Consider the following 72,089-nt stretch of genomic DNA (forward strand, 5'->3'; position numbering starts at 1 on the left):
GGAGACTACAAGCTGAAGCAAATGATGAGGCTGAGAGACTTCTCAGTTCACAACCGATACCTACAGAGCGGGTTTAGATATTTTATTGGTTATCTCATTGAACTAACCATATTCCAGTCTCTGAATTTGGTGATGATATCCATCATGTTGGATCTCATGTTTCTGCTGCAGAAATCTCTTGTTGGCTGAATCAGCTAAAAGCCGGCAACAATTCCTGTTACACGAATGTTGGACCCAAGAATGAAATCTTTGCACATCTGGAAATGGAGCATCAGAAGGTAGGTGACTTATTGTGGCATGGCTTAAAAATTAAAATTGTTCCAGCAACTTATTTGCGTAAATGAACTAGGCTCGAGGTACAAGGTGAGTTATGTATAATAGATTAATATTACTCTCTCTCTCTCTCACTCTCTTTCTCTCTTAAAATTGTCAAAATGATCCTCTTCTTTGTAAGTGTTGTGGGGCAGAAATATTTGTACAAATAGGAGCGCTGCTTTTATCTCTTCCGGTTATTGTACATGAGAAATTCTGATTATTTCTGCTCAAACAAGTGAGAATCATGCCATGTTGACTAAGAGCAAGTTTGGAGTACTCAGCCAGGAGTAAGAAAACAGAACATCCTGAAAACTGTGCGCACCTCTCTTGTCCTTGTTCAATCTTTTTCAGTTTGGTGACTTGCATATTTTTAGTCTATCCAATACTTATATCCTAGTAGACATTCAAGTGAATTCCTCCTTTGGTGATTGTATGGTACAAGGAATTTAAAAAATAGGTAGCACACAGATTTCATGGATGAATAAACCTTGCGTTCTTAGTCAATCAACTACTTGTAGCTTGCGTAATTAGCTTTGCCGTTAGTCCAAGAAAACATATTATATGGCTGACCGCCTGACCCAATACTTTAGATATAATCAACTCTCTTTCTTTTTGTTTATATCATCCTTGATATTTGGTAGAAAAACGTGGGGTTTGAATTAGATTTGGCCTCGGGTCGGTTAGGAATTGGATTGAAACTAGTGAAGATTGAATTGACTAAATTAGTATTGAATTGGATAAAATCAGCTGGTCCGTTTTCAAGCCAAACATTTTTTTTGAAATGAAAAGAATTTCAATCATTAGATTTAACTAAAATGGAAACTGAGAGAATCATTAGCTCTTAGCTTTTTGTTTGAATCCTTAATTATACAAATGAAATAAGGAGAAATGAAAGAGAAGGAAAAAAGAAAAATTAAACTTCTTTTCTATTATTTAGATATCTTACTAAAATAGAGGAAGAAGTAGAATCTCTCTTAATAGAATTACTCTGTTGCTATGAGTTTATAATTTCATTATTATATGATATTAAGAATATGCGAATAATTTTAATATAAATAATATTTAATTCTCTTGGTTTCACTATTAATGGAAGAGAAATGTTTTGAGTTAGCGAAGTGAATTTAGGAAATATAATTTTACTTCATTTCTCTTATTTTTCTTATTTATTTACTATGGAAATTTGAGAAATTTATATTTCTCTTGTTTTACTCTCTCCATTCCTCTTGATCTAAACAAAGGGTAAGGTTAGTTCTGATTTCCCTAAATCTTAAACCGAGACCGCAGGTTTAGGCTTGAAACTGGCCATGGATATCCTTCGCTTGAATTATAAAAGGTTTTAGCTTCAGCCTTATCTTTTAATTTGATACAAGCTTCAGCTAATAGGCTTTAGATTCTTTTGCATGAAGACTGAAAAGTCAAGCCTAGTGTAAAGCCAAGATAAAGAGCAATGATGCAGTCCATTTCAAAAAGGAATGACTCATCGTTTTAAATACTGGATTGGACGGTCGGGTCGGTGGGGCTGAATGTTGAACTTTTTTTTTTAATTTTATAATTACATTTAATCAGTTTTTCTTTATTGAATTTCGTTAGGAGATTAGTTAATCAATCAGCTAGCTAAACCATTAGGGACAAATGATATTATTTTGAATAGAAAAAGAAAAGATTTAATTAATAAATTATATCTCAAAATTTTTTTAAAAAAATTCGGGAATCTGAAAAAAAAAAAAGCAAACAGTGTCAGGTTAGGGGCGGATAAGATAGGAATCGCCATAGGAGATGTGGAAATGTTTTGCAGTTACGCGTACAACATTTCTTTGTAAGGATAAGATTGTTTTTTCGATAAACACGGATGGAAAAATGGTGGAATATTTCTTAGATATAAAGTCGAAGGGAATCCATTCTTTATGCTCATCCTTTGTGAGTTATAACTAGTTTTCTGTTATTTTTTCTTTTACAAACAAAATGAAACCATGTGTAAAATCCATCTGGTATGAGAACTGAGAAACTTCTAGATTATATGAAAAAATAAAATAAAGTTAAAAGACTTTTTAAAACTTTCATAATGGATAAAAAATTTAATTAAACCTTGATCAAATTAAGAAAGTGTTTGTCTTGATTTGTAAATTGATTTTATCGACTTATAAATTGTGTATATAGATTAATTTATTTATTTATAATAATTTTAAGATTATAAATTAAATTTATAAATTAAGAAAATAAGTTTAAAAATTTTAACTTTTCATTTTGATATTTATATAATAATCTTCAAAGAAGATTTTCAAAGGAAATTAGATCTCTGTTCATATTTCACTAACCATTCTTTAGAAATCCTTAAAGGATGTTTTGGATTTAAACTTAGCCTATGAATGGTAAATTTACCTCACATCCATAAGGTAATAAAAAAAATTATTTAATAATAACTTACTATAATTTGATTTAACATTTAAAAATATATTAGTCATTTGATAAACTCAAATTTGAATCTATACTTCTCTAATTCTCTCTGATGGAAAAAGTTGTTAAGCAAAAAAGATATATCACCTTGCCACTTATCGTAATTTAAATTAGTGATATATTTATATCATTAACTAAAAATTAATTATTATATTGATTTTTTCATAATAAATAGATGAATAAAATAAAATATTAAATAATAAAAATATTAAATTAAAATTAATAAGTGGTTAAGAGTATTTTTAAGAATACGAAGTTTAAAATTCGTGTTTGAACAATGATAACTAACATAAGTAAAAGCAATAATTTTTTCACTTCAATTGTGGTAAAAATCAGATTTAATACCTTTTTATGCTAAAAATGAATTCTTAAAATAATAAATAAGGCTTCATTTATTTTATAAAAAAAATATTTTTTTTAATCAGAGGAGCTTTTCCAAAAGAGAAATTCAGTAAACTAATAATAATAATAATTTCTAATCCATCCAATTGTTTCTTCTCCAAAGCTGCTCAAGTTCTGTACCGAAATTTCTGGACATCAGCAAATAGAAACGTCCCAAGATATTGTCAATTCGTAAACCATCCCCCACACTACAGGGATCTATAGCTTAGCTCGGGTCCCAAATACGTGTGACAGACAGTTTCATCCCACGTGGCGTCGTCGCCTATCGTCTCCTCTCTGGCTCTCTGCCTTTATCTATTTTTTATTTAAAAAAAATTAAAAAAAGAGTCTATTTCCACTTTTCATTCCCCTCCTCCAGCGCGGCCATAAATAAACCCGTCCTCTAGGCTGTATAGCTCGTGACAACATTGCTTCTCTGTTAAGTCCCTCCACAAGAAAGTTAACTGCTCTCGCTTCTCTCTCTATCTCTCTCTGTTTGAGGTTTCCGTCATGGCAAGGAATATTCTGGTCACCGGTGGTACTGGTTACATTGGGAGTCACACGGTGCTTCAACTCCTTTTAGGCGGTTACTCCGTTGTCGTTGTCGATAATCTCGATAATTCCTCCGCTGTTGCTCTCGAAAGAGTCAAGGAAATCGCCGGCGAACGCCGCAAGAACCTCTCCTTTCACCAGGTACGTTCTGGAAGTCCTTTTTTTATTAGAAAATTCTGTCAATTATTTGTTAGTTACAATGTTTTGGTGAGATTGATTTACTGAAAATTGGAACCTTCGGTTATATCGACGGGCACGAATTTGAACTGAAAATCATGAGTTTTGAGATGTGAGATTTAAGTCTCTGATTTGGGCTTGCTCATGGTATTGTATGAGTTTAGCTGTCAATTTCATTTTGTTAAATATATAATGTTTCTTATACAATTGGCTCCAATCATTGAGTCTCTAATTTTGCTTGCAGGTTGACCTCCGGAACAAGCCAGCTCTGGAAAAAGTTTTCTCCCAGACAAAGTATGATGAGCTGTCCGATTTATATTCTATTAATTTAATAATTTCTATGATTCTGAGCTTTTGGTTGTACACAGTGATCATTTAATCTTTTTTGTTTTCAGATCATTCTATCCTTTCTATTGCCTTCTCTTTTTTTTTTTTTTAAAAAGTTAAATATTTCATTAATTGTGTATTTTTTATGATCTAAACGGTAGCGGGAAAAGGATCAGAAAATGTTGGATAATTGTATTTGCTACTGTCATACAAAAACTTTTTTTTTTGGGTGAATTTAATGTACTGCAGTTCCTCTTGCTTAAGTTGTAATATTTGTTAATCTCTCTTTTCCCTTCCCTGTTCACTCTGTAGATTTGATGCTGTTATCCACTTTGCTGGGCTCAAGGCAGTTGGTGAGAGTGTGGAGAAACCATTGCTTTATTTTGACAACAATCTTATTGGAACAATTACATTGCTGGAAGTAATGACTGCCCATGGATGCAAGAAGGTATCTTTCTCTAGATTTTTCTTTATATGACAGCTTCTATATCTGTGAGGATTACTGACTAATCTTGTAGCTTTTTATTGCTTTCAGCTTGTGTTTTCCTCGTCTGCTACTGTTTATGGTTGGCCAAAGGAGGTTCCATGTACTGAAGAATTCCCTCTATTTGCAATGAACCCATATGGTAGAACCAAGGTGTGTTTTTGACAACCATTAGGTGCAAGGTAGTGTTTACTGCAGAGAATTAGTAGTTGGTTCCATATGGAAAATGAAAAGAAAATCTGATGATTGTGATCTTTCAGCTTTTCATCGAAGAGATTTGCGGTGATATCTACCGTTCAGATTCTGAATGGAAGATCATATTGCTAAGATACTTCAATCCTGTTGGTGCACATCCTAGTGGCCTTATTGGTGAGGATCCCCGTGGAATTCCAAACAACCTAATGCCATATGTGCAGCAAGTTGCTGTTGGAAGGCGTCCTCATCTGACAGTCTTTGGAAATGACTATACAACCAAAGATGGTACCGGGGTATGCTATCATTGCCAGTATGAGGCCCTTGTTAAATTTATATATTCTGTTCATATATCTGGAAGTTTGTCTGTTGGGCAAAACATATATTGTTTTATTAAATTCTGTGGTCAATATGTCCCCTTTAAGGTTGGAAGGATTTGAACTTGTCAGGCACAGTTTGATGTTCAGAAGAAAAAAGAGAGTTAAAAAAAATTAGAAAGTAATTGTCAATAATGTGATTAAGATTGTATCTGAAACTGCAACTGGTCGTCCTGTAGTAAAATATGCATTCTAGGTAGTGTTCATCTCAATGTCTATTGTAAATGAGGCTGGTTAAAAACAGGGGTTGGTAGTTTTCTAGCTTCATCACAGTCATTATGTTATTCTACAAGATGGATATATATATTTGTGTTGCTTTATGGAATCTATCATCACCATTATTTTGTAATTGGTTTGTGTATATTATATATTAATTAACTTCTTTAGGAAGAGTATGTTGTTAACCCATTCTTTAATGTCTAGTCATCTTAATGATACTCATCTCCTTTCAGGTACGTGACTATATTCATGTTGTTGACTTAGCAGATGGTCACATTGCTGCATTGTGTAAGCTCTCCGATGCTAAAATAGGTATGTGCTTTAATCATGATTATTGTTCTGTTAACTTTTCTTTAGCACAGTTTTCTCTGCGTGCTTGTTGGTTTTTATGGTGATTTCTTTGTTTGGTAATCTATCCGTTTATCAGAAATTAAGAATGCTAAATATGTTGCCATAGATGGTTCAGTAATTTTGAGGTGTCTGAAAAATCCTGAGTGGCCAGATATCGCATTGACTAAGATGAAATTGTTTTCCTCAAGTAACTATATTGTCATCTGGGTAATTGTGAGCCTACTAGAGAAAACTTTAGATTATGATCTCATGGTTGGAATTGTAATTTGGATCTTTCATGGACCCTGCGTTTGTCTCTTTACAAAACATGGGTTCCTCAAATTATGTTAACTCATGGGTTCACAATGCGGGAAATTTTTGAACTGTTTTTTCTTTTGTATTATGAGATACATCTCACTTTATTAGTATTTGATGACATTGGTTGAATGGATATGTTTCACACAGGTTGTGAGGTATATAATTTGGGAACAGGAAAAGGAACATCAGTTTTGGAGATGGTTGCAGCATTTGAAAACGCTTCTGGAAAGGTACTATTTGATTTTGTTATAATTCGATCTGCACAATGTGTTTCTAAAATGATAAGCTTGTTTTTAAACTAAAAATAGGTGAGTTTTGGTTTTGTCCTCTCAAGGTTAAAATCCATGTCTGAACTTTTGCTTTTAGCCGTTCTCAATCATGGAATTGAGAGAAGTGATTTTATTTAAGACTTCAACGACATAGGGTGTTGGTGAGAGAAAAATGTGAATCAATTTGATGAATGTCAACCAAGCAACCTATGCTTCTTATCACCCAAACAAAAATCATTCTTTTGATGAATGTCATCTGTCACATGCTAGCCAGATTTCTGATTATGTATATCCCAAAACTTAAAGATATATCAGTTATGAGACCTGGCATGAGCTTAAGCCTTGTTTCTGCACAACTTTTCCTGTACTTCTTTTTACTTGCATTGTCTTTTTGTTAACACTTTTTTTATGATATTGTCACAGAAAATTCCTCTTGTAATGGCTGGACGGCGTCCTGGTGATGCTGAAATTGTTTATGCATCAACAGACAAGGCAGAACGTGAATTGAAGTGGAAGTAAGTGAAAATATGCATGCATTTTTCGTTTTGTAATCCAACAACTAGCTTAAATTGTTATTTTAGTGATGATTAGTGGAATAAAATGAAAATTGGAAAGAAGTCATGGAAAGATGATTTTTTGGAGCATTATATGGCATGTAAAATGTTGGTTGGGCAGCTGGCATTGTTATATAGGACTTGTAATCTGTACTCCATATTCCTCAAACATGTGTAAATTCCCTTGCAGGGCAAAATATGGCATTAATGAGATGTGCAAAGATCAATGGAACTGGGCCAGCAAGAACCCTTATGGCTATGGGTCTCCTGAGACCAAGTGAAAGACTAATATTTTAATGATGTCTTCTCACCCACATTATCATGTTTATAATGCTTTTAGGGATTAGGTATTAGCTGATAACCATTGTTGTGTTATGATCCCCAAATAAGCTGCCACTTGGCCCCTACATCTACATAAATGTCCAGCTAGGAGTCCCTCTTGTAGTTGACAGTCATTTGAGGGCTATATTCTTCCTAGTTAATTAGTGAAATAAACTCTATTTCAATGAGTAAATATTTCTAATTTGATTATGTTTATAATCAGTGGGATATTTATGATTGATCTTTCCTCTGATTATGAATAGAACTAAATTCAGGTCGTTTCATTTATTCTCTTGGTTTGTCTTAAAGATAAACGCCATTTTGTGCAGTATGTGTTGTATTGCTTAGGACTGAACATTCGATTCAAATTGAAACGAAGTGAACTTAACCGTTCACATTGAAAATTGAATTTCTCATAAAAATGCAATCAAATCAAACTTATTTAAGAGAGGAATCGAATCAAACCGAACAATTTCTCTTCAATTTGTTGGGTTCAAAACCATCGGTTTGTTTGCAAACTCTGATGCTTAGTTTCTTCTCCAAATCACAAATACCTAATTTCTTCCGCAAATAGCAAATTCCTAATTTCTTAAATCATTATCCAAATACAATTATACAAATTATCCATGAAAAAGTAACATTACAAAAATCAATTTATACAAATCATTAAGTAAGTCACAGGAAGTACAATTACAATATATAGATTCATTACACCAATCCATGAACAATAACAATTAAAAGATATAGATTCATTACACCAATCCATGAACAATAATATGAAACTACAAATCAAGAAGCAAATGCAATATAGCTATCCAAATGCTATATCATCACAACATATTTAACAAAATCAAAGAAGCAAATTGAATTTTCCATTAAATTTTGTTGATAGTACAGAGATGTTCTTCAAAGCCCAAAAAGGTTAAGCCAAGAGCACTATTTGAAGAGTTTCTCGGCTAAACGATACGCAGATCTCAAATTTAAACAGCATCTTGACTTTATACTTTTGGAATTTGAGTGCGAAGATCGAAGATGAAGCATTAGCGATGATTGGACAGTGATGATGGTGCGGCGTAATGTGAAGAAGAAGAAGAAGTGTGAAGTTGGGGTGATGGTAATGTGAAGCTGAAGAAGAAGAGGAAGAGGAGAGTTGTGGTGTTTGAAAGTAGAGAAGAGAGGGCTAGATTAGGAGGGGTGGCTGAGAATGGGTAAATGGATTGAAGTTTAGGGAAAACATGTTATATATATATATATATATATATATATATATATATATATATATATATATATATATATATATATATATATATATAAAGAGGGATTAAAATGCAGTACTTTAGAAAGGGAAATTAGTTCGGTTTGATTTTTTTTTTATTTTTCTCTGTAAAAATCATACCAAACAAATTAAAAAATTAAAATGATTAAACCGAACAGACTCAATCCAGTTTAATTTTTCAATTAGGTTCAGTTTTTGCATAACTTAGTCTTCCCTACCAGGTTACCACTAATGACGGTAGTACAGCAAGACAATTGACTCCTGAAATGGTGTTGTCCTTATTTTTATTGAAATTTTTTAAATGAAAATGAGATGCAAGATATTGATTTCTTATACAAGAGATATACAATCACTCAATTAATAATTATAAAGAAAAGCTAAATTATCTATTCTATTTAGCAAACATACGATCCATACAGAACTTGTATTGTGAACTTACGCCTTCAATCAAACTTGAGCTGTGAGCACTTAACTCAGCAATGGTCCAAAGGAGAGGAGATTTTGAAATGGAATGGTGCCATATAGTCCGCCTAACCACCTAAGCAAGCCACCTTCATCATCTCATTAAAAAATGTAATGATCACCCCACAGAATTTTTGACTTAATAGAGTTTGGTAAAGCATGAAAAATTTTCTAATCCTAAGTGATGGCATTTGTGCCGTTGGTTTTTTAAAAGGGCAGGTGGACCCCGTTTCTTTTTAAAAAACAATGGATGAAGGATGATTCAAATTTGCTGGACAATAGACACTAACGTTCAGTTTCCACTCCAGACTGTAGTTTGTACAAATTGACAACATTAATCAATATCTTGTCTCTCGAATCTTAAGATTCGATTGCCTGTCCCTTATGATGGATTTGGTTTTCACTATTTTATTTAGCTTTTTTTTTTAATAAAAATGAAAAAAATTTCATTAATTAAAAATAAAGTATAAAAAATAACTGTAAATTAATATATTATATTTATATGATAAATGAATATAATTCTTACATAAAAAATAATATATAAAATTTAGAAGATTCGATCTATGAATTACTTCACTCTTTAATTTCATAATCTTTTTCCGAACTTCACTAAATTACTTTTAAATTTATATCTCTTAACGAATAAAATATCTGCAATTTGTAAATATTCTTTAAAAAAACAAAATATTACAACAAGAAGAATATATAAAAATTTTATTAAAAAAAAAGCACGATAAAAACTCAATATTTATTAATAAAGACGAATAGAATAATTTATTTATTCAATGATAGATATGAGGATTTACATTTAAATTTTATTAAAAATGAATCCAAACTAAGAGTTATTAAAAAAAAAAAAGAGAAATTGTTATTAATGAAAATACTTATCTGTAGCCACTAAAAAAGAGATTAAAAGGAGGAAACAGAAAAAAAAAAAAATTAAAGAGAAAAAGAGCTTTCCAGTGAGAAGGCTTTATTTACGTTTTATTTTTCTTAATCATATAACAAGATTTTTCTTAATTCAATTTGTAACTCAATGCAGTGTTCAGGAGCAGGTGAGTTGGCCTAGCAATAATAGTTCCTCTGTTTTGTAATTGCTCCTTCACCTTTTTTAATCCACACTTTTCATCTTTTTTTTAAAAAAGAAAGGACTTTTCTAGAATAAAATCACTTCTAAAAATTTCTAATTTTATAGAACCACTTATAAATTATAAAAATTAATTAGAAATTAAAATATATATATATTATAAAAATTTATATTTAATTTATTTATGCTTGAAATATGAAACAATTAGCTATTTTTTTATTTTTTATTTAGAAAAAAAAAGTTTCTAAAACGGATTTCTTAGTCAATTCGCATAAAGAATAAATTCATCACTTATTACTAAAAAAATAAAATAAATATTAAAAATTATTGATTATTAAATATCAATGGACAATAAAATTTTAAACACAAGCTTTACTGATTATTTCTCACCATACAATTTGATGTTTCAAAATTATTTTTATTTCTTATTATAAGTTGCAAATATTTATCAAGAACAATATAAGATAAAAAAAAATAAAGAAATTGAATGCTATCTTTTAGTACGAAGAAGGAATCCTTCTTAGCATAATATTGATATATTTAATATGACTTTAATTTTATATAAAAATAATTTTAATATCTTTTAATTAATATTTTATATCAAAATTCATATAAAATTAATTCATATATATATATAATTGAAATAATAAATATATAAATTTTAGTATAAATATTTAATTTAAAATTTATAAAATTTACTTTTATATAATAAAAAATTATAACATATACTTTGAACATTAAAAAATAGTATTTCTTAAAATATAAAATTTTAATTTTTCTTTATTTATAGGTGAATGAAATTTATGCATTTACAGAAAAGAAAGAAAGATGTATTTTAGAAGTAATGGATAATCCCTTTATAGAGAGAATAATAATAAAAAAAAAATTAAAAATTTCATTGATTATGAGACGAATTTGAAGTTAACATATACATTCTCTTTTCGATTTAAGGAAATGTAATAAAGACCTTTTTAAGTTCTTATAAAATAATTTAATAATTATTTAAGTTATAGTCAATTTGTTTGAACTGTTTAAACCCTTAATATTTAAAAAAACACATAAAAGGCTCAAATTATTTGAAAAATAGATCTAATATGTAAAAAAAAAAATGATAATGTACCCTTCACATTATCAACGGACGTTGAAGTGGATAGGACGTTAAAACATATAATTCATATAAATTATTTATTCTTGTTAGTTTTTGCTTTTTCTTCCTTCATTTTCTTTGCTTTAGATCGGCTTTGTGGGTTGCTTTAGATTTGCTTTAGGTAGTGCTTTCAGTGTGGGTAAGGGGTGACTATTATTCAGTTTAAACTGAATAAATTGAATCGAATCACTTTAATTTAACAATTTGGTTCGATTTTTAATATAATTCAGTTTGATTTGATTTGATTTTGCATTATAAAAATTTCAATCATTTCCCTTCGATTCGGTTTTGAAGATAAAAAATTGATTAAATCTAATCGAACTGAATAGGTTTATTAATTTTTGAATTGATTTATTTTTATGAAAAATTTATAAATTATATGAATTATATATATATAAATTGTTTAATTTCATTGATTAATAGTTATTAGATTCAAACCAAGGTTAAAATCAGACCAAATAACTTGAAAATCAAGTCTAAATTAAAAAATCAATTAAAAATCAAAACTAATTGGTTTGAATCCAATCGATACGAAATATAGCGGTTCAGTTTAATTCGATTTTTTATCCATTTTTAGTTTGATTCAGTTTTTAAAATATGTAATTCGATTTTCATAATTTGATTTGATTCGGTTTGGTTCGATTTTATTTGAACCGAATGCTCACCCTTAGGTGGGTTTCAAAGTTTTGCAAAGTTCTACTAGGAGGAAATTTATTTTTCCATTTGAGCATCTTAGAGAAGTAGCATCAATAGAAGGGATGAATTTCTTTATTATGCAAGTGTGTTCTTTCTTTACTGTCATGGAATGGAGGTTGCTTTCATTCACAGGTTGAAAGCTTTGCTTAACACACATTTCATAATTAGCATCATCATTCATAACTACAATTGGGCATAAGTGGCTTATGTGGCCTATGATTTGATTATAGTTGATTTTATTTTTTATTTCCAAAATTTTTCACCCTTAGATTTCTCTATTGATTTTTATTTAAGGTAATAAATGAATTAATACATTACATTCTTTATTTTTGCTTCACTAACTTAAATCCCACATATCACTTCTTTATGGCTTGTGAAAAATTTTAATTTATACCTAATAATGGTATAAATGCTTAAGATATATGTGTAATTTTAAAATAATTATGTTGACCGTTATATGAACATGCAGTAATAGGAACATGTCTTACCACTCTACATGCAAGAAGTGTGGTATTGACGTTCTTTCTTAATTACAATCTCTTATGATTAGAGTATTTTTGACAATTTTAATTAATCTGTCTTCTTGTTGAGCAAAGTTTTATATTTTAGAGATACATGCCATATTTGATTTCATGAATGGGTTGGCAAAGGCATCCCATTGATTTTGATCAATAGATTTTTTCCATGATGTTGATAAATACATTATTTTTAATTAATAGCATTAGAGACCTTGAAATTTGAAAGTATTATAGTTCCTTTCATATCTAATTTAAAATATATATATAAAAATGGATTATTTTTTAGCTAAATTTTTATTAGGTTAAAAAATGATAAATTATATTTTCTAGCATTATATATATAATTTTTTTCAATAAAAAATTGTTCATAAAATTTTATAATTTTTTAAAGACATTTCTTATATTTAAAGTCTAAAAATTTTAATAATAATATTTCAAAAATTATCACATAGCATAATATTTTTTTCTTACTTTATTTATTATTTTATTGATGTATGGCTATGTCAATTAATTTAAAAATTAATAAAAATTATTTATTTATCTATCAACACTTGATCTCAATAAAATTTTATAATTTGATTATAAAAATACATAAATAGGAAAAGTATATAATAAATTATGTTATGAAAATAAAATAATAAATAATATATGCAACACACGCACAACTAAAAACAACGTTTATTTAAATTAATTTTGGCTTTACTAGCTTAAATCTCACGTATCTCATTTGCTGTAAGACAATGTAATTCATTTCTTACTTGAGGTATTTGAATGTTGAGCATTTGTTGAAAATGTGAAAGATGGTAAATGAAATTGATTTAGGATTTTGATTAAGAATTAATAATTCATTAATTTGATTTTAACAGGAAATTAAGTGTTCCAGTTGACAGAGAGTTAATGATGTCAAATTTCAGGATTTTTTTTATTATTAAGTTTAAATGACTTTATCGACTTGATTGAAGCTTAAATAACTATTAAATTATTTTATAAAAATTTAAAAGAGATTATTTTGTATTTTTGATGTATATACAGTTATTAATGTCAGTCTCATTTTTAATAATTAAAAACAATAATAATTTTTATGAATCTGCGGTGTACCTTATAATTTGCCCCCATCTCGTGGGCGTATGTGTATCTTTTAAAAGAGCCGGCCTATAGCTTGTCCTGGTCAAGCTCTGTCTATTCATTTCAAAACCAAAACGCTACTAATTCTTAACCCCTACTAAAACGCGCTTCGTTCGAGTCTCAACAAGCTCCCTTTCTCCTTCTCTGTAGCCGGCAAGTCCTTGTCACAGATCCATCCATCTCCCTACCGGTGCCGTTTCCCTCCGAAGTTGTCAGATTCAGGCGATCTGAATCTGACACCTGCGATTACCGGCGCCGATCTCCGTCTTTGTTTATTGTTTTCTTTCTTTTCCTGATATGGAGAATTTGATTTCTCTGGTTAATAAAATACAGAGAGCTTGTACCGCTCTCGGTGATCACGGTGAAGCAAGCGCATTGCCTACGCTCTGGGATTCCTTGCCCGCAATCGCCGTCGTCGGTGGCCAGGTCACCTTCAGATCTCTTTCCATTTCTGCAACTTTTTTTGTTGGATTTTATTAGGAGTAGTGTTATGAGCTTAAGCTTGTTTTTGAAAGTTATAGAACACACCTGTAGGATCCCAGCTGGTGGTTCCGTTTTATGGTTGTTCTTTAGGTTTTAGTCGTTGATTTCTGATTAAGTTGTAATTTGGAACTTAGGAGTTTAAAGCAGACTTTGTCATGACTTCGAAGTCAATTGAGTTTGAATAGTTCTGACTAAAGCTGCTTATGCTTGATTGGATGAGTTATGAGTAATAGATTAAATGAGCTTAATAAAGGAATATGGATTTGATTGCAAAAGCAATTCTAGACATGACTTTCAAGAGGTTTAGAAATTTAGTCATGAGATATACGAACGATATGTTTTCCTTCTTCCCTTCAATCAAGGGTAGCTATGAATTATCTGTAAGGGTATATTAAGTTGTCTTTTAGTTGCCATGAGCTCATTTTAGTTGCTGTTTGCTTTTCTTTTTTTCATATGCTTGAAAAATTGTTGTGCTTATGTTTTTGAATTGCCTTGCAGAGTTCGGGGAAGTCTTCAGTGTTGGAAAGCATTGTTGGGAAGGACTTCTTACCTCGTGGATCTGGTAATGGATAACAATGGATACTTTTGGTTACATTGTTTTATTTGCCTTTTCTTCTGGTATTAAGAATGAGTTGTTTTGAAATATGTTTGCAGGGATTGTTACACGGCGTCCTCTTGTGCTGCAGCTCCATAAGAGTGACGAAGGTAGCAGAGAATATGCAGAGTTTCTTCACCTCCCAAGGAAAAGGTTCACTGATTTTGGTACATTCCTTTTCTACCTCTATTTTTTCACTTCCTGATTGTGCATTTATTAACTGGTGCTCTAGTATACCCACTCATGTTATTAGCTGCTCTTTTTATTAATGTTAATTTTATATACAGCTGCTGTGCGGAGGGAGATCCAAGATGAGACTGATCGAGAGACTGGACGCACAAAACAAATCTCTAGTGTTCCAATTCATCTGAGTATATACTCTCCTAATGGTAAGATCTGCACATCTAAAGAATATTTTGGATATTACTTATATTTTATTTAGTTGTGTTTGAATATCACTTAAACCTTTATTTCTTTTCTAATCAGTATTAGTTTTATTATTTTTTTGAATATTGACAGTTGTCAACTTGACATTGATTGATCTTCCTGGGCTCACAAAAGTAGCTGTTGGTAAGTTGCATGTCTCCTTCTAATCTTGACTTTCCACTAAGCATTATCCTCTCCTACTTTATGTTTGGTTGTCGAGAAGCATAAGCAGAATGAGGGAACCAACACTACCTTTGCTCATATCAACCCAACTGATTTTTATATATTAATTTGGCTGATTTTTGTTTTCATGTGAATAAATTTGCTTAAGATATATATTTCAAATTTATCTGCCTTCTCCTTTTCTTGGTTCTCATAGTTATAGCTTCAACATGAGCCCTATTTTGTACTGTTTCTGATTCAATGTGCATTATGCTATGCAGAGGGTCAGCCAGATAGTATTGTGCAAGATATTGAAAATATGGTTCGCTCGTACATTGAGAAGGTAATATTCATCTGAAATACTGTAATTTGGAAAATAAAAAAAATCTTGTAGAAATAAATGCATAGCTTGAATTTTGTTCCTGTTTTCTTGATTCCCACAGAGAGACACGTTGTTCTCTAAAAATTGATTAATCATTATTTATGTTCTACCATTGTTCTCATGAATAGCCATGTTATCATGCATTCCATTGTATGTAGGCCCTAAAGTAGTTTATGAATTGACGAAGTTTTACAATGTTACACTACTTCATTGACTGAAATTTTTATGCAGCCCAACTGTATAATCCTAGCAATTTCACCTGCCAATCAAGATCTTGCAACATCTGATGCAATTAAAATCTCTCGTGAGGTGGACCCTACAGGTAATCTAGCTTTATTTTTGTACATCCAGGTTTTCTGAGCTTGTTTTTCTGTTTTACAATTGCAATCATCAAAATTTGCTTTTATCTGGTTTCACAATTCTGAGCACACATCACATGTCTTAGATGTTCCAGTACTTAGTTGATTTTCATATTTTTCAGGGGAGAGAACTCTTGGGGTCTTGACAAAGATTGATCTTATGGATAAGGGTACCGATGCTGTTGATGTAAGTTGGCTTAGTTTGTAGTGCTGGATTAATTTACTAACGCTTCATTCTTGTTTCGTAGAATGTCGTCTTCAAACATATTAGAAAAGGCGCTAGAGTGTGTTCTTGCTTGATGGTAGTATAGGGGGATACATTTGTATGTGCAACTTGACATGTTGTCGTTTTATATCCATTTTCTAAGGATGAGGATGATTATTTGGTTATGACATGCAATGTGGAGAAAGTGAAGAGAATCAGCTCACTACCTAAATTAACATGGCAATTGGTGAAATCTAATCCCTTAGCACTTATAAATTAAAATAAGCCAGCCCTGTCACTTTCCAAATAAATAAATTAAAATTTACTTTAACCATAAGTCAAGAAAAAAAAAAGTATAACTCGGTCTACAAAATTTGGTGAGCATTGTGAGCTTGCTGAAGATCACATAGAGTTCCACAGAGCAAAAGCACTAGTAGATACTGTTAAGATTTTTCTCCCATGTAGTCATCATCTACCTACTTTATTATTACTTCTATGTTATGTTTGTTTTAGAAGCTCAATTGTCTACTATTAGAAGCATTTTTATTCCTGTTTTGGCATTGCAACATGCTGAGTCACATTTTCTCTTGCTTAGATATTGGAAGGAAAAGCTTATCGGCTAAAATTTCCTTGGGTTGGTGTTGTGAACCGATCACAAGCTGATATAAACAAGAATGTAGACATGATTGCTGCTCGGCGAAGAGAACGTGAGTATTTTGCAAACTCCCCAGAATACAAGCACCTTGCTCACAGAATGGGGTCTGAGCATCTAGCAAAGGTGCTTTCAAAGGTGGGCTGATGATTATTCTTCTCTCTCACTCTCTCTCTCAAGCTCTTTGTGTATATATTTCATTTATTACAATGCTTAGGGTACCCTTCATTACATGAACTAACTAAAATGTTTGAAATCTCAGCATTTGGAAACTGTGATCAAGTCTAGAATCCCTGGCATCCAGTCCCTTATCAACAAAACAATAGCTGAACTGGAATCTGAATTGAGCCGTCTTGGAAAGCCTATTGCTGCTGATGCTGGTGTAAGTGTTTTCTTCTTGCCAGTTTGCCATAATTTATTAATCAGTAGCAGTTTGTTGGGTTCAAGCAGCAAAAACTCTCTCCCTCTATCTTGTCATTTCTGCAATTGAAATCTTCCCATACAACTTGCAGGGAAAGTTGTACACAATCATGGAGATTTGTCGTCTTTTTGATCAAATATACAAAGAGCATCTCGACGGCGTGTATGTATTATGTCTTAATTTTTTCCCTAATTCCCTCCAACCAACTTGATTTTGTGCCACTTTTATATTTTGATATTTTCTTAATTTATCAGTTTAGGCAGTTTTATATTTACATTTCATTGTTATTGACAGGCGAGCTGGTGGTGAAAAAATCTACAATGTTTTCGATACCCAGCTTCCTGCTGCTCTAAAAAGGTTACAGTTTGACAAGCAACTTTCAATGGAAAACATTCGGAAACTGATCACAGAAGCAGATGGATATCAACCTCATTTGATAGCTCCTGAACAAGGATACCGGCGCCTCATTGAATCTTCTTTAGTTACCATTAGAGGTCCTGCTGAGGCTGCTGTTGATGCGGTATGCGTGGAAATTAGAAACAAAAAATTTCTACTTTGCATTACCTTATTTCTATTTTTGATCCATGAAGATTTGATTCATTCTGACCATCTAGAAGTGACGTGTAGTAATAGCTAAAAGAATATGTACAGTTTTGGTGATTTTGTTTTTCCCTCATGAATTCTCCATAATGAAAATGGTGTGAAAAGATGTAGACATGTGAAAATAGGTTATGTGGCTGCTTAATAAACTTTGGTTCTTAGTTGAAAACTTAATTTTTTAATAGTTCTCGTAAATGAGTAAATATCTAGAGTATTGGTTTGTGAATTTAATTTTCTGGGTGCGCTGTAGTTGATTTCCTATATGTGCAATTTGCAATTTTTAAATTCTGCACTGCAGGCTTATACGTACGCATTTTTTGTCAAATCTCCAGGTTCATGCCATATTGAAAGAGCTGGTTCACAAGTCTATCAATGAGACTCCGGTATGTTCCTCTCAATGCTAATTGCTTCTGTTGTATCCTTGCACTTAGGCCCCATTTGGCATTGAGTTTCATGGTAAAAAAAATGCTTTGTAGAAGTGGATCCATTTTAGATGCTGTTGAAAAAAACAATTTGAAAATTTTCATTTTGTTATTTTAGTGTTTGTTTGGCTAATGCATAACAAATTTTTTTTTTTAAATAAATTTTAATACTGGCTAACTAACATATTTAAGAAAATGCTTTTCTCAACAGCAATACCAAATGGATCGTTAGAGTTCTGTTGGCAAATTTGAGTCATTATATGTGTATCGAATATGTGGGTGATTCCATTATTTACTATGATCCACTTTTGCAGCATGGTTAAGAATGCTAACAGCCACATAATATTGCTTTTCTTTTTTGTGGAAGCAACAAATGGACTGTGATACGTGTGAAGTTGCATTAATTCCAATTGGCATCTAACATTGCTAATTTTGAAATTAGGCACTGTTTTTTTAGGAAAACAGAGAAAGAACGGACTTCAAAGTCGATATATAGCATATAAAGTGTTAGTAGACCAGTCTTCAACATGTCAAAAAAGTTTAAAAAAACAGAAAAAAAAAGCATTATTTATACATAGCAGGTAATAAATAAAATTTTGACCTAGCTGTTGATAAAATATGCTTGAAGGTCATAGGAAGTTATTGATTCAAGGTTTTAGCATTATTTGTGGCACCTTTTAGCTGCTACACTTATTTTCATCTCAGACACATGCTTGCATGTGTGAATAAAGAGGAGCACATGAATATTGATGAAAATTATGCTACTTAAAGAAGAATAATCAAGCTTGGGGTCTTCTTATTTCTTTTAACTTATTGTTTTCTTGCTGTGTGAAGATCTTGACTACTTGAAGAATTTCATATCCTTGGTGTGTGTGTTAGTTTGTTTGTTTTTTTTTTCCCCCTCTCTCTTTAACTGTACTTTACTTTGCCTTATGGATTCATAATATCTCAAACTGTTGGATGAACATTGTTTTTCTTGGTTCTCAGGAGTTAAAGCAATATCCTGCTCTCAGAGTGGAGGTTGGAAATGCTGCTATTGAGTCACTCGACAGGATGAAGGAGGAAAGCAGAAAAGCTACACTTAAGCTAGTCGATATGGAGAGTAGCTACCTAACAGTTGATTTCTTCAGGAAGCTTCCCCAAGATGTTGACAAGGGTGGCAATCCCACACATTCAATTTTTGATAGATACAATGATTCATATCTTAGACGAATTGGTAAGTCTAAAGTTAGGATCTTGCATAGTTTTGCCTGAACACGGCATTATCTTTTTTATAGCTGATGTTATCCAAAAGTTATTGTTTGAAAAATATGAATACATGAAACCTAATTCATTATTAACATTGTGATTTCCTAAAATGTATGAACAGGAACAACTGTTTTGTCTTATGTCAATATGGTCTGCGCGAGTCTTCGTAATTCCATTCCCAAATCCGTTGTTTATTGTCAAGTGCGTGAAGCCAAACGAAGCCTGCTTGATCATTTCTTCACAGAGTTGGGTAAAATGGAGGTGAGGATTGGATTCTCTCTACTTTTGTCTTTATATCAAATCTGATTCTAATATTAGATTATAAATGTAATTGATTTTATAATTTATTTTTCCAGCAAAAGTATTTATCATCATTGTTGAATGAGGATCCAGCAATCATGGAGCGGCGATCTGGCCTTGCAAAGAGGCTGGAGTTATACAGGAGTGCTCAAGCAGAAATTGATACAGTTGCTTGGTCTAAGTAGATATGCTGCAGTTGAACTTTATTCTGTTCGAGGAATTTTGGCTTGATGGATGTGTCATTCATTCATTTATTACTTGTGTTGGGGGGGCACTATCTTCTTGCATTTTATGTGCTATGAGTTAACCAAGGGGTCAACAGCTATATGTCGCTTAGGTCCCGATTTGTTTCCTTCGTGGTACCTCATTTATGTAGTATGAAATACAAATTTTCTAATTTTCCATGTTTTGGCACGTGCATAGTGGACTTGTAATATTTGAGACAATCATACAGAGCCTGTGCATGATGGCTGTTTTGAAGGCCATTTTGCTTCAGGTTGTGCGATAATATACAAGAGGCTAATAGTGATGTTTTTAAGTAGGTTGTGGCATTTTCGGGGTACTGCTTAGACCTATCCAGCTCCAAATTGGCTAATGCTGATGCTAACTGTGCATTCAATACCCACTGGAACGTTGATTAGGGTTTGAACTTTGAATGAAACAAACTTCTTGCTGGCCTTAAATGGCAAATCATGATCCAAATAGGTGGTAAAATAGAAAAGAAATTAATTAATTTCTTTGTGCTTTCCATTGAAGAAAAAAACAAAGTATAATTAGTAGATTAAAAGAAAGTATAACTAATAGATTTAAAAAAAAAACAGTGTAATTGGTCTTCACAAATTTCAAATTTGTGTTCAATTCAAACTTATCCTACTATAAAACGACATCGTTGAAGTAATCAACCCAGTGCGAGCGCCTCGAGTTAACGTCGCCCCTCTCAAATTCAAGATTTGGATATTCGAGTTGGATTCGTTGCTTGTATTAGAGGAAATGAAATTAAAGCATAACCCTGATTTAACATTTTAACGAACTGTGTTCGATCACCTACCACCCTGTAACCATTCATGAGTATCTCACCATTAAAAAAGACAAGAGCAACACCGACACAGACAACAGAGAGGAGCGAAGGGAGGGGCGGTCATCGGATTAGTTCTTCCTTTTGCAGTTCATCAAGGTAAATTTCTCCTGCAATTTGTTTATCCCCCAGTTTGTTTATCAATCGAAGGAATCATAAGGTAAAATTGGCTTTTTTTTTTTTAATAAATAAGGCACGAAATGGGAATGTGGGGGGTTTGATTTATAGCACGATGAAGGATATTGGAGACTAGGGTGAGTATAAGGAAGTGCTCATTCAGTTTACTTTCATTTTATATTTTTGTTTTATCAGTCTTGTTATTTATCTGCATCAAATCGTTCTGGCTATCGTGCAAGGTACAAAAAGACAATGCTGATGTGCCGTGATTGGCTCGTCCCTTTTTTTTTTTTTTTTTTTGAGGGAAAGTTTTGGAAATTTTACTTGTGTTCTTGGTCTCAAGTGTTCGTCTTGAATAGTTGAATCTGCCTAAAAATAAGGGATCTTTCATTTGTGGAATTAAGATTTGGTCGTTTGAGAAGTGGATTTGTTGTGTGTGTACAGTTTTCAAATTATTGAGGGCTGAATTCAGTGGGTTTGACAACCATAATTGTAATCTAAATGTTAGTAATTCTCAATTTCTAAGTTTTCTAAAATGTAATTAATTTTATTATCATTATTATTTTTTGATCACTTATCATGTCCTTTTGTTTCAGAAGAAGGTAGTTTGAAATTTAAAATGACAGGTTTATACATGTGAAAGTTGCCAATGTATTTGCAATTCAAATGTATTCTTATGAATCTGTTGATGTTTCGTGTTTAGTATAGCTCAGTTCAAATTATGCCAAAATGCTATATGTTGTGTCTATATTATAGTTTAAGAGCATCTCCTTTTGTTGGATATGTTGGATAAATTCTTTTGCAAAATCAACTTCCTTCTTCCATTTCACCTTTCTCAAATGTTATACCATGTTTCAGTTGTCTAGTTATATGGTAATCAACCGACAAATGATCACTGAAACCTTATTAGGACAAGAAATTCAATTACAAAGAAAGTTCTCTTTCCATGGTTGTGCCCAATCTCTGTTGCAGCTTACTTGATATATTAGAATTTGTCATATTCTGAGCAACTCATTCCAGGTAAGCCAGGACAATGGATTCCATGTTGCTGAACATATACTTGCATGTGTTATCTTTAAATTGTGTATTGAGAAATTTGTCAAATGCAAAACATTTGATGATTTACAGATTCTGTTATCTGGTTATGGGTCTTTTGCAAACTAAAATATGCAATTGTTTTAGTCTGCAATCTGTGTTTCTGGGAATTTCTACCTTTCTTTCCTATTTTGGAAGTGAATTATTAACAGCTTGTTAATAAGAGAACTCTTGGAGCTCTGAGTTATAAGTAAACTAAACGTTGCTGAAAATATCACTTGTTCTTTCCTTCCATGATAACAAATAAATAATACACTGAATTCCCGAAACTAACTTGGTTACTACCCACACTTTAAGTGCCCAGAAACTAAGGAAATTACCCACAATAGCTGAGGAAACTGCCCACAATTTAAGCAACAAAGAAAACTACCAATAAGCAATGCAGGAAAAGGAAATATAAACTACACTAAGGGAAACTGAACGGATGCTAAAGGAAACTAACAATTAACTCTGACTTCATAACAGAGAGAAACTGTCTTTTACTCCATGCGTTTGCCCATAACAACAAAGTTGAGCTACTGATCATTCACTTGGTTTTCTTTTTGCAATGCAGTGTGCTTTTAACAATATTCAGGAGCAAGAGGAATATACGATTTAATGGCATCTGAGAGAGAAGATTTCAACCTCTCAGGACCCTTACACCTAAATGTTGTTGATTGGTAGGTTCTCACACTTATTCAATACACCTGTCTTTGCTTGGGGGAGAGAGAGAGAGAGAGAGAGAGAGAGAGAGAGAGAGAGAGTTCCTCTTTCAACTTTATTCATTTTAAGGTGCAAACATTCTAGGATTTCTGAAGTTCTCAAGGTAATGTGGAGGAAGTACATGTCATAGTTTTTTTTTTTTTTTTTTTTTTTTTTTTTTCTCGATTATGTAATTGAACCATTCATGTGGCTAACTAGACTTCAGCTGAGCTACCTTTGATGCTTTCGTATAATGATTTTAATATTCTTCTGAAGTGTTCACCGGCTCATGTATAGTCACATGGTTCTTTACATTATTTAGTTACCAGTAAAATGCTGCAACTGACAGCAGCCGAGTAGCTCCCACATGACCCCTCTGCTTGTTGCAACATTTTGGTAAAGAAAGTAAAAAACAGAGTCCTTCTACAGTTGTAATTTCTGGCAACGTTGTAAAGAAATTTTTTTTATTATTTTATTTCATTTTTTGATTTTAAATACTTTTTGCGGCAACATCATGTAATTCAGTGTTATTTTTATGCAGGACAAATGCACATCATCGAAGGTCTGTAGCTGCCAGTTTGGTTCAGGGTGTCTACATTCTGGAGCGAGATCGCCAGCTGAAACGTGAAGGGCCAGAAGCTCTTGCAAATCCTTGGTGGGAGTTCTTTCATTTTCAGTTGTTCCGTAAACTTGTAGATGATGTTGATTCCTCCATTTTTGGTGCCATTTATGAATTTAAACCATCAACATCTTATTCTACCCATTTACTAGATGAAAGTCCACGATATGTAATTGCATTCCGAGGCACTGTAACAAAGCCAGATTCCTTGTCACGGGACATTGAGTTGGACCTTCACATCATCCGAAATGGACTCCATGAAACATCTCGATTTGAAATTGGTATCCAAGCAGTTAGAAATGTGGTTGCTACTGTAGGCGAATCAAATGTCTGGTTAGCAGGACATTCCTTGGGGGCAGCAATGGCATTACTTGCTGGAAAGACCATGGCTCAGACAGGCATTATTATTCAAGCTTTTCTCTTTAATTCACCATTCTTCTCTGCCCCAATTGAGAGGATAAAAGATAAGCGAGTGAAACACGGGTTGCGGATTGCAGGCAGTGTGATAACAGCTGGACTTGCCTTTGCTGCAGCTGCAAAGAAGAATCATCAAAATAGCCGCTCTGTAGATCCATTTGCTGCTTTGTCTGCATGGATACCATCTCTATTTGTCAATCCAGCCGATCATATCTGCTCTGAGTATATAGGTTATTTTGAACACAGAAAGAAGATGGATGACATTGGCATTGGAGCTATTGAGAGGCTAGCAACGAAGAACTCGATTGCTGGTCTTATTATGAGTGCAATGGGCAAGGAATCAGAGCCACTCCACCTCATTCCTTCAGCAAATCTGACGGTCAATTTGATTCCATCTCAAGATTTCAAGGAAGCCCACGGAATTCACCAGTGGTGGAGACCTGATCTGGAAGTCCAGTCCAACCTTTACAAGTATTAATAGGTTGGTGCAGTGGTTGTAATTTACATGCTCTTCTTTATTCTTGTATGTATTATTGGAGGATTATTGTGGAAAAATTGTTGTGTCCTTGTGTGATTATGTGTCCTGATTTCTATTGCCATGTTCTTTCCTTTTGTAGAAGGTTCCACATATCTAATTTGTGTTTTCCTCTTGGTTATTATTAGGGCCAAGCAGAAATTGGTTTTAATAGAAATTGAATTGATATGATTTGGTTTTTCAATTCAGTTTTCTGATTCAAATGGTTTGGTTTGATTAACATTTTAGATTGTTTGGTTTCGGTTCAGTTCAATTATCACCATCATTGCTAGTCACTTCAACATGCACTACCTCTCCTGCCATGCTGCTCATATCAGATTTCCAAGGATTTAAGGCGGAAGGTACTTTGTTGGGTTTTCAATTTTGTGATCTCTCAGTCCTCATAAGGTAACAAAACTACAAAAGCAATTACCGTAGCAAAAGAGAGCCTTAGATTGAATTGCTGATTGTTGTTGATGATTACTTTGCTGGGTTTTTTTTTTTTTTTGGACATTGACTATTCATTTGTGAATTATAGACAAATCAATTAATTGTGATTATTGAGTGATTTATTTCTGAAAATTTTCAAGAGATGAATAATTAACATGAATTTCTTCTATCTGTTCATGAGTTTTGTTTGTTAGGGAGAGAAAGCAGCAAAATCGATGAATCAAACTCAATTGAAAATTTTTTTATTCAATTTGATTTTCTTTATATTTTGATTTGATTTAATTTTTATAATATAAAATTTTAATTTTTTGTTAGATTAATTTGATTTATTTCAAAATTAAATAGATGGATTGCACACCCCTCAACAATAGTTGAGTGATTTGTGGATTGTGTGTTATTCGTAGATATGTTATGTTACAGCGTGTAAGCAAGTTGTGGTTACTTTATTCGTATGTGGTGTTTCCTCCATCTTTATAGCTTTGCTAGCTATCCTCTAACAGTAGAGCTACTAGGTCTAGAGGCCCATAACCTATCCAAGCCATATGAACGATCCTTGGAAGTTGCCAATCCCTCCGAAACTTCCGAAACTGTTTAAAGAATGTTTGCGTACCAAGCAAAAGATCCAGAACTGTATCCCTCGCTTTCTGGATTTTGTGGAGAAGTGGAAAAAATTAGCCATCTGTTTTTTAAATGCCCAAAAGCTATAGAAATATGGATCCACCCTCTACTCAGACTCGGATTATCACTTCTGCAAGGCACTTCATTTCTAGACTGCTGGGAGGAAATAAAAAGAGGGGTGAATGAAAGTGAAGAAGGGATTGAAATGATACAATCAGTAGCGTTCATTCTTCGGTAGCTTTGGAAGAACTGAAATTTAGTCTCTTTTCAGAATTAAAGTTTATCTTTTTCAGCAAGTGTTAGCAGCTGCAGCCCACCATCAAGAAGTCTTTTTGTTAGAACAGGAAGACTTTTTGTCAGTCCAAGAAGAAAGACCACAATATCAGATTGCAATAGCAGCACTTGTCTCCTCCTCCTATAGGTAGGATCAAGCACAACTTCGACGCAGCAGTTAAGAGTCAGAGTAAGACATGTACAACCAGTGTGATTGCCAGAGACCACCTAGGAAATTTAAGGGGATGGCACAACACTTCATTTCCAAGAATCTTCAACCACCTAGTGGCGGAAAGTCTTGTTGCAGGAATGCAATTCAGTTGGCAGTTTCGTATAATTTCAAGAACGTTATCATTGAAGTGATTCCCAAATTATTATCAACAGCTATCTCTAGACCTCTTGTCCTCAGGAAATTCTAGAAATTATATTGAGCATTAAATCGACTTTGGAGGAAGTTAATTTTGTTTTTATTCCTGGGATTTGTAATGGGTGGCTGCCAGAAAAGCCCATTTAGACAAATCTTTTCTTTGTAAACCTACCTCTAACCTCATTTTGTGATGTCCCTTTTGCCTTCTTAGGCTTTCAATGAATTGGCCATCTTTTCTTTTATTTTTTCTTAAAAAAAACCTAGACGTCTATAACCAGTTCAGAATCGAAATTGGTCAAGCTTCTTTTTAATTGGAATTATAAATGAATCGGACTATAATTGAATAGAAATTGAATGGGATGATTATGGGCTGAGTTACCTTTGTTTCATTTAAAAAATTAAAAAAAAAAGAAAAAAAAATCTAGACTGTTAGATTTAGACCAGATCAAACTGGGATGGAAATCAAAATCTTGAGGATTCACGATTTCGATTCTAGATCGGTTCAAATCAGAACCAGATCAGTGGCTAAGTCTGCCGCAAGTAAAACAAGCGAAGATAAAATGAATACAAATACACCAGCCATTGGCCCAGAAGAAGATGATATGTATTTTAGTTATGAGTTTGAAGTAGCAGTAAAGTGACAACGCAGTTCTGTTAAGCGTTACTCCTTTTATCCATTATTTTTAAAAAATTTATTTTATTTAAAATTATTTATCATTTTAAAATGTTTAAATAGTATTAATTATTTTTTTAATTTTATTTTATTTTTCTCTTAATTAAATGAGAAAAATAGTAACTTAATTAAATAAAAAAATATTTTTTATAATTTAAATAATTTAATTATTTTTTTTAATTATTCTGTAAAATTTTTAATGAGAGATAAAAGTGAATAGATCGAAGACTCGAATCCAAGAGAGTGGAGCATGCATCACGACCGCAGTCTCCACCAGATTGGTCCCACCTCCCCCCAACAAATCTGGCACCAACTTTGTTCTTCTCTGCATTTTTATTTTCCCCTCTCACACATATAACCATTGCTCACTTGCCCGATTTCCCTCCTAATCTCCGATGCCATAAAACGACATCGTCAAGCTCTGTACTTTATTTGTTATTTCCTTTTACCCACTGAAGTTTTATGGCTTTACCTTCATGATGCTTAAAAAAGAAAACAAGAAACTAACACGACTACTGAACTACAGTTACAATTAAGAAGTTAAAGCGGAACAGCCAAAAAAAAAAAAATTGCTAGCAGTGGAAGCCTAACACAGATCCGTCCGTCACAGCAATGGCTACTCTGCACCCAGCCTTAGCCTCCACATGATGCGTGAAAATGTGCAGCACCCGAACACGCCCCACCATCTGAATCCTCGACTCAATCTCCATCGTCGGTCCCACTCTGAACCCACTATTAACACCGGGAGCACCACTGAAGCCGCCTTCAGAGAAAGTTGGACTCACATTCACCGCCGCATCCGGTGAGGATGACATGGGAAAGGACTGGACGGAGAAGGTTGCAGCCATGTACTGGGTCCGACCGGCGTCGATCTTGCTAGCGGGAATGAACATGAAGCCAACTTGGGAGCCGGAGTAGAGGAGTTGGAGGGTACTGTCGTAGTGAGAGAATGAAGCTCTGTTGGGGTTCTTGACGGAAACGTACTGGGAGAAGGTGAAATTGACGGTGTTGTTGGAGATGGAAAAGGAAGGGAGCTGAACGGCGTTGACAGAAATTTTGGGGTCTTTAGGCTTGAAAACGGTGAAGAAGACAATGAGGATTATGATGACAAGAAAGACTAAGAAGATGGTGGCTACTATACACGAAGATAGATTTGTACGGCCCGACGGTGGTCTGTGAGGTTTGGTCATTTTTTCTTGGTCTGAAGATAAAAGATAAAGAAAAAGAAGAAGCCAAAAGAAAGGGTTGCGATTGGCTGTGGTGATGGCAAATATAAGCTGCGGGATGTGAAAAATAAATAAAATAAAATAAAATAAAGGAAAGCAATAAGCTGTGAGATGAAGACTTTTGTGTTGTTTTCGGTTCATTTACTTTTTATTTATCCTGAAAACATAACTCTCCATTCTACATAGCAAGTCTAAATCTCGGATTCCAAATCCTTTTTAAAGACGAAAAATACTTTTAATTTAGAGAAAATTACAATTTAATCCTTAAATATTATTATTATTTACTAATCAGTCTTCAATTAATATATATATATTAAGTCCATCCACTATTAGGTTCTTCAGTCTAAAAATTCACAATTTACTTTTATTATTTAACAAAAATTATTATTTAAACTTGTTTATTTTATAAAAAATAATTTATATATAAAAAATATTTTATATAAAAATATTTTCAATCGAAAAATATTTTCTTTGTTTGATTATAATGTTAAATTAATGGTATGTGTTTATATTACGTATGTATAAATATTTTTATATTTTAATAAAATTATTAAAATTTATAAAATGAAAAATAATTTTTTTTCATTAAAAATAACTTAGTTTTACCGTTAATCAGAAAAATATTTTATATTGATTTACTTTTTTAAATATTCTAAATATTAAAAAATATGAAAAATTTTTAATAAAATATTTTTCATGAAAATCTATCTATGTATTTGAGAAATTATATTAATTGGCCTTTAAGATCTAATTCCGTCAAGATTTCTCAATACTCACATCTGGTTTCATTCATCTCCAGTTCCTAATCCCTCCTAATGACAAATATATTTCTAATTTATAGAAAGTTACAATTTAATCCTTAAAAAAATTATTATTATTATTATTATTATTATTATTATTATTATTTACTAATCAATCTTTAATCTTAAAAAATATATTAATTGATCTATGAGTTTTGAATCCATCCACTATTAGGATCTTCCATCCGAAAAACTCACAATTTACATTGCTCAACGAAAATTATTATTTAGTTATTGAATATTGTCATTAATCCGTTAATATATTTTGAAAATTATATTAATTGACCATTAAAATTTGATTCCATCAAGATATCTCAGTGCTTACATTTGGTTTTATTTTAAAATCCAAAGATAAAAAATAAAGAAAAAAGAAGTTTACAGATAAATAATGGAAATAGAATGTCAAACTATAACTTCTTGAGTTAGATGTGTTGATAAAACTGAGATATGGAAAGAAATAGAAATGGAAAGAGATTGAAGCAGGAACATAAGAGAGAGAGAGAGAGAGAGAGAGAGAGAGAGAGAGAGAGAGAGAGAGAGAGAGAGAGATGGAATGGCAAACAAAAGAGGGAGATCGATAGAGACAAAAATGGATAGGGGGAGAGATGAAAGGAGAAATAAAAAAGAGACTTCATGACTATTAAAATGAAAGATAGACTATTTAATTAATGGAATCATATCAGGAAAACTAGTTAATATATTTTTCAAGATACATGGATTAACTCATGAATAGTGGCAATACTAATAATATAAAGAGTAAATTACTATTTAATTTATGTATTTTAATGAAATTAACTACTTGATCTCTATATTTTGAACAATACACTATTTAGTCATTATATTTTGCTTTCATAAAATTATTTAGTCCATTCATTAATTTTTTTCATTAGTTAATACTAGTCAAACTACTATTTAGTCTCTCTATTTTAGTGAAATTAATTAGTTAGTCCCTATATTTTAGAAAAACACATTAGTTCTCCATATAATTAGTTATACCATTGATATAAGGGATGCATATCAGAGTCTTGCTCTTTTTCCTAAATTAATTTCACCAAATTTCAATTAGTTCGCCATGTAGTAGCCACTTGATCATAGAGTACCGTAGGCAACAAAATAGAAGTTAAACTATGCAAGGAAAGAGTAGGTGATCTAGAAAGTGTGTCAGCCACAACATTTTCAGACCCTTCTTGTACTTAATCTTGTAATTAAATTGCATCAATTTGGCCATCCATGCTTGTTGGTTTGGAGTACTCAGCTTTTGCTCTAGCAAATAATTTAAGCTGTTATGGTCGGTGAGATTTACAAAGTGCCAAGCTTGAAGATAATGCTATCATTTCTTTACTACTAACAAAATTGCTAATAATTCTCTTTCATAAGTTGACATACGCTGATGTTTCTCAGATAAAGATTGACCAATAAAAGTAATGGGATGTCCAGACTGCATAAGAATCGCCCCCATACCAACTCCTGAGGCATCCATTTCTACCACAAAACTCTTAGAAAATTTTGGCAACCCCAAATCAGGTGCATTTAACATAGCTCCCTTAAGTGTTTGAAAAGCTTTTGTGGCCACTTCATTCTAAATAAAAGAATTTTCTTTCAACAATTCATTAAGAGGTCGAGCAATACCACCATAATTGTGAACGAATCACCTATAATAGCCTATGAGTCCCAAAAAATTTCGAAGCTGCTTTGTATTTTTAGGTTTTTGCCATGATTTTGCAGTTTCAACCTTACTCTCATCAGTTTGCACACCCTCTGATGAGATAACGTGCCCAAGATACTCATGTCATGACCTGATTTCTGGGCCAAACCGACACTAGAACTTGGGTTAGCATAAGGCCCTCAAAGCTTGTAGTAAGCTTAACTATATCTAATCCAACCACAAAGCCTAATAAAGTAGCCCAATTTCAAGAAAATGAATGAATAGAGTCTGGCCATAAATCGGACTACCCAATGGGAAGCATTAACTTACCCGATCTGTAAACAAATAAAATTAATAAAATATGAAGATCTCAACTCACCCTCACAAAACTCAAATCACATATATCCACATTTGGGAGCTCAGCTCCCTCCATCCTCAATAATAACATTTCATACATCCAAGCAATACCACATAATTAATTTTATAAGTTCAGAACTAAGTTGTTACAAACCAAATAAAAATACAACTATTGGTCCATTTGAAGTTCTAAATTTAAATAAAAGACAATAAAGGTCAATCAAAATATTTTCTATTTAAATTTACAGAGAAAGAAAACAAGTTAGTCTCAAATAAAGCCACCTATTACCTAAAGAAAAATAGTTGAACAAGGGTGAGTATTCGACTCAGAGAGTAAAATATTAATTTTAAATATAATTTCTATAACTATCTAAAACTAAAGCATTCCTATGTATGAAATGCAATACGTTCACATAGTTTAGAATAATTCAACCGATATTCACACAAAAGATAATTTAGAGCATGCACACGCCCATGTATCACATTAATACATATGTGGGAGTTGATCCCCTATACAGCTCTCTTAATCTAATGTTTGCCAGTGAGGTCAACTCAAGCTGGACTTTCACTTAATAATCCAAGCGCGGGAGCCAATAAGATCAACTCAAAGCTGTGCTTACCTTGACTTATCCATATATAAGGATTGGGTCCCAGTGAGTCATGCTCTAGCCGTGATTACCCATCCTACCCATATCCATATCCACTGTCACACCTTACCCCTCTGTAAGGCATAACATGATCCTGTAGAACACTTAATGAACTACCGAACTTCACCTACTGATAACTCATTAAGTACCCTACAAGGGATTTTAAAACGATTTTCTTACATTTTGGAAGTGGTGAGCATTTTAGTGAGAATTAAAAACCATTTATTCAAAGCTTAAAGACTAGAAAAAATTTTGTCCATTTTAATTTTGTCGCAAATTTTATAAAAATTTTGACAGAGTTCCGTTTGTATTTGGAGAAAACCGTTCTTCAAATACCTAAAAAAAACACTTCCAAAAATTTTCCACAACTCCCATCCTTCAATAAATCTCAAATCAACTCAATTCAAATCACTTCAAAGTAATTTCACAATCCAAATCAAAATTTATCATCTCAAAATACTTAACAACTCCATTCACAAGGCATAAAATATGAAATTCACATGTATAATTATTAATTTACAGAAGAAAATCCAAAAATAATATAATTACAATTTATTTACAACTGGTCAACTTACATTGATACATACAACATTACTATATTTACATCAAAATTAGCTACAAGGGTATAAAATAATACCCGTACAAGAGATTGGTGTGATCTTTAACTCAGTAGCAGCTCATTCTGCTGCTTTTTCCTTGCTCTTATCTGCGACAGCAAAATAAGCTATCGCTGAGTATAAAAATACTCAGTGGTGCACAATAAAAATTTAAAATGCAATACATAAATCGTTCATTGATGAAATACAATTTGAATACTTCTCAATCACATTTCCCAAATATCAAAGCTCATAATAACACCATTTAGTCAAATAATCTATTAAACACAGTGTTGCCAAAATCATATACACTTAAGCCATGACACAAAATTTTCGATCAATGCCGTGTTGTACACAACGACAAAGCAATCTACAACCCCATTAATCCAAATCAATGAGGGAGGTGGCTAGCTAGCTAATGAGTACTCATCCGATCTCAACCTCAACTGGCAAGCCAGAGAGGGAGGAAAATAAACGATCTCAACCCCATAAATGGAGGAGGAATAATGTGATACTGTCATGCTAAGTGTGAACACAAAATCAATTCAAAACAATTTATTCAAATAATTTATGAAAAATCTGGTCAATTTTTAAAGTCATATTCACAGTCATAAATGGCAACACAATTCATAATTAACTAAAAAAAAATCAAATTTTAAAGAATCGTATATTTAAACAAAAATTACTGTGCACAGACCTGACGTGAGTCGCCTTTAAGCCTTGACTCAGTCTCTTCGAGTTTCCAAGTCTTTTTCAGCTGAAACACACAATTTCACAGTGTTTCAGTATCATAACTTAGCATAAATCCAAAAATAAATTTCACTTCATTTTTACCTAGCTTTAATATGCTAATTTCAACGTTCTCGAAGTTTTTGTGTTTCGGGTTACTATTTACTACACTATTCAAGTCAAATTGTTGACTTTTTAAGGCTTAATAGGTATGGGAACTCCAACTTCACCCACATACCACATTTTGGTCATTAAATTTGTTGGTTTTGGTCATTTTCTCAAAGCTTAAGTCCTTTTGGCAAAATTGTCAAATTTTCAGTTTTGGTGTCCCTAATTGCACTGTTCCATTGGTCAATCTACTGTTGGAATTTGGCAAACCTTCCTTCATAGAAAATGTTCCTTATTGTCTTAAGTTTATTCTCATTTTTGGATCACCAAATTGGGGTGGCCAAATGGCTTGGTTTCTGGCAGAATTTGGACTTGTGTTCTTCATGAAAATTTTAGGTCTATATCTCATCTAACCACTAGTAAAATTTCAGGTCATTTGGACCTGCCTAGCTCGAGTTATGACCAAATGAACAAATACTGTTCATTTGGTCAGTTTGTACTAATGTGGCATCGCACTTATCCAATTTTGGTCAATTTGTTCACTAGGTTTTGGTCACTTTTTGGGCATGGTTCCTAAATGAAAATTGTGTCATTTTATGTCTATTTACATCCCCAATTGGTGCCACATCAATTGGACTTGTAAAATTTCATTTCTGGTCCTTCAAAGTTGACTTGGTCATGCTGCCAGCAGCATGACCATACACCCTCCGAATTTAACTTAATTTCCAACATTTCCCACACAGCTCATTTGGTCACAATTGACCATTTTTCACTTCACAATAGGTCAAACACATCATTTACTCATTTCTCCAAATTTTTGCCTCAAAACCCTAGGCCTCCAAACCCTAATCACACTAAATTGTTGCATTTAATCACATTTAAGCATTTCAATCTTACTACCATTCTCATACAAGTTTACTAACACATTTAATTCATTCAAAACACATCATACCCTCATACATCCATGGCTGGCCAAAATTTCAGTTTGGTCCTCCTCACATATTTTTATTTCATTTCATTAATTTCTAAGTTCATCTAAGTAACTAATTATGCATTTAAAGAAAAAAAAAATGAAAGTTAGCATACTAACCTTTCTTAAAACTTCAAATCTCTATCTTTTGTTCTTCTTTCTTCTTTCAATCTTCTTCTTAAGTTGAGATTACAAGCTCTAGTAAGGTTTTTAGGGGAGTTATGAAGGTTGAGTGAAGAAATTTAAGCTTGAGTATAAGCTTAAATAAAGAAACTTTCATGGAGGAATTAGGGAGAGAGTGAGACGGCAAAGGGAGAAAGAAGATGACTATTTGATTTTTTTTTCTTTTCTTTTATCTATTTTGGATTATGGAAGACCATAAAAAAAATTCTAATTAATTAATTTATTAATTATACACTTATGGCATCATGCATGATGTCATGCATGATGTCATCACCTTTACTTTTTCATTTTCCCTTTTTTTTCCTTTTTATTCTATTAGTTCTTTAATTTAATTCTCGATTCCGAAATTTTTTTTTCTCCGATTTTATTTGACAGTTAGGTCAGGAGTCAGCTCTCGGGGTCAATTGACCAAATTGCCCCTCGCCGGTTCATCCCGGTTTGCAAATAATTCCATATTTCTTTTGGCTCCCTGACCTAATTATTTGACTGGCTTAACAGTTCTTTTTCGTGATTTTCTCTTTTCCACTGTGTTCATAAGGGTCCTAAGGACCACAGCGTCACATTTTACGGTTTGAAATTTGAGTTTAAAATGACTTCGCAGTCGTTCTTGAGGAGGTCACCCATCGCTGTGACTCTCGGCTCGTTTAACTTCTTATGTTCTGTTTTTCTTATTTATACTTAACTAATTGAACATTACTAATTATTTCTGTTTATGGTTTCTCTAGTTGTCTTAAGTATGGTTCTAATCCCCTTAATTGTCCGGACCGACACTGGTCACCGGAACAGTGAAATATACCAGGCTATACAAATAGGGGTGTTACAATTTTCCCCCCCTTAAATAAATTTCGTCTCGAAATTTTACCTGGTATCAATCTCTGAACAGCTGTGGGTGTTGTCTCCTCATGTCCTCCTCTCGTTCCCAAGTAGCCTCCTGGCCCGAATGATGGTTCCACAGCACTTTTACCAATGGTATCTGCTTGTTCCGTAGCTGCTTCACCTCATAAGCCAGAATCTTTATGGGTTCTTCTTCATATGTGAGGTTTGGATTTACTTCAATTTCTTTTACTGGTAGTATATGAGATGGGTCTGATCGATACCTCCTCAACATAGACACATGGAAGACGTTATGTATCTTCTCCAACTCTGGAGGTAGTGCCAAACGATAAGCCAAAGGACCCACTCTTTCCAATACCTCATATGGCCCCGATAAAACGAGGACTTAGTTTCCCCTTTCTGCCGGATCTCATAATCCTCTTCCAAGGAGAAACCTTGAGGAAAACTTTCTCACCCACTGCATACTCAATATCCCTTCTTTTTAAATCAATATAGGACTTGACGATGCGATGCGACTTTAAGTCGATCTTTGATCACCCTAATTTTCTCTTCAGTCTGTTGAACAATTTCGGGTCCAATCATTTTTCTTTCACCCATGTCATCCCAACACAACGGGGTTCTACATTTTCTGCCTTACAAAGCTTCATATGGAGGCATCCCAATGCTTGATTGGTAGCTGTTGTTGTAAGCAAACTCAATCAAAGGCAAGTGTGTATCCCAACTACCCTCAAACTCAATCACACAAGCCCGTAGCATGTCCTCCAAGATCTGAATTACCCTCTCGCATGGCCATGCATGCGTGGGTGGAATGCAGTACTAAAGTTCAATCTAGTTCCTAGGGCTCTCTGAAGACTACCCCAGAATCTAAAAGTGAACCTAGGATCTCTGTCTGATACAATGGATACTGGCACTCCATGAAGTCTCATAATCTCATCGATGTATAACCTGGCCAATCTGTCTAAACTGTAGTCCATTCGGACTGGCAGAAAATGAGCAGACTTAGTCAGTCTGTCAATAATGACCCATACTGCATCATGACTCTTCTGTGTCCTCGGAAGTCCCATTACAAAATCCATCGTTATTCTTTCCCATTTCCATTCTGGCACTGGTAGTGGATGTAACAACCCAGTGGGTACTTGATGCTCTGCCTTTACTTGCTGACAAGTTAGGCATTTGGATACAAACTCTGCCACATCTCTTTTTAAACCCATCCACCAGTAATGCTCCTTTAGCCCTCTATACATTTTTGTACCACTAGGGTGTATAGCAAAAGGAGACTCATATCTGCCTCAAATTAACATCATTAGGAACACATATTCTACCCTAGTGTAGCAGTAGACCATCATTTCTGATTGAGAACTCTGGTTTCTTGCCCTGCCGGACTTTTTCCAACAGCTTATGATACCTTTCATCATTCTGAGCAGCCATTCTGATCTGATCAATTAACACTGGCTGTACATGCCATGTAACTGCTGTCTGCCCCTCATCATTAATCTCTAAACTGGCATGTAATGATCTCAACTCATGTACCAAAGACAAAGGGGTAACCTATAGACTTGCCATAGTCTTGCGACTTAGGGCGTCAGCCACAACATTAGCTTTCCCTGGCTGATAGTCTATTAGACAATCATAATCTTTTATCAACTCTAACCATCTCCTCTGTCTCAAATTCAGCTCTTTCTGGGTACCCAAATACTTCAAACTCTTATGATCTGTGTAGATGTAACACTTCTCCCCATACAAATAATGTCTCCAGATCTTAAGAGCAAACACAATAGCTGCAAGCTCCAAATCATATGTTGGATAATTCCTCTCATGCGGTTTTAGCTGGCGTGATGCATAGGCAATAACATTTCGATCTTGCATCAACACACAACCTAACCCATTGTGAGAAGCATCGCTGTAAATTGTATATTCTTTACCCGGTGTAGGTAAATTCAGGACTGGAGCCTTAGTCAAACATCTTTTCAATTCATCAAAACTTTGCTGGCATTTGTCCGTCCACTGAAATTTCACATCCTTTCTAAGTAGCTTGGTTAATGGAGATGCCAATATGGAGAATCCCTTCACAAATCAACGGTAGTATCCAGCTAACCCCAGAAAATTGCGAATCTCTATGACATTTCTGGGTGGCTTCTAATTAAGGACGGCTTCAATCTTGCTAGGATCTACCTTAATACCCTCTGCTGATACTATGTGCCCCAAAAAGGATATCTCCTTCAGCCAAAATTCACATTTCGACAGTTTGGCATATAGCTGTTTCTCCCTCAAAGTCTGTAGTACAATCCGCAGATGTCTATCATGCTCTTCTGCATTCCTCGAATAGACCAATATATCATCGATAAATACCACAATAAACTGGTCAAGGTATGGTCTGAAGATAGTATTCATCAGATCCATAAAAGCAGCCGGAGCATTAGTTAACCCGAATGGCATGACTAAGAACTCATAATGGCCATAGCGGGTTCTGAAAGCAGTTTTAGGAATATTCCGCTCTTGTACTCTCAACTGATAATAACCTGATCTCAGGTCAATTTTGGAGAACACAGTTGCACCTCTCAACTGGTCAAATAAGTCATCAATGCGGGGCAATGGATATCTGTTCTTTATTGTCACCTTATTCAACTGCCGATAGACAATGCATAACCGGAGAGTGCCATCCTTCTTCTTAACAAACAATACTGGCGCTCCCCAAGGTGACACACTAGGGCGGATAAAGCCCTTATCAAGCAGCTCTTGCAACTGTATTTTCAATTCTTTTAGTTCTGCTGGTGCCATTCTGTATGGTGTTATGGAGATTGGGTTCACACCAAGCATAACATCAATTTCAAACTGCACTTCTCTTTCTGGAGGTAATCCTAGCAATTCATTAGGAAACACATCCGAAAAGTTACATACAGTAGGAATGTCCTCCAATGCTGGACTCCCCACTTGGGTGTCTATCACATGTGCCAAGTACGCCTCACACCATTTCCTAATCATTTTTCTGGCCAGTGCAGCTGAAATGATGTTTGAAGGCAATAGCTGCCTCTCCCCATGAATTACTACATCACCATACTGAGGAAGACCAAAAGTGACTGTCTTCAGTCTACAGTCAATCATCGCATGATGCCTGGCTAACCAATCCATGCCCAAGATAATGTCATAATCTCTGAAGGGCATTTCAATTAAATCAGATAGAAAAGTATGTCCTTGGATCACCAAAGGACAATCCCTATATAACCTATTTACCCTGACCTCTTGGCCTAATGGACTAGTTACTAGCACATCATAGTCCATTGGTACACACTGAATAGCAGTAGAACACATCACACTAGCACTAACATACGAATGTGTGGAGCCAGGATCAAATAACACATACACATCTTGGTCAAGGATGGAGAAATTACCAGCTACAACGTCTGATGTTTCAGCCTCCTCCCTCTGACGCATGGTATACACTCTGACTGGTGCACCACTGGGTACTGGCTGGTTAACAGTGCTTTGACTTCCAGGGGTGTTACCAGGACCCCTACCTCTGCCTCTACCTCTAGCAGCTGACTGTGACCCTCTAGGTGCAGAGACTTGGGCTGATCCTTCAGATGTAGCAGAAGGTCCAGACCGGCGCGGACTAGTACAATCTTTAGCGAAATGTCCGCTCCCTCCACAGTTAAAACATGCACTAGTGGCCTTGAAACAAACCCCACCATGAGTTCTACCACAAGTTTCACACTGCCGGACTGATAGAGCTCCTCTGGGTGTCTGCTGGGTCTGCTGACCAGACCGGGGTGGTCGTTGGCCAGAAAATCTACCTCTACCAGATCTACGGGAGCTAGATCCCCCAAACTGTTTCCTCTTTCCAGAGCCACTCTTAGATGCTTGTCCCATAATCTTATTAGTCTTCTCTTTTTCTTGTGTAACCTTCTTCATTGCCCCTTTTGATTCTATCCTTTCCAGTTCCAAGGCCTGTGAGATCAATTCAGCAAAATTCTGATGTCGAAAACCGACGACTTGCATCCTCAGATTCGGCTTTAGCCCGGACTCAAACCTCTTGCATCTATCTTTGGGGGTGGACACTAGCTTCCAGCATAGTGGCTTAGCCTTGAAAAGTCTCTCTCATATTCTGCTATGGTTCTGTCCCCTTGTTTCAAACTCAGGAATTCTTGTAACTTCATATCCACATATGCATCGGGAACCCACTTCTGTCGGAACTCCCTCAAGAAGTCTGTCCATGTCAGCACAGATGGCTCAACCAGGCTGTGGGGGATGGTCTTCCACCATTCATATGCATCCCCTTGTAACAAGGAAACAGAATACTCGAACTTCATCTCTTCCATACACTGCAGTTTTCTGTAAACTCGTTCCATTCTTTCCAACCACTGTTCTGCCTCCAGTGGATCCACAGTGCCTTTAAACTCGGTGGCCCCAAATTTCATCAACTTTTCATATTGTCGAGCTGAGGGCTGTGGTTGTGCTACAGGTACTGGCATTTGAGCTTGGGGTGGCACATTACCCGCCATTTGCTGGAAAAACGCAGCCATCTGCTGTACAAATTGAGCGAGGAATCTGGTCTTTGGAGCAGAGCTAGAGTGGTGACCCACTCACGTTCGGAGTCTTTGGGGCTTCCCCTTGAACCTCAGCCTCAACAGATTGTTCTTCAGAATGATCTCCTCCTTCCATTCCATTTTCCCAAATTTTCTACTTCCTGAGATCAAACACAAGGAGGTTGACCTCCGTTAGTGCATATTCATGATGTAAATATGTCATATGTATCAATTAAAGACACTTGAGCAGTTGTACTTATCAACAAAATGTTCATACACATAGTCAAAATTTATTGAAAAACCATGCTCTGATACCACTAAAACATGTCACACCTTACCCCTCTGTAAGGCATAACATGATCCCGTAGAACACTTAATGAACTACCGAACTTCACCTACCGATAACTCATTAAGTACCCTACAAGGGATTTTAAAACGATTTTCTTACATTTTGGAAGTGGTGAGCATTTTAGTGAGAATTAAAAACCATTTATTCAAAGCTTAAAGACTAGAAAAATTTTTGTCCATTTTAATTTTGTCGCAAATTTTATAAAAATTTTGACAGAGTTCCGTTTGTATTTGGAGAAAATCGTTCTTCAAATACCTAAAAAAAACACTTCCAAAAATTTTCCACAACTCCCATCCTCCAATAAATCTCAAATCAACTCAATTCAAATCACTTCAAAGTAATTTCACAATCCAAATCAAAATTTATCATCTCAAAATACTTAACAACTCCATTCACAAGGCATAAAATATGAAATTCACATGTAAAATTATTAATTTACAGAAGGAAATCCAAAAATAATATAATTACAATTTATTTACAACTGCTCAACTTACATTGATACATACAACATTACTATATTTACATCAAAATGAGCTACAAGGGTATAAAATAATACCCGTACAAGAGATTGGTGTGATCTTTAACTCAGTAACAGCTCACTCTGCTGCTTTTTCCTTGCTCTTATCTGCGACAGCAAAATAAGCTATCGCTGAGTATAAAAATACTCAGTGGTGCACAATAAAAATTTAAAACGCAATACATAAATCGTCCATTGATGAAATACAATTTGAATACTTCTCAATCATATTTCACAAATATCAAAGCTCATAATAACACCATTTAGTCAAATAATCTATTAAACACAGTATTGCCAAAATCATATAAACTTAAGCCATGACACAAAATTTTCGATCAATGCCGTGTTGTACACCACGGCAAAGCAATCTACAACCCCATTAATCGAAATCAATGAGGGAGGTGGCTAGCTAGCTAATGAGTACTCATCCGATCTCAACCTCAATTGGCAAGCCAGAGAGGGAGGAAAATAAACGATCTCAACCCCATAAATGGAGGAGGAATAATGTGATACTGTCATGCTAAGTGTGAACACAAAATCAATTCAAAAAAATTTATTCAAATAATTTATGAAAAATCTGGTCAATTTTTAAGGTCATATTCACAGTCATAAATGGCAACACAATTCATAATTAACAAAAAAAAAATTAAATTTTCAAGAATCATATATTTAAACAAAAATTACTGTGCACAGACCTGACGTGAGTCGCCTTTAAGCCTTGACTCAGTCTCTTCAAGTTTCCAAGTCTTTTTCAGCTGAAACACACAATTTCACAGTGTTTCAGTACCATAACTTAGCATAAATCCAAAAATAAATTTCACTTCATTTTTACCTAGCTTTAATATGCTAATTTCGACGTTCTCGAAGTTTTTGTGTTTCGGGTTACTATTTACTACACTATTCAAGTCCAATTGTTGACTTTTTAAGGCTTAATAGGTATGGGAACTCCAACTTCACCCACATACCACATTTTGGTCATTAAATTTGTTGGTTTTGGTCATTTTCTCAAAGCTTAAGTCCTTTTGGCAAAATTGTCAAATTTTCAGTTTTGGTGTCCCTAATTGCATTGTTCCATTGGTCAATCTACTGTTGGAATTTAGCAAACCTTCCTTCATAGAAAATGTTCCTTATTGTCTTAAGTTTATTCTCGTTTTTGGATCACCCCAATTGGAGTTTTGTAGCTCAAGTTATGGCCATTTGAACCAGGGCTGCCGGATGGAAAACAACCCAGATTTTCTGGGCAATTTTGGTGCTGGCAGATTTGGGTCACCAAATTGGGGTGGCCAAATGGCTTGGTTTCTGGCAGAATTTGGACTTGTGTTCTTCATGAAAATTTTAGGTCTATATCTCGTCTAACCACTGGTAAAATTTCAGGTCATTTGGACCTACCTAGCTCGAGTTATGACCAAATGAATAAACACTGTTCATTTGGTCAGTTTGTACAGTGGCAGACTGCACTTATCCAACTTTGGTCAATTTGTTCACTAGGTTTTGGTCACTTTTTGGGTATGGTTCCTAAATGAAAATTGTGTCATTTTATGTCTATTTACATCCCCAATTGGTGCCATATCAATTGGACTTGTAAAATTTCATTTCTGGTCTTTCAAAGTTGACTTGGTCATGCTGCCAGCAGCATGACCATACACCCTCTGAATTTAACTTAATTTCCAACATTTCCCACACAACTCATTTGGTCACAATTGACCATTTTTCACTTCACAATAGGTCAAACACATCATTTACTCATTTCTCCAAATTTTTGCCTCAAAACCCTAGGCCTCGAAACCCTAATCACACTAAATTGTTGCATTTAATCACATTTAAGCATTTCAATCTTACTACCATTCTCATACAATTTTACTAACACATTTAATTCATTCAAAACACGTCATACCCTCATAAATCCATGGCTGGCCAAAATTTCAGTTTGGTCCTCCTCACATATTTTTATTTCATTTCATTAATTTCTAAGTTCATCTAAGTAACTAATTATGCATTTAAAGAAAAAAAAATGAAAGTTAGCATACTAACCTTTCTTAAAACTTCAAATCTCTATCTTTTGTTCTTCTTTCTTCTTTCAATCTTCTTCTTAAGTTGAGATTACAAGCTCTAGTAAGGTTTTTAGGGGAGTTATGAAGGTTGAGTGAAGAAATTTAAGCTTGAGTATAAGCTTAAATGAAGAAACTTTCATGGAGGAATTAGGGAGAGAGTGAGACGGCAAAGGGAGAAAGAAGATGACTATTTGATTTTTTTTTTCTTTTCTTTTCTTTTATCTATTTTGGCTTATGGAAGACCATAAAAAAAATCTAATTAATTAATTTATTAATTATACACTTATGGCATCATGCATGATGTCATCACCTTTACTTTTTCATTTTCCCTTTTTTTTTCTTTTTTATTTTTCTATTAGTTCTTTAATTTAATTCTCGATTCCGAAATTTTCTTTTCTCCGATTTTATTTGATAGTTAGGTCAGGAGTCAGCTCTCGGGGTCAATTGACCAAATTTCCCCTCGCCGGTTCATCCCGGTTTACAAATAATTCCATATTTCTTTCGACTCCCTGACCTAATTATTTGACTGGCTTAACAGTTCTTTTTCATGATTTTCTCTTTTCCACTGTGTTCATAAGGGTCCTAAGGACCGCAGCGTCACATTTTACGGTTTGAAATTTGAGTTTAAAATGACTTCGCAGTCGTTCCCGAGGAGGTCACCCATCGGTGTGACTCTCGGCTCGTTTAACTTCTGATGTTCTATTTTTCTTATTTATATTTAACTAATTGAACATTACTAATTATTTGTGTTTATGGTTTCTCTAGTTGTCTTAAGTATGGTTCTAATCCCCTTAATTGTCTGGACTGACACCGGTCACCGGAACAGTGAAATATACCAGGCTATACAAATAGGGGTGTTGCATCCACACCATACTCACGCCAACACACACATAGAGCTCCAAGTTATCTTAAGATGACATCCACAAACAAATTTAATAATATATGCAACAAAGGTGTGTGCCTAGCATTTAATTAGTTACATAAGTATATATAAGTGAATGCATGAGTATGCCTTGAATATAAATTAATAATATTAAAATTACAAATAAAATTAATATCAAACTCACATATTATCCAAGTTTCACTGGGGCGGCTAAGAAGAAGAGAAAGGTTGACTCGGATTACCTAACAATTATATTTAAGAAATTTATCAATAACAAATCAAAATAAGGAATTAAAGAGTCAAAGATACTTTAAATTTATGCTAAAAATCTGGCAGAATTTTATCTACACCTAGAACCTACCTAACCTACAAAACAACTTAACTAACACTTCTTAATCCAAAAGGCCTCAGGCCCACAATATAATAACAACACAATGCCCCTTCTAGGCCTGCTAAACTAGTCAATTCTCTTACAATTACACAATTCAGCTATTTAGCTTAAAATTAATATTTTGCAAAAACTATCCAAATTAATCCCAAAAATTCTGTGATTATTCCCTGCAGTCCTTAACAATGCCATTTTACTATTACAATTGGAATTATAATTTTCTAGCTACCCATGAATATTTTATGAATTTTATTCTAAACTCAACATTATGTAAAAAAAGGAAATTTGGAGTTTGGGTTTATCTACACCAATTTTGACACTTGGAATGCATCTAGGGCATCTAAAATTGGTGGAAAGCACTGTAATATTAACCCACTTCCGAAGTGGGTCCAACAGCCCTCATGTTTGGCTCGAACTTTTAGTCCCAATCGCTGGTGGAATTTCTTCGAAATGAAAATACCTACATAAAGCCCACAAGACTAGGAGTTATAATATAATTTTTATTTAATTAAAAAGACTCATTAAAGATTCGAAAAATCACTGGCAAGCTCATGGAACCCACCAAATTTCTGATGTCGAAAAAATTCTAAATTGGTGTCATTGCAAAGCTCTCAATGTATAGGAGGCATTGATTGTCTCAAATTTTTGGTAGGATTTATGGTTAGGGAGAAATCTAGCTTAGAAGTCAAAAAGGGCTAAAACTTTTCGGGCCCGATTCGCACAAACCACTTGATAAAAATTCATGAAATTAGTGTCTATGGAAAGCTGGTGAGGTGTAGAACAAAAAGAGAACAAGATCCAACTCAATTGGTGGCCAGAATCACCAGAATCAGTGAAAGAAGATGAAAGGTCATTCACGCACGTGAGGGAAGTCTGGGGTGCATTTTCTTGCCAGAGAGGGGCTGCTGGCAGCAGGAGAGGGGCGCTGGAGGTACGCCGGCGAGGGAGGAAGGAGGGGGAGGTGGTGGCTAGTGGTGGGGAGAAGGGAGGAGAGAGAAAAGAAAGAGAAAAGGTGGGGAGGTCGTGTGGCGTGGGAAGAAGGAAAAAGAAAAGGGATCGGTCTGATTAGACTAGTTCGATTCGAATTGATTCAATTTGGGACATCAGAAATTTTATTTTTGTTCTACTTGGAACCCAAAACGAGGTCCAAAAATTTTGAAAAAAATTATAAAAAACTTAGAAAAATTTATGGAGTTCAAAAATATTTTCAAACTTGCCACGTGGTTTTTAAATTAATTTTTAAAAATAATTGAAATTAATTACCTTGAAAAATAAAAATTCAATTTTTAAAACTCAGAAAATTCAAATCAAAAGACCACAATATTTATATACATTAAAATATCAAAATTTACACATGAAATAATTATTTAAAAATTTGGGGCGTTACAAGTCAATAGTCTGACAACCAAAAACACACTTACTTCTTTTAGCAAATAGCTCATTTTGCTACATAACTTGTAACACTTGCTACAAATGAAAAACATGCTCTTCCCTACTGCAGCTGTAAATCAATATGTCATTAAAGAAAAAAAAAACAAATTTGCATAAGGACAGCTTAAAAATTGAGTTCATCAAACTTTGAAACATAGTTAGAGCATTAGTTAAGCTAAATGGAATAACTAAAAACTTATAATGCCCTTCATGAGTTTTGGAAGCCTTTTTGTGTATGTCTAGTTCCCACATTCTCACTTGCCAATATCTGAACCTTAAATCAATTTTAGAAAAATTTATAGCACTACCCAATTCATCCAATAACTCCTCAATTATAGGAATGGGGTACTTGTTTTCCATAGTTTTGTGGTTTAAGGCTCTATAATCCACACATAAATGCCAGGAGCCATCTTTTCTTTCCTTTTTTTTACTAATACTACTAGACTTGCAAAAGCACTTTTTATAACACCCTCATATTAGGTAGTTCTGTACATTTTACTGTTTCCATGACTAATGTCTATTTGGACAGGTAGAATGTCTAGAACCACACTGAAACTAGAGTGAGGAGTCATGTTTCAATTTAATAAAGATCAAGTAAAGGTGAGGAAAAATAAAAGAAATAGAGTATAAATTGGTTAAATGAGCTTAAGTTCTCGGCAATGGGTAACCTATCCGGGAAGCATCTGTGAGTTCAGTTGCCACTCCAAATTCACGTGGAACCCTATAAAATCGTTAATTAAGGATTAATTGAGGAATTATTGTGAATTAATAAATCAAAGAAATAAAAAGGAAATAAGCACAAATAAGTAAATCAAAACCTAAGGTGAAAAATAAATGCTAAGGACTTATCGAGTATTGTAGAAAAGATGAACAAAAATCCGATAAGAGTAAAATTTGATTAATTAATTTTAAGAGTCCAAAATTGACAAAAAATGAGATAAATTAAATTAATGAAGTTGGATTAGTTTAATTAATTGTGATTAGAATAATTAAGTGTAAGTATCCAAAAGTCAAATTTCAATGATTATGGAAGACCACTTAATCATAAGTTTGCCATCACCACTTAATTACAACTTTGCCATTAATGAATTAATTAAGTTAAATATCAAAACATTATCATCTTCATCTTCATCTCTCTCACCCACTTGTGCCGCGCCACCTTGCTCTCTCTAAACCTCCATTGTTGCATTTTCTAAGCTTCCATACTCTTCAATTCTTCATAATTCCCTTAGCAAATTAAGAGAAAAACTTGAATTGATTCTTAAATTGAAGATAGCAAGCAAGAAAACAAAGAAATTCAGAAGATTTGAGAAGAGCGAAATTGGGCCAAGTGAAGTAAGTTATGGTTTAAGCTTAGTTACTTATGAATTCTTTGAAATTAAGTTGATTTGTGTAGAAATTACAAAAGAAATTGAGCAAATCATGCATAAAATGGGAGAAGTGAAATTTAGCCATGATTAGAGAAGTTAGGGTTTTGGTTTTTTGGTTCAATTAAATATGAATTCTAGCTTGGATGAAGATGTATACATGAATGATGCATTTGAATTTGATTGAAATTGGAATATGCTAATTAGGGTTTCCATAAAATTATGGTTTTGATGGTATGAAACCTAATTGATGCTATTAGATGTGTATTATGACCATTTGAAGTGTATTTGTTGAGAAACAACCTTGGTTTGGTCAAGAAATTAATGGAATTGAAGTTGTGCTTGATGTGCCATAAATGATGAATCTAGACAGCTTGAGTCCAGTGAGATTATTAGCTCACAACTTGAGCTACATAACTCCAATTGATGTGAAAACAATGGGAGATGAAACCTAAGACAAAATGCTAAAACTTTCATGTAGAATACTTACTAGAAAATGGCTAGAAGATACCTCAATTAGGGCTAGAATCCGGCAATGCAAACCTGGAATCTGGAAAATTGACCAAATGAATAGTACATACTTAATTAAGCATAACTCACTCTACAAAACTCCAAATTGAGTGAATCTTGAATCTGTGTAATCCTGAGACACAGGGGAATAATTAATATGAAGACTATAATGCCAAATTAGGACTATAACCTATCTAAATTAGCTAGAAAAAGTAAGTCCAGAATTCTGCCCTGATTCTGGAACTAACTTAGAAACTTGAGAAAGTGTCACCTGAATAGTATTGGTAAAATGACCATAATTGAAGTCACATAGATGCAAATTAGATGATTCTAAAGGCAAAATACACATAAGACATAGAACTATAACTTTCATATTTTTACCTAGACTCAGATGTGAAGGCAAGGTGGTTAAAATGTTAGAGTAAGTTAGAACATTAGAACTGATAATTTCCTGCAACTCAGCAATTTTGCCTTGTGACCTCCATATGGTTAACAGAGCATAACTTCCTTTGTAAATCACCGATTGAAGTGCTACAAAATGATTTGGAAACTTAAGACAAAGGCCTAAAACTTTGTTTTACAGACCTGATACCAATTCTGAGCATAAAATGCTTGAATATGGAATGCATATTTAAGTGAAAATCTGGAAAACTTGAGAATCACAGGGTAATATACCCAGGAGCAGTACCTAGTATTTTGACCATAACTGATGATCTAGACTATAATACCTCTTACCCGTTTACAGTGTAGCCGAGTAAAGTATGCCACATTCGGTGCCGGAGCACCCTATCTTATCTTGTCATGTACATTATTAATTTAATGTCCACGTATAATATTTTTTTTAATTTTTTTTATCACCTATCATTCTTATGAAGATTCAGACAGAGTCTTCTCTGTTTTATTAGTGCATGGCAGGTTCACTATTTACCTGTTAAAATTTTCATATCATAAGTTCAATCCGTATCAATTTACCTCTTGTCATATCCATCTCATTAGTTTCCATGTATCAAATCATATCATTAATTCATATCATATGTCATATAATCAATTCATGTAAAACACATTTACTTTTATTAATAGAACTTATATACAATAATTTACAATTTATATTACAGTCTCAAATGAATTACATCTTTGACTTATATACAGAAATCAAAAATATAAAATCTAAATACACATGGGCCCTATCAAAAATACTCTATTGAGGTGACTCCCACACTAGTGCAGATTTGCTCAGAATCTCTGTCTGGACTCTACTAGTCAATCTCTCCAATACCTACGCGAGGAAACAATCTATCGCGCTAAGCATATTGCTTAGTGGTGCATAATTTAAAATAAAAATAACTGAATAATCAAGGATAATTATTTCATGCATAATTTCATATAGAGATTCATATTTCATGGACTCTGAGTCAATTACATGTTTACTGAACTGTAAAAGCAATTAAACTTATCGAGATCCTTTCTAATAATTTATTTCATTTTCAGTCTTCTTAATTTCATATAAGTGGTCTCTTCATGTAATTATTTAATTTTTAAAGTTTATTACTTATGAATCATTTCATAACTTTAGCTGCTCCATAGGAGCATATTAATTTACTGGGACTCTTTATATAATCAATTGATTTTTACAGCCTATTACTCATATCTGTGATCTTTTCAGTACTTAATTAAATTTAAGACTCATTACTCATATTTGCGCCCAAGTAACCTATGACAAACTATAAAGACTGGATACACAGAAGTATAAAAGTTAGACATCCGTATGCCTATCATGTATACATCTGTTATGTCAGGCACAAAGCCAGCAGACAGGCATAAAGCCAAAAATCATATCAGGCACAATGGCCAACGGGCAGGCATAAAGCCAGTAGAATAATCATATCAGACATATTTTGTCAATAAATGATTATTCATATATACAGTATTGCTATTTGTAGTTTTTAATTGGTATACCAATTGATCTAACTATATACATAAGTCTAGGTATACTTTGGGCAAATTAGTATTATTAAGCACTTATAGATTTGTTATTTTATGTAATTCAGTATTTAGTAACACATTAGGGTCATTAGGGTTAAAACCCTACCATAAGATAAGTTGTCTTGTGAACCTTTCTTTAGGTTCAGTTTTAATGTCTTAACTTTACCTATCAATTTGATCACTTTGTGGCCACTGTTTGGCCATACTTCCTTCATGAAAGTTATTTTTCTATGTCTTGTCTTGTTTTCTCTTTTTGAATCATGTATGTCATTTAGATCTCTAGAACTTAGGTTATGGTCAAATAACCATAACTGATTCAATTCCTAACTATGGATCCTTAACGAGGCAGATTTTGAAGTTATACTTAACCAATTTAATTGGTCATGTTGTAGTCACTTTTAGGCTTAGTGTTCTACATATAATTTGTTGTCCTATGTCATATGGTCTGTCACACCCTGCCCCTCTGTAAGGCGTAATATGATCCCGTAGTATACCTAATGAATTACCAACTTCGCCTACTGATAACCCATTAAATACACTACAAGGGATTTTCAAAACTTTTCTTACTTCTTTTATAGTGGTGAGCACTATTTACAGGTGTTAAAAACCTTTTTGAACTAAAGTGAATTAGCTAACACATTTAGACTATTAGTAATTTCTATAAAAATTTTGGCAGACTGCCCTCTATTTTTTTTGAATAAAACAGTTCTTCAAAAACCTGTAAAAAGCACTTCAATATTTTCCTCAATCTCAAACTCCAACAAAATTCAACACAATATGTTTTTCAACTCAATCCACAATAATTTTTCAAAGGCTGAGATAAAGAAATATAGTACAAATTTTACAAGCCAAAATATCTCATAATTTACTTTACAACTTCAATGTACAATTTTAATTTACAATTGCTCAAAACCAAGAACAATATGTACATACAGTGGTCATACATTACAGTACAAAATGCAAAATGTAGTATACTCGTTATACCCGATAATCTCTCGCTGGATGTACTAGCAGCCTAATCTGCTGCCCTATCCTTCTGTCTACCTGCGACAGCAATGAAAAGCTATCGCTGAGACAATGTCTCAGTGGTGCACAACATTAACCAAATACAACTTTAAATCATAATTTATAAATCATATAAATGATGGATACGTAAAATCATAGTTAAATTCAAGATAATTAATGTCATAAGGAATTTAACACAATATCACAATAAGTCTCAGAAATCAAAACATAGTTAAATTCAAAAGGCAGTGAATGTCAATAAGAATTTAAATTCATTTCACAATCTCACAATACATATCAATAAATCACACACAGCTTAATCATGTTCCAAAGTTCAATTCGTCCCAAAAGCCGATGGCTAATGAGGTATTCAATTCGTCCCAAAAGTCGATGACTAATGAGGAATAACATAGCTAGCTAGCAAAAATATGACTACTCATTCGATTCGTCCTCAACAGGCACACACCTCAACACTTCAGCCAGAGAGGAAATTCAATTCGTCCCACTAGACAAGCTAGCGAGGAATACAATCAATATACATGATAGCTGTGGTTTCAAATCATTTCCAATGCTTTTCAATCAATAAGTATCCATCAATATCATTCAAACAATTTTTCACAGTTTCAAACCATTTACAATACTTTTCAATCAGTAAATATCCATTCAAACACATTTCCACAATTTAAAACAATAATGTACAAATAGTCATAATTCATTTCAATTGAAAAATTCAAAAGAAATAGCTGTTGTGCACAAACCTCTGATAACTGTCTCCTGGTCTTGACTCTATGTTTCCTTCCCTTTTCCTGAGTCTTTGCTAACTGAGAAACACAATTTGAAGTGTTTCAGTACTAAATTAAACTGTCTCTAACGATAATGCTTGATAAGTAATTCACTGAATGCTATTATTTGCTTAATCAACCTAATATATCGACCCTCGATGCATTCTAGGTAAATTAGGTTTTAATGTTACTAACATGTCACATTCGATAGTCTTTTAGGGTTGGTACATGTTACCAAGTTCATTTCTGTGTATACTGCATTTTCTTGCAATTTGCTGGATTCCGGGATACTAGTTTGACCTAGCCGGACAACCTAGTTTCCTCAGTTTTCGGGTTTTGGTCAAAACTACAAACTTGTAGATCTATGTCTTATGGAACGCGGGGCAAAATTTCAGGTCATTCTGAGTTATGAAGACCAATTTATGGTCATTTTACTATTGCTGGTCAAATTGCACCAAAATTGGTCACTTTAGGTCATTTTAGGTTCGGCCAGTTTTTGGACCCGAACTTGTGCAAGCTGTTTGACTTGCTTATGGTCATTTCTGGGTTTTGGTGTCTTCATAAGACTTGTAGATATGGGTCTTAACTATTCATGGTCAAAATTTCAGGTCAATTGGACCTGTGTTGAGTGAGTTATGGCCTAAAAACTAACTTCTACCCAAATGGTCAATTTTCAGGCCTTATTTGCACTTAATCCGGATTTGGTCATTTTTCAAGCTACCTTGCAAGCAGAATTTTGGTATGCTTCCTTCATGAAAGTTGGCACATTTTGTGTCTAGTCTCACCTCCAATTGGTCTCATACCAATTGGAGCCACACACTTAAAGTTCTAGGCCTAAAACTCGAACTGCCTTATTGTATTTCTTTCATACACATCAAGGATCACTTTTAACACTCACCAAACTCAACATTCAAGCCAATTCTGGTTGTACCATAACCTAAACATAATTCACAACATATTATAGGTCATTTTGGCAGCTTACAATCACATTCAACATACACCATAAAGTGCAGAATTTGTCAAACTCAATTTACAATAATTCAAGCACCTAACCATAACACTTTTACATGTCCAACCTCACACCATCATATATACACTCAAACTGCCATAACATCCAACACAAGTCAACATTAATATACCATAAACCAAGCATGAATTCCAGCATTCTTCAAGAGTCAACAAACTGCCGCAATGATACATTTACATTCCATTAATTTCCAAGCTTCAAATTTCAATACACATTTACATATACTAAGTATAATCACCCAAATAATTTCCTACACAATATACATTTAATCAATCCTTTAATTCACCATTTACAAGCAAAAATAAACTGTATTCAAGGTGTTTCCATGGCTACCAAAAGTACACTTCCCCATTCAAAATCAAACCTCAAAAATCTCTCCATAAATCAAACACCCATAATATCCTTACAAACTTTAACAAAGCAACAATCAAAAACACAAACTTACCTATTGTTGGGACTTGTTAAATCTTCACTAATCTCCCTTGATTTTGGTATCTACTTCTTCCTTGTGAAGTGGGGACCAAAATTAATGAAGCAACTTTGGTGTTTGGAGGTGGAATGGAGGAGATGATGAAGCTTCACTCAAATTCGGCAATGGAGGTTTTCAAAGAATTTCATTTCGGCATGGGTAAGGAGAAAAGTTGAAGATGAAGTATAATGGAAGTACACCTGCCCACTTAAGATTAAATTTAATCCATAGTGCTCCACTCACCAAAAATCAATTATATTTTATGTTTAAATGTGTTAATTACCCAATTTGAACCCCATTTTTGTTATTTACATTAGGTACCACTAAATTAATTTTTCATTACATTTTCCAAGTGTAATATCATGTGTTTTTAATGGACATTTAGGTCAAAAGACAACTTGGGGTGTCAAATGACCACAATGCCCCTGTTCGGGTTGTATTCCCGATTTTTTGGTAACACCGGGTTTTGTCCATTTTTCGATTTCTCACTTTTCTTTGTACTAATTATTTAATTTTCATTTAATATTTCTAATAGTATTTGTATTTCAATAGGTGTCTATTTAAGTCCTAAAATATTTTCCAGGGTTCTTCGCGGTCCAGGGCTAGTCAACGGTCCACGTCGTGACTTCCCGGTGCGGTCACCCATCGCTACGGTCCACATTTCTTTGCTATTATTTTTCCTTTATTTTTCTTGTATTTTCTTTTCTTGTATTTCATTATTTTATGTCTCCTCACTCATATCAAAGTGTAGATCTAGGCATTCTAGCTGCCCGGACAACACTGGTCACTGGAACAGTAAAACGCACTACCGAACATAGGGGTGTTACATGGTCACTCAGAATTTCGGTTTGTAATTTTTTATAACTTGTATAATTGCTTATAGCCAAATCATTGGCCTAGACTCAAGTACCCTGTGCCAACAGGATCCTAGTTCAGGTAAATAGTTTTGACTCAACTTTTGGGATTCTTCCATTTATAATTTGAGAAAAGTGTCTAAAACAAAATTGGAGCTCTATTTCTCAAGTTTCCAGAACAATATGGTTCATCCCAATTGGAGCTTCCTAGTGAGAGATATAACTAAAAGACTATTTTGGAGTCAATGGTCACTTATGCAATTTCCAGATTTTGTGCATTAAATTAACCTAGCCAATTGACATATTTCTCTTGATTTTTGGGTTCTAATCAAAATAGCAATATTCTAGGTCTAAGTCTTATTGAAAATTTGGCACTAATTTCAGGGCATTTGGATTTTTGTAGACCAAGTTATAGCCTCTTTACCAAAACTGGTCAAGTAGCCTATGTTTAGCAAATCTGGGCAGTTTTGGTTCTGGACAATTTTGGTAGCCCAACTTGGACAAGTAATTTGGTTTGGTTAATGGCATTTCTGAGCTCTGTGTTCTTCAAAAAAGTTATAGCCCTATATCTAAGCTTTTCAATAGTATAAATTTCAGGTCATTTGGACTAGTCTAGAGTGAGATATGACCAAATGAATATACACTGTTCATTTGGTCAATTTTTTGGGTTCATAATTTGGTAATCCGGATTCGGGCAAATTTTAGGTCACTTTTTAGGTAGAATTTGGATATAGTTTTTTCATGAAAATTAGTCAATTTTAGGTCTAGTTTTATCTCCAATTGATCTCATACTAATTGGGGCCACATAAATTCAGTTAGGGCTCAAAACACATACTGATTTCAACAATTTCCCAACCTGCACAAAAGAACACTCCCAAATTACCTTCCTCCAACTCCCTTACTTCAAATAACATACATAGCACTTCTAATTATCATCAATCATCTCAATACCATCAATTTTTAGCAATTTATACAAGTCTCCAATAATCAATTCAAAGCCCTAATTCAAATGGTCAAAGTCAACATTATTCACGTGAAAACAATTTGCTAGTACATGTAACTTCAACTATCAACATATAATTCACTTCCACTTATCCATCAACACCATTAATCAACATTTAAATACATGAAATTATCAATCTCCTAAGTTCCTCAAGGCTGTCGAATTGAACAATTGCACAAGTCTTCAATATTTGTTTCAAACCCTAATTCAAATTATCAACCTCAAACATACACATGAAATCAATTTGCTAGTACATGTAATTACCTTAATCAACATGAATACCCATCATTTACATGTAAGAATTAATCAAACTCCCTTAGTTCCCATGGCTGCCGAATTCAAGGGCTCACCATTCCTCATCAATTTCTTCAATTTTCTTAGCATTTCAACTCAATTTAACCTTAAATCAATGTTTAACTAAGAAAGGAAGAGAAATTATGCACTAACCTTTAGATGACCACTTCTCAACCTTGTGAAAACTTCACCAAATCTTCTTTTTCTTACTGCCTATAGTCTTCCCAAGATGTGAGGACTAATTCTTGTGAAGTGAACCTTTGATTTCATGTTGAAAATGGAGATATTGAGAGCTTGCATGAGAAGAATTCATGGAGGAAAGATGAGAGAACCAATTCGGCCATTTTAGGAGATTGAAGAAGATGATGGAGTTAGTGGAAGCATTTTTCATCTTATGACATTTATATACTCCGCTACGTATAATTTAATTATTATAACAAATTCAAGTTTTCATATTTGCAATAATTCCCTTTAATTTCCTTTAATTACATCTCACATGTAATTTCTTATTTTCCTGGTGTTTTCAAAATTTAATATCACTCATTTTAATGGACATTTTGGTCAAAAGTCAACTCTAGGTATCAAATGACCAAAATGCCCCCTCTTAAGGTTATAGTCTCACTTTTTCGGTAATACCGATTAAATCCTTGATCTGACGGTTCTTTTAATTTCATTTTCATCTGTACCGATTAACTATTTTTTTTTTTTACATTATTAATGTCATTTGTATCTCAGTAGACCTTTAATTAAGTCCTGAAATTATTTTCTAAGGTTCCTTGCAGGTCTGGGGTCGTCAATTGTTTACGTAGTGACTTCCCGATACGGTCACCCTTCGCTGCGGTTCTAGCTCATTTAACTTAATTTCATTTCATATCTTTTATTTTTCCTTAATTTTTTTTTATATTTTCTTGTCATTTATTGCATCATTTTATGTCTCTTCACTATTAATTAAGTGTAGTTCCAGACATTTTGGCTATCCGAATAGACGTTAGTTGTCGAAATAGTAGAACGTACGGACTATCTACAGTGAGGGCGTTACAATTCTTCCCCTCAAAATAAAATTTTGTCCTCGAAATTTACCTAGTGTAACTAATCGAGGAACCACTATCTCCTTGTCTCTCCGCTTTTTCTTGTTATAATATTTACTTTCTCTTTAGTCTGTCTTACCAGTCCAAGTTTTACATTCTTATCCTCATCTCGATTTACTATCGGAAATACGTAGCTCTATACAATAGTCCTAAGTCGGTACTGTAATTTACAGTTTACAGCACAAACATCGAGAATATTGCATAGTTACCACTGTATATCCTAATAGATAAGATTTTTCCTATACATATCCTTTTCGAATCTATAACTTTTTGTGGACCGAGATTCATACATTAACCTAAAATAACCAAAGAAAACAGATCTGCATTAGTGTCACCTTGACTCTATTTAAAGGCCCATGCATGTGATGCAACTATTTCTTTCTATCTATCTAGGTCTAGAATCGCTTAAACCTTTGCTCTGAAACCACTAAATATAACACCTCTCACTCGTCTATAGTGTAGCTGAGTAAAGCGTGCCACATTCGGTGCCGGAGCACCCTATCTTATCTTGTCATGTATATTATTAATTTAATGTGCATTTTTTTTATTATTCCACATATAATATTTTTTTTTATTTTTTTATCACCTGTTATTCTTATGAAGACTCAGACAAAGTCTTCTCTGTTTTATTAGTGTATGACAGGTTTCACTATTTATCTGTTAAAATTTTTATATAATAAGTTCAATCCGTATTAATTTACCTCTTGTCATATCCATCTCATTAGTTTCCTTGTATCACATCATATCATCAATTCATATCATATGTCATCTAATCAATTCATGTAAAACACATTTACTTTTGTTATGGAAAGTCAATCACTATGTTATGGAAAGTCAATCACTATATTATTTCTCTGTATATTTTGTATTCTGTATTCCTATTTAGGATTTCTTATTTAGGATTTCTTCCTAACTAGTAAAACACAATTATAGGAATCAATTGTATATATATACCCATGTACAGATTAATTGAAATCAATGAGAATCATCTCTTTGTACATGGTATCTCTTTAGCAGCTGCATATGATTGGCCCCTGCATCAGTTGGATATCAAGAATGCTTTCCTTCATGGTGATCTTCAGGAGGAGGTGTATATGGAGCAACCACCTGGGTTTGTTGCTCAAGGGGAGTTGGGTAAAGTTTGTAGGCTTCGGAAGTCTCTTTATGGCTTGAAACAAAGTCCTAGGGCATGGTTTGGGAGATTCAGTGAAGCAGTACAGGAATTTGGTATGCAAAAGAGTAAGTGTGATCACTCAGTATTTTATAGGCAATCTGAGGCTGGTCTAATTCTCTTGGTAGTCTATGTGGATGACATTGTCATCACTGAGAGTGACTCTGCAGGTATTTCATCTCTTAAAACCTTCCTCCAAACTCAGTTTCAGACCAAAGACTTGGGATTGTTAAAGTATTTCTTGGGTATCGAAGTTATGAGAAGTAAGAAGGGTATTTTCTTGTCTCAAAGAAAATATGTCCTCGATCTATTGACAGAGACAGGAAAATTAGGTGCTAAGCCTTGTAGCGCATCAATGACTCCAACTTTACAATTGTTAGCAGGAGATAGTGAGCTGTTTAAAGATCCAGAGAGATACAGGAGATTGGTAGGAAAATTGAACTACCTTACAGTCACTCGTCCTAACATTGCTTATGCCGTTAGTGTGGTAAGTCAGTTTATGTCTTTCCCAACTATTGCTCATTGGGAAGCCTTGGAACAAATCTTGTGTTATCTGAAGGGCGCTCCAGGAAGAGGTTTGCTATATGGTAATCATGGGCATTTGAATGTTGAATGTTTTTTAGATGCCGACTGGGCTGGATCTAAGGTTGACAGGAGATCAACTACTGGATATTGCGTTTTTATTGGAGGAAATTTGGTGTCTTGGAGAAGCAAGAAGCAGAGTGTAGTTTCTCGATCTAGTGCTGAATCCGAATACATAGCCATGGCACAATCAGTATGTGAGGTAATGTGGATACTTCAATTACTAGATGAGACAGGTTTTAAGACCTCCCTGCCTGCGAAATTGTGGTGTGATAATCAAGCTACTCTTCATATTGCTTCTAATCCGGTGTTTCATGAGCGGACCAAACATATTGAGATTGATTGTCACTTTATTCGTGAAAAGATTCAACAACAGATCATCTCAATAGGACACATCAAAACTGGAGAGCAGTTAGGAGATATTTTCACAAAAGCTCTGAATGGAGCTAGGATTGACTACATTTGTAACAAGTTAGGCATGATTAACATCTATGCTCCAACTTGAGGGGGAGTGTTATGGAAAGTTAATCACTATGTTATGGAAAGTCAATCACTATATTATTTCTCTGTATATTTTGTATTCTGTATTCCTATTTAGGATTTCTTATTTAGGATTTCTTCCTAATTAGTAGAACACAATTATAGGAATCAATTGTATATATATACCCATGTACAGATTAATTGAAATCAATGAGAATCATCTCTTTCTACAACTTTTATTAATAGAATTTATATATAATAATTTACAATTTATATTACAGTCTCAAAATGAATTATATCTTTGACTTATGTACAGAAATAAAAAAATATAAAATATAAATACACATTGGCACTATAAAAAATACTCTACTGAGGTGACTCCCATATTAGTGTAGATCTGCTCAGAATCTCTGTTTGGACTATACTAGTCAATCTCTCCAATACCTACGCGAGGAAACAATCATTGCGCTAAGCATATTGCTTAGTGGTGCATAATTTAAAATAAAAATAACTGAATAATCAAGGATAGTTATTTTATGTATAATTTCATATAGAGATTCATATTTCATGGACTCTGAGTCAATTACATGTTTACTGAACTTTAGAAGCAATTAAACTTATCGGGATCCTTTCTAATAATTTATTCAATTTTTAGTCTTCTTAATTTCATATCAGTAGTCTCTTCATGTAATTATTTAATTTTTAAAGTTCATTACTTATGAATCATTTCATAACTTTAGTTGCTCCATAGGAGCATATTAATTTACTGGGATCTCTTCATATAATCAATTGATTTTTCAGCCTATTACTTATATCTGTGATCTTTTCGGTACTTAATTAAATTTACGACTCATTACTCTTATTTGCGCCCAAGTAACCTATGACAGACTATAAAGACTGGATACACAGGAGTATACAAGTTAGACATCCGTATGCCTATCATGTATACATATGTCATGTCAGGCACAAGGCCAGTAGGCAGGCATAAAGCCAGAAATCATATCAGGCACAATGGCCAACGGGCAGGTATAAAGCCAGCAGAACAATCATATAAAACATATTTTGTCGATCAATGATTATTCATGTATGCAGTACTGCTATCTATAGTCCCTAATTGGTATACCAATCGATCCAACTGTACACATAAGTCTAGATATACTTTGGGCAAATTAGTATTATTAAGCACTTATAAATTTATTATTTCATGCTATGTACTATTAAAAGTTCATAACATATTGTTATTTCACTTTATGTACTATCTATGCTTTATACCATTTTCATGTCGTTATAATGGGAACATAGGTCCCAAGTATATATTCATATAACTTATGAATTTATCACTCTCATTTTTTTATGTCATGTAATATGCATATTTATAGTATTGTTATTTCATATATGATGGAAACATGGGTTCCAAGTGTATTTTCATATGACTTATGTGTTTAACAAACCATTTAGGTAATTTATATTTTAGGTATCAAATGATTTCATGTCACCTTATAGTGGGAAAGTGGGTTCCACATACCTATTTCATGTAATTCAGTATTTAGTAACACATTAGGGTCATTAAGGTTAAAACCCTACCATAAGATAAGTTGTCTTATGAATCTTTCTTTAGGTTAGTTTTAATATCTTAACTTTACCTATCAATTTGATCACTTTGTGGCCACTGTTTGGCCATACTTCCTTCATGGATGTTGTTCTTCTATGTCTTGTCTTGTTTTCTCTTTTTGAATCATGTCATTTGGATTTCTGAAACTTAAGTTATGATCAAATAACCATAACTGATTCATTTCCTAATTCTGGATCCTTAACTAGGCAGATTTTGAAGTTATACTTTATCAATTTAATTGGTCATGTTGCAGTCACTTTTAGGCTTAGTGTTTTTTATATAATTTGTTGCCTTATGTCATATGGTCACTCAAAATTTTGGTTTGCAATTTTTCAAGTCTTGTATAATTCTTATAGCGAAATCATTGGCCTAGACTCAAGTACCCTATGCCAACAGGATCCTAGTTCCGGTCAGTAGCTTTGACTCAACTTTTGGGATTCTTACATTTATAATTTGAGGAAAGTGTCTGAAATAAAATTAGAGTTCTATTTCTCAGGTTTCCAAAACAATGTGGTTCATCCCAATTAGAGTTTCCTAATAAGAGATATAACTAAAAGACTATTTTGTAGTCAATGGTAACTTATGCAATTTCTAGATTTTGTGCACTAAATTGACTTAGCCAATTGACCTGTTTCTCTTGTTTTCTGGGTTTTTTTTATCAAAAGAGCAATATTCTAGGTCTATGTCTTATTGAAGTTCTGGAACTAGTTTCAGGGCATTTGAATTTCTGTGGACCAAGTTATGGCCTCTTTACCAAAACTGGTCAAGTAGCCTATATTTAGCAAATCTGGGCAGTTTTGGTTTAGGACAGTTTTGGTAGCCCAACTTGGGCAAGCAATTTGGTTGGGTTAATGGCATTTCTGGGCTCTTTGTTCTTCACAAAAGTTGTAGCCCTATGTCTAAGCTTTCCAATAGTATAAATTTCAGGTCATTTGGACTTGTCTAGAGTGAGATATGACCAAATGAATGTATATTGTTCATTTGGTTAATTTTCTGGGTTCACAATTTGGTAATCCAGATTAGGGCAACTTTTAGGTCACTTTTTGGGCAAAATTTGGACATAGTTTCTTCATAAAAATTGGTGCATTTTAGGTTTAGTTTTACCTACAATTGGCCTCATACTAATTGGGGCCACACAAATTCAGTTAGGGCTCAAAACGCATACTGATTTTAACAATTTCCCAACCTGCACAAAAGAACACTCCCAAATTGCATTCCTCTAACTCCCTAACTTCAAATAACATACATGGAACTTCTACTTATTATCAATCATCTCAATACCATTAATTTCTATCAATTTATATAAGTCTCCAATAATCAATTCAAAACCCTAATTCAAATGGTCAAAGTCAACATTATTCACATGAAAACTATTTGCTAGTACATGTAACTTCAACTATCAACATATAATTCACTTCCACTTATCCATCAACACTATTAATCAACATTTACATACATGAAATTATCAATCTCCTAAGTTCCTCAAGGCTACCGAATTGAACAATTGCACTAGTATTCAATATTTATTTCAAACCCTAATTCAAATTATCAACCTCAAACATACACATGAAATCAATTTGCTAGTACATGTAATTACCTTAATCAACATGAATAACCATCATTTACATGTAAGAATTAATCAAACTCCCTTAGTTCCCATGGCTGCCGAATTCAAGGGCTTACCATTCCTCATCAATTTCTTCAATTTTCTTAGCATTTCAACTCAATTTAACCTTAAATCAATGTTTAACTAAGAAAGGAAGAGAAATTATGCACTAACCTTTAGATGACCACTTCTCAACCTTGTGAAAACTTCACCAAATCTTCTTTTTCTTACTGCCTATAGTCTTCCTAAGATATGAGGACTAATTCTTGTGATGTGAACCTTTGATTTCATGTTGAAAATGGAGAGATTGAGAGCTTGCATGAGAAGAATTCATGGAGGAAAGATGACAAAACCAATTCGGCCATTTTAGGAGATTGAAGAAGATGATGGAGTTAGTGGAAGCATTTGTCATCTTATGTCATTTATATACTCCACTAAGTATAATTTAATTATTATAATAAATTCAAGTTTTCATATTTGCAATAATTCCCTTTAATTTATTTAATTACATCTCACATATAATTTCTTATTTTCCTAGGGTTTTCAAAATTTAATATCACTCATTTTAATGGACATTTAGGTCAAAAGTCAACTCTAGGTGCCAAATGACCAAAATGCCCCTCTTCAAGTTATAGTCCCACTTTTTCGGTAATACCAATTAAATCTCTGATTCGACGGTTCCTTTAATTTCATTTTCATCTGTACCGATTAACTAAATTTTCTTTGACATTTTTAATATCATTTATATCTCACTAGACTTTTAATTAAGTCCCGAAATTATTTCCTAGGGTTCCTCGCCGGTTTGGGGAAGTCACTGTCTACGCAGTGACTTTCCGGTATGGTCACCCATCGCTGCGGTTCCAGCTCATTTAACCTAATTGCATTTCATGTCTTTTATTTTTCCTTCATTTTTCTTGTATTTTCTTATTATGTATTCCATCATTTTATATCTCCTCACTATCATTTAAGTGTAGCTGCAGACATTCTGACTGTCCGAATAGACGTTAGTCATTAGAACAGTAGAACGTACGGACTACCTATGGGGAAGGTGTTACATAGACCTCGAAATTGAGTAATTCAAAATGACAATTAAAGCTAAGACATAGAGGAACAATTTTCATGAAGATCACTTTGATAAATTATGACTGGAACTAGGTTGAAATTGAGTCCTATAGTTAGGTTCCAAAGTTGCCTTGAATCTGAAGTAGTTAAATTGTGTAATTACCTTAGGAATTCATTAGGAATTTGTTTGATTAGCTATTGATGGATGTTATAATGAGTATTAAAGCCTTTCAAATTATGTATTTTCAGTGGAGAAGAAAACCATAAAGTAAAAGATGGAATTGGTCAAGAGGGGAAATTAAGACAAGGTTTGTAAAAGAGTTGAAGGCTCAATAAAATTTTATTAACAGCAAAGAGTATTTATACAAGAGTATCACGATGAAGATAAAATATACAGCTAATGACAACTAGTATACAGTTAAGGATATTCCTAAAATACGAATGACACCTAGTATACAGTTAAGGATATTCCTAAAATACAACAACTACCACAAATAGAGTTACATTCCTTATCACTTCCCCGTAAGTTGAGCAGGGTTAGGCAACACGGGCAATTAATCACGTAACTAATGGAAGTGGTCTTTAGCCAAGGGCTTGGTAAAAACATCAGCTATCTGTTCATGAGAACTAATGTATTTTACCAGTAACAATTTTTTCTTCACTTGATCATGCACAAAGTGAAAATTTATCTCCATATGCTTGGTGCGATGATGAAAAACTAGATTAGCAGTCAGATATGTGGCACTCAAATTATCACACGATAGAGTGGGTGCCACTTTAATCGGTAGCCCAATCTCATGCAACAACAGATGAAGCCATGTTAGCTCAGAAGCGGCTGTGGCAATAGCTCTGTATTCAACTTCAGTGGATGACCGAGATACAAAGCGTTGCTTGCAAGACACCCAGGATATTAAATTTGAGCCCAAATAAATTGCAAAACCTGTAGTAGACTTACGATCATTAATTGAGCCTCCTCAATCCGCATCACTATATCCATGCAATAGAAAATTCGATTGCCTACTGAAGAACAATCCATGATCTACAGTACTGCAAATATATCACAAAATTCTCTTAACAACACTCCAATGAGCTTCAGATGGACAATGCATAAACTGAGTGACTTTGTGAATAGCAAAAGCAATGTCAGGATGGGTAAAAGTCAGATATTGTAAACCACTTACAATACTTTGAAATAATGTTTCATCATGAAAGGCTTCCCGATCCCGAGCACTGAGCTTATCTAAAACAGCTGCTGGTGTATGGAGAAGACTGCAGGCTGACATCTTTGCCTGTTCTAGGAAATGAACAATGTATTTTTGTTGAGTTAGCATCAATCCATTCAGCTTCCAATGCGCCTCAATGCCAAGAAAATAAAAGAGCTGTCCAAGATCCCTTAATGCAAATTGCTGTTGAAGATAAACAGTCAACTGTTGAATAAGAACATTATTGGAACCAAGAAGAAGAATGTCATCAACATAAACCAAGCAAAAAAGCATATCAGCTCCACGAGAGTAATAACAAAGAGACGGATCAGTCTTGGACCTGGAAAAACCAAATTGACATAAAGCATCTGTAAGCCTTTTATTCCACATCCTGGGTGCTTGTTTTAGACCATAAAGGGACCGTTTCAACAAACATACATGATCCTTTTTATATCGATCAACAAAGCCTGGAGGTTGAGCCATGTAGACTTTTTCTTCTAAAAAACCATGTAAGAAAGCATTAGAGATATCAATCTGAGTAACCTTCCATGCTCAAGAAACAATAATAGAAAGAAGAAGTAGAATAGTGGCAGGCTTGACAACAGGACTGAAGGTGTCAAAAAAATCAATACCAGGATGTTGAGTATACCCTTTTGCAACCAAGCGAGCTTTATGACGCTCAACTGAACCATCAGGTTTCCTTTTGGTTTTGTATACCCATTTAAACCCAACAACATTCTACTTAGGGTCAGGGGGAACTAATTGCCACATACCATTTGCCATGAACGCATTATACTCATTGTGCATTATTTCCCGCTAATGAGAGTACTTAGCTGTCAGAGAATAAGAATTGGGATCAGCTGCAGAAGTAACTGCTATATTAAAAGAGGTTGGAGTCTTTGGTTTTAAATTCCCAATTTGAGATCTGGTGACCATGTGATGTCGACGGCCATTGTTGATATCTGAGGTGACTGACGCAACAGGAGGCAGAGCACCAGACTGCTCAAAATCAACTTCAATATTATCAGAGACTCATGGCGAACTACTACAATTAGAGGATTCAACACTGCAAGATGGCTACTAGGACTGCTGGGTCTACGTGGTGATAGGTATGCCCACAAAATTATGTTCAGAATTAGACGTGCCCATGACTTATTGACCAGATGAAGAATCCCGTGTAGCTGATGAATGTTCAAAACTCAAGCTCTCATCCAGACTAACCAAAATCGAATGTGGCAAGTCAAAAATAGGAGGCGGATCAGACATAAAAGATGTAGTGGTATCCACATTAACATGCTTGGCAAAAGGGAACCCTATTCATCGAACGCAACATGGCGTGAGATATAAAATTTATTGGACTGAATATCTAAACATTTATAACCTTTGTGCGTTTTGCTATATCCTAGAAAAACACATGGATGGGATCGAGGTGACAATTTATTAGTTGAATATGGACACAACCACAGATAGCACAAGCAACCAAAATTTCAAAGAGCGTTATAATCTAGCTTATAATTAAATAATTTTTCAAAAAGAGACATATGGTTCAAAATTGGAGTTGGTAAATGATTGATAGCATAAATGGCTGAATTGAACGCATTTGTCCAAAATTTATATGGGACAGAAGCATGATACAGGAGAGCCTTACCAGTTTCGACAATATGTCTATGTTTACGTTTTGCACAACCATTTTGGTCAGGGGCGTATGGGCATGAAACACGTTGGGATATTCCATTGTCACGAAGATAGTCAGTTAAAGCTTGGAATTCACCACCCCAATCTGTTTGAAAAGCTTTAATTGGTCTCCCAAAAATTTTTTCTACTAAAGTACAAAATTGTTTAAAAATAGAAAGAACTTTAGATTTAAAGTGCAAAAAATAAATCCAAGTATATTTAGAATAATGATCATAAAAAATAACGTAATAATGAAATCCATCATTTGAAATAATAGGGGAAGGTCCCCATAAATCCGAACAAACCAAATCCAAAGGCCCAGTGGCCAAATAAGATGATAAATTAAAAGGAAGTTTATGACTTTTTGACACCGAACAAGACTGACACAAAGAATGAAAACTGCTAGAACTTGAAATTAATTGAGGTTTTATTGCTCTTCGAACCGTTGGTGCATTGACATGTCCTAACCTTGTGCCAAGTAGAAATAGAGGCTGAATAAGCTTGAACAGTAGAACTCTTGGGCACGGTGGAGAGGGAATACAAACCACCATCACTCTTGCCTTGGTATAAGATTTCCTTTATATCTAAATCCTTAATAAAAAAATGGTCAGGATAAAATTCCAAAGAAACTTGGTTAGATCGTGCAAAGGAATTAACGGACAATAAATTTTGTTTAGCACTTGGAACACATAAAACATCATGAAGAGAAAACTTACGGTTATTAAGAGTGACACAAGAATTTCCAACATGAGATATAGGTAATTTAGAACCATTACCTAGAGTAACTTCCTCAGGTCTGGTATACTCAGAATGAATTGCGAAGTTGTCAAGATCAGCAGTTAAGTGATGTGTGGTACCACTGTCCATTAACCATGTTAGTAGTATGCCCTAGAGCATATCATTTAGTATGTATCTTGTACATTTTTTTATTAATAAAAGGTATTTTCACTTTTCCGTTTACATAATATATTTATGTGTAATAGAAAAGGTCCATTGATATTTTGTTAGAAATTCTATTTTTAAGTTGTTAAGAATACGAGTGACAATATTTCTAGCACAAAGTATCATAAATTGGTTCACAATCGAGGATACTTCACACAGGACTTGACTTATCCAGAAAGATTTATTCATGTTTGTTCCCAGTGTATTTACATGAGATATAAATAAGATGAAATGGTAAGTCTCATGCCATATAACAAATATGATAGGCACTTATACATGATAAGTAGGCCGAACCAGTAACATTTATGACAAGCACATGGAGTTTACTCTTATCAATGTATCAGTGCGTATAATCTTTAGACCTGAGATAGCACAGTTATCTTGTATATAGATGGTTTGAGTTTGATACTGCTTTCATACTTGTACTGTGTATGGGTATATGGGCATGTGTTGGCTCCTACTAGTTATATATGGACGTAGGTGTTGATCAAGATGGAATCTGTTACCCTAAATAAATAGGGATAAAAATCCTATGTTCATTTAATTGTTCTTCATGTTTCAAGTTTTTGGCTAGGACAAATAGATTTAATAAAAAAAGAGTTTCTGATGAGAAAATCTTTTTAATCAAGAACTGGAATTAAAAGAGAACATAATATTCATAGCAAATGGAGTTTGACATAAACTATGACTCCAGCACGAGCTGGGATTTTGTAACAGAGAGATTCTAGTGCATGGTAACATAAAATTATAAGTTCATTTAAGGTAAACCTTATTACTGATTGGGTGGCTATGGCATGCTATGCTAAGTATTAACCATAGTCTATGAGCTGCATGAAATGATTTAGAGAAATCATTTATGATAAGAAAGAGTTCTAATGATATTAAGAGTTGATATCATATCTCATTGCCAATTAGTGATGAGCTTAGTAAGTCACACACATACACAAGTAATCACCAAGTTAAATATGATTTAATTAATTAATTAAAGAGTTTAATTGATTAATTAAATAAGTTTGGTTTGCAATTAGATTGCAAAGTCCCTAGCATTGCTTGAAACCAAATCTAGGTTATTGGATGTATAGTATAAGTTAAATTTATATTTAAAGTGTTTAAATATGAATTTAATTATGAGAAATTAATTAATAGAGATTAATTAATTAATTTATATTTGATATAAATTGATTAGGAGAAGAAAAATAATTATTTTGGGTTAAGAACTCAAAATTAAGACACAAGGGTATTTTGGTCATTTCACAGGGCGACATGTGACACCATGAGATGGTGACACATGGCACTACACATAAGCTTGCCAATTGTCTTTTAATCATGTAAGATGATTAAAGTCAAGATTAAATTTAAGTTTGACACTTGGCATAATGTGATTGGGTCAATTAAACTAAGAGCTAATCAGAAAGTGACATGTGGCAAGGGTTTTAAGTGGTGACCTAGCCATATAAGGGAAAGGATGAAAAGTAAAAATACAAGCTACTATTTGTTTCATTGGTGCCACCACCCAAAGCACCTCTCCCTTCTCTTCTTCTTCATCTCTCACCAATTCAAAGAGAATAGCCAACTGTCACACATTCTTTCATAAGATGTAACATGATCCCGTAGTACACCTAATTAATTACCGTACTTCGCCTACCGGTAACCCATTAAATATACTACAAGGGATTTTAACTCAACTTTGTGAAATTTAAATCATCGATTAAAATCTGGTGTTATAAAATGTTTTTCAAAATTTCGGCAGAGTGAAGGCTGTATTTTGAGAAAACAGTTCTTCAAACCTGAAAAGGAAAACAATCCAATATGTTTTCTCAAATACAACTCAAATAAACTTTATTTCATCTCATAATTCAATCTCAATATTCAAATCATTTCATTTTCAAACCAACCTCATCATAAAAGAAACATTTAATTGATTATAAGACTCAAAAATTAATATTACAAAACTATACAGGTAAATGAAATCTCAAATTTACATTACAATAATTTACATTTAATTACATACCAAATATTTTACAAGAGTTTTTATACAACTGCTCAAATAATTTACATACATATTATTACATGTATACATCAAAACCTATGTACATGGGTATACCTATGATATACCTGGAGCTGATCTAAATGTGTCTTCAAAGAAGCTTACTCAACTGCGCTATGCTCTTTTCACCTGCGACAGCATGCAAAGCTATCGCTGAGTGGTGAACTCAGTGGTGCACAACTATAATTTAAAATCTAATACCATATATATGTTGATAGAATTATAACAAATAATTTGGAAATCTTGAACTTCATAAAAATTTCAAAGGTCAAAATAATCATTGCCAATAATATAATCATTTGTTAAAATAACCTTGATCAAGAATTTCAATTTGTGAAATCACAATTGAACAATTAAAGTAATTCTAGCAATAATGGAAATAAAGATTAATTCCAACAAAATCAATTATGCATAAATCCCATTTGAAATCAAAATTCTTTACTATTCAAAAATCATTCTTTATCTCACTAACTATGCAAGACTAATTCGAAAGGGCCATCTTCGGGGTGATTCTAACTCTCTATGGTCAGGGAGGTTGAATCGGATTCTAACTCCCTATGGTCGGGGAGGTCGAATCATTGTGCACAGTACACAACACAATAATGAAACTTCCGAAAGGGCCATAACATATAAACATAGATCTAACCTCTAATAAGAGGAGAATCTAAGCTTGTACACGTACCATGGTAATCAAAACAAAGCTAACTCCACTGTTTTCTCAACAAATGAGAGAGACGGGTAATAACCTAGTTAAGCATCTATAGTGAGATATAAAATAATATCGTGAATTTTTTTGTCCTTTTTGTGAGCATAAATCACAACATAATTCAATTCAATGTCAATTCCAATATCCAATAATTTTTATGCTCATCACAATTCAAAATATATTTTATCATAATTTTTAAAAACATAATTTATTCAATCCACAACAATGCTTAATACTTGTTGAAATACCATTTCACAATGCTAAATTCATACATACTATAACAATTTCAATAATCATTGAATTAAATCCAATACTTGATAAACATAATACATAAGGAAAATACATCATTTAGTCATATGAATTTTTCAGAACAAAATCAATTAAAAACTAGTTTTGCACAAACCTCTGATGAGTCGTCTCTTGGCCTTGACTCAGTGGGTCTTTTCCCTTCCAAGTGTCTTTTCCAACTGAAATACACAATTTAAAGTTTTTCAGTACTCATTTAAATTGTTTCTAATAATAATGTTCATTAATTAAATTTTATTAATACTATTCCTTTCATTAATCAATCTATAATGTTGACATTTAATGCACACTAGGTGAATTAGTTTTAATGTCACTAATATGTTCCATTTTTCATTCCTCACATGTTGACATATATTGCCAATTTCATTTCAAAACTTATTGCATTTTATTATAATTATTTAGATTTCATGGCCAACGTTTACTGTCTATTGGCCCAAGTTACTGTATAAATTTAATAGATTTCTCTTCATTAAATTGTTTCTCATTGTGTCTTCTTTAATTTTCTTTTTGAATCATGTCATTTGGATTTGAGTAGGTAGGTCAATTCTAAATTTTGGTTCCCTTACTAGGTAGTTTTATTATTACACTTTTCCAATTTTATTTGAGTAGGTTGCTGCCATATTTAGGTCTAATACTCTTCATAGGATATGTTACCCTATGTCTTATGGCCACTAAGAATTTTTTTTTTTTGTAATTTTTCAAGTCTTGTAGAGTTACTTATGGTCAAGTTATTGGACTGGACTCAATGGTCTTGTAGTGATAGGATGTTCAACTAGAGTAGTAGCTTTGACCCAACATTTAAGCTTCTTACATTCATAAGGTGAGGGAGAGGTCTAAAACAAAGTTGAAGGTCTATTTCTTAGCTTTCCAGAATGGTATGGCTCATTTTGTTTGAAGATTTCTAGTGGGAGTTATACTTAAAAAACTTTGCTGGAGTTAATGGTCATTTGAACCATTTCCAGATTTGATATGCCAATTTAATCAAGTTAATTGACCTAGTTCCCTAAGTTTTTGGGATTTGGTCAAAATACCATTATTGTAGGCCTATGTCTTAGTGAAAATTTGGCATTGGTTTCATATCATTTAGAGTTCTATGGCCCAAGTTATGGTCATTTTACTATTGCTGGTCAAGTTGCACTTATATTGCAAAGTTTAGGTCATTTTTAGGTCAAAGTCAATTTGGCCAGTTTTTGTAACCCAACTTATGCAAGTATTTTGAATTGGTTCTGATCATTTTTGGGCTTTGGTGTCTTTATAAGAGTTGTAGCTCTATATCTAAGCTTTCCATGTTATAAATTTCAGGTCATTTGGACCTGTTTTGATTGAGTTATGGCCAAAATACTGAATACTGTTCATATGGTCAAAATTCTGGGTTTTCATGTCATGCAATTTCGGATTTGGTCATTCTTTTAGGTCACTTCTAGGAAGAATTTGGACAAGTTCTCTACATGAAAGTTGGCCTATTTTATTTCTAGTTTCACCTCTAATTGGCGTCATACCAATTAGAGTCACAACTTTATACTTATAACCTAATTTATATACTGCCAATAATCACAACCTGCATAAGAGAATTTACACTCCTAATTTGGCAATCCTCCTCCTCCCAATACTTCAATATTCATTCTTAGCACTTCTATATTTATTCAACACAATTCCAGCAAAGTAAATTGGGCAGAATACTCAAATAATATAGGCTCTTATGGCTGCCTAAAATTGGATAGTCTAATAACTCAACAATTCCATCAATTTTCATTACCAATCAACTCATCTCAAGCTAAACATAAACTTTACTTAAGAAAGGAAGTGAATTGGACCCTTACCCCTTTTTAGAGCTTGCTCAAACCTTAACAAAACTCCTTTTTGCTCCCAATAAGCTGCCCAAGGTATGAGGATAAAGTTTAATGAAAGAACCTTGAAGATTTCATAGCTTGATCTTAGTGGATGAGAGCTTGAAGCTTTAGCCATCCATGGAGTTTTTGGGAGGATTGGATTCGGCTTGAAGATGAAATGAAGAAGAAGAAGTGGGATATGCTGTCCATTTAATCAATATACAAATACATAGTGCTCTACTAAGGTGGATTAAATGTTTAATAATCCAAATTTTCCCTTAATTGTAATTATTCCCCAAATTCCTCACTATTTACATTTTATGCCAAATTTTCTATTTTCATGACATTTTCAAAATTTAATACTACTAATTTTTCATGGACATTTAGGTCAAAAGTTGACTCTAGGTATTAATTGACCAAGATGCCCCTCTTTGGGTTGTATTTCAGATTTTTCGGTACTACCGATTAATTCCTTGACCCGCCGATTTCTTTAATTTTCGTTTTTCTTTGTACTAATTAATTAAATTTTCTTTGACATTTTCTAAGTTAATTATATCTCAATAGATGTTTATTTAAGTCTTAAAAATATTTCCCAGAGTTCCCCGTGGTCCAGGGCTAGTCAACGGTCTTCGCCGTAACTTCCCGGTGCGGTCACCCATCGCTACGGTGCCGGTTGGTTTAACTTACTTTCATTTCGTCTCTTTTATTTTATTTTTTTAAATTTTTCTTGTATTTTCTTTTTATTTATTTCATCATTTTATGCCTGTTTATTATCACTGAAGTGTAGTTCCAGACATCTTGACTTGTCCGGACCGATATTAGGTCACTGGAGTAGTCGAATGTATAAACTATATAAAGTGAGGGCGTTACACCAACATTCTCTTGAATTAAAAATACTAAAAATCATTTCTAGTGTCCTGTTTGCATCTATAACATCTCTAAAGGCAAAACCTGATTTTCTAATTGATTGGAAAGGTTTTAGAAGCTGTTCAAGGGGCTGCCATTGGTGATTTTGGTATGGACAAGCTAAAGGGACAACATCTGGTGTCCTAGGTGCATCCCAAAGGTGCCAAACACAACTGTAGTGCATCAAAAGGTTAGTGCACTTGTTCTTGATCTAATCTAGGATTTTAATGAATTAATCTGTTAATTCTAAAATCTTAAATGGCAAATGTAGATCTAAAAATATATTAAAAGAGTTTTAATATGCTATTTATCATTGAAATCAAATAGATAAAAATAAATCTTGCATGATGCATGAGACCCTAGGAGAAAAATTTTTGAATTCAATGATCTAAATTTATATTTTTCATGCTTCCGCTCCTTCAATTGGTATCAGAGCCACTATATTTGCATTTAGATTGTTGATTATATGATTTTATTGTGTGATTTGATCATAAGATGATTGATCATTACTGGTTGCATCAAAAAAGGTGGTGGCATGGATGGGACTCCATATGTGCGCATGGTTTGTGCACTCCTTATGGTGCGCATGGTTTTGGGCAATGTTTGTGCA

General features: G+C 33.7%; 4 protein-coding genes and 1 pseudogene across 8 annotated transcripts; 4 read left to right on the plus strand and 1 right to left on the minus strand.

Annotated features, from left to right (window-relative positions):
* The window catches only part of LOC110653426 (uncharacterized), a 7,025-nt pseudogene extending 6,206 nt beyond the window's left edge, over positions 1-819 (plus strand).
* Positions 820-3,231: 2,412 nt separating this feature from the next.
* Positions 3,232-7,558, plus strand: LOC110653447 (UDP-glucose 4-epimerase 5). The gene is made up of 9 exons (XM_058153732.1): positions 3,232-3,843; positions 4,124-4,173; positions 4,519-4,654; positions 4,742-4,843; positions 4,951-5,178; positions 5,712-5,790; positions 6,274-6,356; positions 6,819-6,910; positions 7,140-7,558. Exons 1-9 carry the CDS (start codon positions 3,661-3,663, stop codon positions 7,228-7,230), a joined length of 1,044 nt encoding a protein of 347 aa, XP_058009715.1. The 5' UTR covers positions 3,232-3,660; the 3' UTR covers positions 7,231-7,558.
* A 6,049-nt stretch (positions 7,559-13,607) lies between these two features.
* Positions 13,608-20,374, plus strand: LOC110653449 (dynamin-related protein 5A). The gene is made up of 16 exons (XM_021809092.2): positions 13,608-14,007; positions 14,563-14,626; positions 14,719-14,826; positions 14,947-15,048; positions 15,179-15,229; positions 15,529-15,590; positions 15,861-15,951; positions 16,111-16,175; positions 16,789-16,983; positions 17,108-17,227; positions 17,358-17,428; positions 17,561-17,786; positions 18,199-18,249; positions 19,276-19,504; positions 19,658-19,797; positions 19,893-20,374. The coding sequence occupies exons 1-16, from the start codon at positions 13,879-13,881 to the stop codon at positions 20,019-20,021; spliced, it is 1,833 nt and encodes a 610-aa protein (XP_021664784.2). The 5' UTR covers positions 13,608-13,878; the 3' UTR covers positions 20,022-20,374.
* Positions 20,375-20,765: 391 nt separating this feature from the next.
* Positions 20,766-26,304, plus strand: LOC110653450 (GDSL esterase/lipase At4g10955). 5 transcript variants are annotated; one of them, XM_021809094.2, is made up of 4 exons: positions 20,766-21,071; positions 22,677-22,782; positions 23,346-24,321; positions 24,624-26,304. In XM_021809094.2, exons 2-3 carry the CDS (start codon positions 22,721-22,723, stop codon positions 24,316-24,318), a joined length of 1,035 nt encoding a protein of 344 aa, XP_021664786.2. In that variant the 5' UTR covers positions 20,766-21,071; positions 22,677-22,720; the 3' UTR covers positions 24,319-24,321; positions 24,624-26,304. The 5 variants fall into 5 exon arrangements, with proteins under 5 accessions (XP_021664786.2, XP_021664788.2, XP_058009716.1 ...); XM_021809096.2 differs by lacking the exon at positions 24,624-26,304 and adding an exon at positions 21,939-22,048 and having other exon boundaries at positions 23,346-24,559; XM_058153733.1 differs by lacking the exon at positions 24,624-26,304 and adding an exon at positions 21,105-21,165 and having other exon boundaries at positions 20,766-21,010; positions 23,346-24,559.
* Positions 26,305-27,112: 808 nt separating this feature from the next.
* LOC110653451 (uncharacterized) lies at positions 27,113-28,017 on the minus strand. Its single transcript, XM_021809099.2, has one exon. It carries the CDS (start codon positions 27,923-27,925, stop codon positions 27,308-27,310), a length of 618 nt encoding a protein of 205 aa, XP_021664791.2. The 5' UTR covers positions 27,926-28,017; the 3' UTR covers positions 27,113-27,307.
* Between the last annotated feature and the right edge of the window lie 44,072 nt (positions 28,018-72,089).

Source organism: Hevea brasiliensis, chromosome 9, assembly GCF_030052815.1.
Source record: "Hevea brasiliensis isolate MT/VB/25A 57/8 chromosome 9, ASM3005281v1, whole genome shotgun sequence".
Classification (NCBI taxonomy): domain Eukaryota; kingdom Viridiplantae; phylum Streptophyta; class Magnoliopsida; order Malpighiales; family Euphorbiaceae; genus Hevea; species Hevea brasiliensis.

Coding starts and splice junctions, on each gene's coding strand:
- LOC110653451 (XM_021809099.2), bottom strand. CDS start 27,925: ATGACCAAACCTCACAGACCACCGTCGGGCCGTACAAATCTATCTTCG.
- LOC110653449 (XM_021809092.2), top strand. CDS start 13,879: ATGGAGAATTTGATTTCTCTGGTTAATAAAATACAGAGAGCTTGTACC. Junction 15,952..16,110: donor TCGTGAGGTGGACCCTACAG/GTAATCTAGCTT, acceptor CATATTTTTCAG/GGGAGAGAACTCTTGGGGTC. Junction 16,176..16,788: donor AGGGTACCGATGCTGTTGAT/GTAAGTTGGCTT, acceptor TCTCTTGCTTAG/ATATTGGAAGGAAAAGCTTA.
- LOC110653447 (XM_058153732.1), top strand. CDS start 3,661: ATGGCAAGGAATATTCTGGTCACCGGTGGTACTGGTTACATTGGGAGT. Junction 4,844..4,950: donor ACCCATATGGTAGAACCAAG/GTGTGTTTTTGA, acceptor GTGATCTTTCAG/CTTTTCATCGAAGAGATTTG. Junction 6,357..6,818: donor TTGAAAACGCTTCTGGAAAG/GTACTATTTGAT, acceptor ATATTGTCACAG/AAAATTCCTCTTGTAATGGC.
- LOC110653450 (XM_021809094.2), top strand. CDS start 22,721: ATGGCATCTGAGAGAGAAGATTTCAACCTCTCAGGACCCTTACACCTA. Junction 22,783..23,345: donor CACCTAAATGTTGTTGATTG/GTAGGTTCTCAC, acceptor ATTTTTATGCAG/GACAAATGCACATCATCGAA.